The sequence below is a fragment of the Eschrichtius robustus genome, chromosome 2 (assembly GCF_028021215.1).
Source record: "Eschrichtius robustus isolate mEscRob2 chromosome 2, mEscRob2.pri, whole genome shotgun sequence".
Taxonomy (NCBI): Eukaryota; Metazoa; Chordata; class Mammalia; order Artiodactyla; family Eschrichtiidae; genus Eschrichtius; species Eschrichtius robustus.
Genome location: NC_090825.1, coordinates 150178802 through 150250890, shown reverse-complemented (window position 1 = coordinate 150250890; position 72089 = coordinate 150178802). Strand labels below are relative to the sequence as shown.

The 72089-nt window shown below is 42.4% G+C and overlaps 1 protein-coding gene and 1 pseudogene across 3 annotated transcripts; one reads left to right on the top strand and one right to left on the bottom strand.

The window, feature by feature from the left end:
- Positions 1-20971: 20971 nt before the first annotated feature.
- On the bottom strand, positions 20972-66180 carry SFXN1 (sideroflexin 1). Of its 3 annotated transcripts, XM_068536380.1 has the most exons (12): positions 66054-66180; positions 50707-50879; positions 40029-40199; positions 39206-39304; positions 37593-37668; positions 36915-37000; positions 35865-35992; positions 33034-33083; positions 26712-26784; positions 25440-25489; positions 24981-25028; positions 20972-22331 (listed from the first exon to the last, which is right to left on the bottom strand). In XM_068536380.1, exons 2-12 carry the CDS (start codon positions 50868-50870, stop codon positions 22269-22271), a joined length of 1008 nt encoding a protein of 335 aa, XP_068392481.1. In that variant the 5' UTR covers positions 50871-50879; positions 66054-66180; the 3' UTR covers positions 20972-22268. The 3 variants fall into 3 exon arrangements, with proteins under 3 accessions (XP_068392481.1, XP_068392482.1, XP_068392483.1); XM_068536381.1 differs by lacking the exon at positions 26712-26784 and having other exon boundaries at positions 66054-66179; XM_068536382.1 differs by lacking the exons at positions 20972-22331; positions 24981-25028; positions 25440-25489; positions 26712-26784; positions 33034-33083 and adding an exon at positions 33163-33544.
- Positions 59001-60067, top strand: LOC137758961 (nuclear transcription factor Y subunit beta-like; annotated as a pseudogene).
- Positions 66181-72089: the final 5909 nt, after the last annotated feature.

Below are 72089 nucleotides of genomic sequence, written 5' to 3'. Positions count from 1 at the left end.
AGATATGATCTATCCTGGAAAATGTTCCATGAGCACTTGAGAAGAAAGTGTATTCTGTTGTTTTCGGATGGAATGTCCTAAATATCAATTAAGTCCATCTTGTTTAATGTATCATTTAAAGCTTGTGTTTCCTTATTTATTTTCATTTTGGATGATCCATCCATTGGTGAAAGTAGGGTGTTAAAGTCCCCTACTATGATTGTGTTACTGTTGATCTCCCCTTTTATGACTGTTAGCATTTGCCTTATGTATTGAGGTGCTCCTATGTTGGGTACATAAATATTGACAATTGTTATATCTTCTCCTTGGATTGATCCCTTGATCATTATGTAGTGTCCTTCTTTGTCCCTTGTAATAGTCTTTGTGTTAAAGTCTATTTTGTCTGATATGAGAATTGCTACTCCAGCTTTCTTTTGATTTCCATTTGCATGGAATATCTTTTTCCATCCCCTCACTTTCAGTCTGGATGTGTCCCTAGGTCTGAAGTGGGTCTCTTATAGACAGCATATGTATGGGTCTTGTTTTTTTATCCATTCAGCCAGTCTATGTCTTTTGGTTGGAGCATTTAATCCATTTACATTTAACGTAATTATCGATATGTATGTTCCTATTACCATTTTATTGATTGTTTTGGGTTTGTTATTGTAGGTCTTTTCCTTCTTTTGTGGTTCCTGCCTAGAGAAGTTCCTTTAGCATTTGTTGTAAAGCTGGTTTGGTGGTGCTGAATTCTCTTAGCTTTTGTTTGTCTGTAAAGGTTTTAATTTCTCCATCAAATCTGAATGAGATCCTTACTGAGTAGAGTAATCTTGGTTGCAGGTTTTTCTCCTTCTTTACTTTAAATATGTCTAGACACTCCTTTCTGGCTTGCAGAGTTTCTGCTGAAAGATCAGCTGTTAACCTTATGGGGATACCCTTGTGTGTTATTTGTTGTTTTTCCCTTGCTGCTTTTAGTATTTTTTCTTTGTATTTAATTTTTGATAGTTTGATTAATATGTGTCTTGGCATGTTTCTCCTTGGATTTATCCTGTATGGGACTCTCTGTGCTTCCTGGACTTGATTAACTATTTCATTTCCCATGTTAGGGAAGTTTTCACCTATAATCTCTTCAAATATTTTCTCAGTCCCTTTCTTTTTCTCTTCTTCTTCTGGGACCCCTATAATTCGAATGTTGGTGTGTTTAATGTTGTCCCAGAGGTCTCTGAGACTGTCTTCAAGTCTTTTCATTCTTTTTTCTTTATTCTGCTCTGCAGTATTTATTTCCACTATTTTATCTTCCAGGTCACTTATCCATTCTTCTGCCTCAGTTATTCTGCTATTGATCCCTTCTAGAGTATTTTTAATTTCATTTATTGTGTTGTTCATCACTGTTTGTTTGCTCTTTAGTTCTTCTAAGTCCTTGTTAAATGTTTCTTGTATTTTCTCCATTCTATTTCCAAGATTTTGGATCATCTTTACTATCATTATTCTGAATTTTTTTTCAGGTAGACTGCCTATTTTCTCTTCATTTGTCAGGTATGGTGAATTTTTGCCTTGCTCCTTCATCTGCTGTGTGTTTCTCTGTCTTCTCATTTTGCTTAACTTACTGTGTTTGGGGTCTCCTTTTCACAGTCTGCAGGTTCGTAGTTCCCGTTGTTTTTGGTGTCTGTCCCCAGTGGCTAAGGTTGGTTTAGTGGGTTGTGTAGGCTTCCTGGTGGAGGGGACTAGTGGTAAGCAGATTCTTAACCACTGTGCCACCGGGGAAGTCCCAAATCTTTTCTTTTTAACTTCCTCATTTCTGTTTCATTGTTTTTCTTTTTCATCTCTTTTCACCCTATACTTCTCTAACAGTAATTTTCTATAGTGCCTATTAATTTTATCTTTAATTCATTCTTTGGATTTTCTAATTCTGTTTTATATGGTTCTTTTTTTTTTTTTATAGCTACTTTATTTATTTATTTATTTTTATTTTTGGCTGTGTTGGGTCTTCGGTTTGTGTGAGGGCTTTTTCTACTTGCAGCAAGCGGGGGCCACTCTTCATCGCGGTGCGGGGACCGCTCTTCATCGCGGTGCGTGGGCCTTTCACTATCGCGGCCCCTCCCGTTGCGGGGCACAGGCTCCAGATGCGCAGGCTCAGTAGTTGTGGCTCACGGGCCCAGCTGCTCCGTGGCATGTGGGATCTTCCCAGGCCAGGGCTCGAACCCGTGTCCCCTGCATTAGCAGGCAGATTCTCAACCACTGCACCACCAGGGAAGCCCCTATATGGTTCTTTTTTAACTGCTATGTTTTTTTTCAGTTTTCTAGCTCATTTTGAAATATTAGGTAATAGTTTTCTTCTCACTGGAGCTACATATTTCTAACGTGTTATTGCTTTTCATAGATATATTACTCTGATAATTATCCGGTTTTTCTTATTCTTTGACCACAATCTTCCTCTGTTTACTCATATTTAAACAGGATGGGTTTTCATACATTTTGGAGGAAGTTCTGATGTTAAAAGATGATTTTCAGAAACAGGTAAAATCATGACTCTCCTGCAGATGTAAATATGAACACACGTTAAAAATTTTATTCTATTTGTTAATCAACAAGGGAACCAGGTGGATGTTATAACACATTCAAAGGAAAACTCAGAAAAGCATGAATGTATGCAGAGTAAAGGAGTGTTGAAATGAATTGCAAATGAAGACAAACTTTTTGCACTTGTGTGGATGGGTATAAGATAGGACAGAATCCACGTGTCCATCAGTTACAAACTACTTACAGAGTTGTAAAAGGACTCCCACAGAATCAGAGTCTAATAAGGCAAAGGGTGCTCTATAGAATATGCATAATTTTCCACTGAAGTATGAGATTTTTTTTCTACCCTGTGCAGGAGATGGGGTGGGCCAGCTCTCCCAGCTGCTGTGAACCATGGATTCCCCTATAGCACAAAGGATTTGCCCACACCATGGTAAGAGACTTGGCTAAGCATTAGCCTGGCTTCCACCTGCACTAGACCATGTCTCAACAGGTGACCCTAGGCCAGGGTGCTGAGTCTTTGTTCATGTCGACTGAAAAACATTGCACAATGTGAGAGTTGTGAGTTAAGTTTTATTTGGGGCAAAATGAGGACTATAGCCCGGGAGACAGCATTTCAGATAGCTCTGAGAAACTGCTCCAAAGAGGTAGGGCGGAAGGCCAGTATATATGTGATTTTGGCAAAGGGGGAGCACATGCAATCAAGCATATATATTTTGCAGAAGGTTGCTGCTAGTCACGAGGAGCAGACGTCACCATGAAGGATTTTAGTGCTTTTCTAGATAAAAGGAGATGCAAGAATTGGCTCATAAAATCTTCTCCTAAAAATATTTAACTATCTGAAGACCTGTTCTGCCAGTTTTTTCCCAGAGCACAGAGTACCTCATTCCTGATCTCCACCCTCATCTCCTTTCAGGGGGTGTTGAAGGACAGGGGCTGCAGCAGCTCATGACTTAATCCTTATAGAGGTAGATGGCAAGTGCCAATTTGTAGTCGGCACTCAAAAAAACATAATACAGCCAAACCACAAAATGTACCGTGTCCCAACCCACATGGTCAAACTATTTTCAGTAATTCTTCACTGAACTCCTTTCTGTGATTTTCCATTTCCTCATAGCCCCTTTCTGTTCTCCCTTTAAAAACTTCAGTCACTTTTGTCCCAGTCAGAGTTGAGCTCAGTTTGTACCTGGGTTTCTGCCCTACTGTCCTGGTCTGAATAAAATCTGTCTTGCTGCCTTTAACACGTGTCTGGTGCTGTTTTTCTTTGACACTCCACATTTTTCTCTCTCTTTTCTGTTGCTTCCACAAAGTATTAACAATTATTATCTCTCAGTATAGCCAGCTTCCTTTTTATTTTCAGAGATCCGTATCCTCTGGTCACTTCCCTCACGAATAATTAAACCTTTTTTTCACTCACAAACTTTCTACCCTGGTTGTATTGCGTACTGTTCTCAGCAGTTTCCCCCCTGAGTGACTCTGTCTCTTTCCTGAGCATTTTGGAGAGCTTCGAGGTCCCAGGTTATCCCAGCACCCGGACCCCTTCTGTCCCTGTGCAGCCACCTGCAAAGCAGAGCCCTGTAGGCCCCTCCCAGTTCTGTGTACTCCAGACTGTTTCCGGTGGAAGTGAGGCTCTTGTCTCATCACAGAAAGAATTCAGAAATGAGACAGGGAGATCAAGAAATTAAAGTGAGGATTTATTTAAGCAAGAATACATTCTCAGGGCTTCCCTGGTGGCACAGTGGTTGAGAGTCTGCCTGCCAATGCAGGGGACACAGGTTCGAGCCCTGGTCTGGGAAGATCCCACATGCGGCGGAGCAACTGGGCCTGTGAGCCACAACTACTGAGCCTGCGCGTCTGGAGCCTGTGCTCCGCAACAAGAGAGGCCGCGATAGTGAGAGGCCCGTGCACCGCGATGAAGAGTGGCCCCCGCTCGCCGCAACTAGAGAAAGCCCTCGCACAGAAACGAAGACCCAACACAGCCAAAAATAAATAAATAAATAAATAAATTCATAAAAAAAAGAATACATTCTCAGAGGGACAGCAGGCAGACAAGCAAGGAGCTGCTGCCCTGAGTTTCTTTGGCAAGCCGGTTATAAGTGGCGTAAAAATGAAGGGGCAGAATAGTCATTGCGGAGGAAGAGGTGTGGGGGTCAAATTCCCTAATTTTCATCCCAGCTCCACCTTCCCGAGAGGAAGAGGGATTTTTGTCCTTATTTAGCTTTGATTGATAGCATCATGGCATCGCTGCATGATGGGTACTTTTAGCTGCAAGGCTAATTTTATTGTAATGAGAGCATGATGAGCAAAAGGTTACATTTGGACGCTGGAGATTCCCGCCGTTTCCCACCTTTCTTAGTCTGTCTCTAGGACACTTATCACCCCCATATGTGTGGTTTCCTGTCAGTCTGGCGGTTCCTGCTTTTCTTTGTCTGCCCATAGACCCCCGCTGTTCACAAGATGTGTGGTTTCCTGCCACCTGGCTGGTGCAGCCCGTTTCTCTGCTCATATCTAGCTACATACCCGCTGTAACAAGACCACCTCTCAAGGACCCACTGTTGTCAGTCTCTGCAGCTCCTGACTCTTAGGACGTCTGGAAGTCTTTGTTTTCCCTCTATCTGCTCCTACACAGCTGCGACCCAGGTGACCTTGTTGCCATCAGCGGTGTCACTGCAGCCTCCTGTATTCTGGGATCCTTGGTCACCTGGTTTTATTAAATGTGTTGTCTGTGGCTACTTTTCTTTTGCTATCCTAGTTATTCTGTGCATGTGTGTAAGAGGAGGAAACTACACTGCCACTATCTCTTCCATCCTTGATTGTGCCCTTTTAGACAGGACACGTGCAGTCCATGGCGCCAAGGTCCCCACCAGGTGGCTTCACTTCCTTACTAAGGACATATTACCCCGCTGGCCTCCAGAGGTCTGTTTCCACATAGCCTCTATTTTTCTCTGTCTATTTCTGATGCTCAGTGTGTGTTTCAGAATCGATCTGCTTATATTTTCTTTATATTTTTTTCTCTTTATAATAGCTAAGGAGTCACCCCTCCCTTCTTTCTTTGTTCATGTGTTCTTTTTTTGGGGGGGGCAGGTATCTGTTTTTGTTTTTTTTCTATATTGCTTTCTTTGTAGGAAAAACAGTGAGATTCAATCCCTTCCTCAAGCACTTTCCTGGGACTTTCTTGAACCACCTAAACCTCATTTCCTCATCTGTAAAATGAAAATAATATAAACACATCAAAGACTTTGAGAAGATTTAGAATATGGTAGGTCCTCAAGTAGTGCCTTTCTGCCTTTCCAACTGGTCATAATGTTGAAACTCAAGTACATTTCCCAGTGTTTTGTTTGCATTTATCAAGCAGTTTTACATCTTGTTTTGTTTTGTTTTAAAAAAAAAAGGATGTGAATTCAGAACGTTTTAAAATTCCACTTTGAAGAAATACCCTTCCCTCACCCCCTGCTGGGGAAGAAGAAGAAGAAGAAGAAAGGAAAAAGAAACCAGGAAATCAGTTGCTTTTCCTTCTGCTGCTGTCAGTCACTGCCGTCCCCGTCTGGGCCCCTCACAGCAAAAAAAAAAAAAAAAAAAAAAAAGAGAGAGAAAGAAAAAAGGCTTTCTGCTCACGATTCAAATTAACCCCTTTTATGACCATTTTTTTTTCCTCCTGAATTGGTATCTCCCTGTGACACAAGCTTTAGCCTTTGAAAAAACTGCCAGAAATGATTAGAATGGAGAACAAAAGGATTGCAGCCTCTGAAAGGTAAAGACTGTACACATTTGAATTCAGTCACCTCTTTTATTATGCAAATACTCCCCCTTGGATTCCGCCTTTCCTGTGTGATTAAATGGAGACTCTCTTAGGATAAACAGAGCACAGATGCTTAAAGAAAGGACCCACATTTCTCAAGTCCCCTTTCCTCAGAAGCCAAATAACTCTCCTCTCCATAGTCCCAGTTGTTTCTTTGGAAAGTTGTCCCTGTTCCATGGGGGAAGATAAGTTTTGAATGACTGTTCCTGGCCATGGGCTAAAAACAAAAACAAAACCCCAATTCTCTGGTTTCCTAGAGACTCCATCATCCAGGTTGAGATCTGGGTGGTGTTTCCTGCCTGATAGAGGAAATAATGGCTCACTTTTTTTCCCGAGCACTTCCTGTGTGCCAGGCGCAGTGCCAAGCCCTCTCTCCATCCAGTACCTCCTTTCCGCCTCCCAACAGCTGCATGAGGTGGGCACTGGTTCGGATTATCTGATTTTGCAGATGGAGGGCCCAAGACTCACCCAGGGCGGGTCACTCAGCTCGTAAGCACCCAAACCAGGATTGAAACCCACGGGCAGGATCACAGAGTTGGCACCACGTGCAATGCACAGAATCTCATGGGCTTTACGGCAGGGATGCAAGCCTGGGTTTTGTGTCCTTCTGGACCGTGAGCTTCTGGAAGCAGAGCCAAACATGAGGACTGGCATCATGTGCTCAAAAGAAAAAGAAAGAAAGAATGAAAGAATAAACGAACAAATGAATGGATACCAGTCTAAGAAAAATGCAGGATGATAGAGCAGAAAGAACATGGGCTTTGGGGTTGGGCATCTGGGCGCCAGTCTCAGATATGCCAGGGGCTTGCTGTGTGGCCTTGTGCAAATTATCTTTCCTCTCTGGGTCTCTCTTTGCTCTCTCAAGGTTGTGGGGAAGATAAAATAAAATTATCCACAGGAAGCTCTTTGTTAACTAGCATTTTGTAGAGGGGGACAATATATTGTCCAAACCAGGATGATTTGGAAAGGGGCGCTATTACCAATGACACCCAGTCAACCTAAATGCAGGACCATTCTCCTTCTCAATGTGCAAATTATCTCCTGGCTTCCCTGAGAATAGAAGGGAAATCCTGCAGGAGGAGACCCTTGGGAAGTGTTGTTAAGGTCAGTAACTCAGCCCTCTAGGCACCTGACTTTGAGTACCTTGCTCTGTCCTACTCACTCACTAGATCTCTGCGTCACTTCATAGAATGGAGCCGTTTTTGGTTTAACTCAGCAGTGGTCGGGATGATCGATGCCAGAATCTTTTTTTTTTTTTTTTTTAACATCTTTATTGGAGTATAATTGCTTTACAATGTTGTGTTTGTTTCTGCTGTATAACAAAGTGAATCAGCCATATGCATACATATATCCCCATATGCCCTCCCTGTTGCGTCTCCCTCCCACCTTGCATATCCCACCCCACTGGGCGGTCACAAAGCACCGAGCTGATCTCCCTGTGCTATGTGGCTGCTTCCCTCTAGTTATTTGTTTTACATTTGGTAGTGTATATATGTCCATGCCACTCCCTCACTTCGTCCCAGCTTACCCTTCCCCTTCCTGTGTCCTCAAATCCATTCTCTACGTCTGCAATGCCGGTCTTATTTTGAATATTTGAATCTCTTACAAGCTGTGTGATCTGGGACAAGATACATAACCTCTCTAGACCTCATTTTTGTTTCCTGCAAAATGGGGCTATGAATCCCCAAGTGCACAAGTTGTGCGAGGATTGGGTGCTTAGCATGGTCCCTGGCACACGGAAGCCCTCCATAACTGGTCGTTTCCCTTCTTTCCTTTGCATGGACCATGGAGGCTGTTCGAGTATTTATTGAAATCCAAGCAACACAGAGGACAAGGAAAATCAGATTGAGTTGGTCATAGCAGTCTGTTATATTTAAGTGGGTAGTGAAAGAAAAAATACCCTACTATGCATACTTGTTGTTACTAGTAATAATAACGGTAACTGTAACAGAAGTGATTGAAGCCCCGCTGTACATGCCCCTGGCCCTCCAGGGTTGACCCGAAAGCTGAGCACCTCCCTCCTCGAGCGTCTGCATCTCTCTTCTCTGCCAAGGGCTTCTCTCCTAGTGCAGCTGTGCCCAGATGCGCAGTGGGGCTGGTCACTGCCTCCCAGGGCAGACCCCTACGTCATGGGGGTGAGAGTCCGGCTAAACGTCCCAGCCTCCTTCCCATCCTCCGGGGGGATGATACTGACATGATTCCACACTCTTTCTCAGAGGTTCCCACGAGGGCCTGGGCCCCAGGTGCCCACAGCAGGAACCCGCTCAAAACAACACCCAGTACTGGCTTTCCTCCTGTTACTCCTCCCTGTTCCCCCCGTGCTTCCTGCCATCACCTCATAGAAAAAACACGAGCCCAAATTCTACTCTTTGAGGAACCCCAGATGAGATGGTAACTGCTGTAGTCTGAATGTTTGTGTCCCCAACCCCCCAAATTCATATTTGAAATTAACCCCCAAAGTGATGGTATTAGGAGGTGGGACCTTTGGGAGGAGATTAGGCCTTGAGGGCGGAACCCTCCTGATGGGGATAAGTTCTCTTATCAAAGAGACACTGGACAGCCAGCTCATCCCTTCCACCCCGAGAGGTTATAGTGAGGAGATGGCCCTCAATGAGGAAGCCAGTCCCCAGCTGATTTCCACTCCCCAGCCCCCAGAACCGTGAGGACTAAATTTCCACTGTTTATAAGCCACCCAGTCTATAGTATTTTTATTACAGCAGCCCTAGCGGATCAAGATAGTACCTAATACTTAAGTGCTGGCTGTGTGCGGGTGCTGTGCTTAGCCCTCCCTAAGCATCACTGCACGTGATCCTCCTAAAAGCCCCATGAGGCAGGTCCTTTCATTAGCCCTATTTTACAAACGAGAAAACCAAAGCTCAAGAGGGTAGTGATTTACCCAAGTTCACACCGTGACTTAGTAATTTTCCAGGACAGAGATCCTGGGCCAGAAGCCAAGGTTGCACTGGTTGATTCTGTTCTATGTCTATTTCACTGATTTAACGTGAAGAGCCTTCTTCAGCGGGGACTTTAGAGACCACCTCCAAGGGGATGGGGGGAGAATATCCAGGCTCTAGAGATCTATGGGTCATGAGATATTGATGAAAGTGGGGTTCTGAGCCATAGAAGAGCTCAGTCGAGCCTGGGAAGAGGCCATCAGTGTGTTTTGATGATATTACTAGAGGCACAAAGGAATTAAGTTCTCTCAGCCATTCTCTGTCTGCTTGACTCCTGGGAAGGAGGTGGGCTTCCTGGAACAAGAGGGGCAGCTAATGCATCATGTCTGTGGTGGGGCAGCTACCACACTGGGAACCACATTTCTTTCCTTTCTTCCCTCCTCCCTCCCTCCCTCCCTCCCTCCCTCCTTCCTTCCTTCCTTCCTTCCCTCCCTCCCTCCCCTCCCTCCCTTCCTTCCTTCCCTCCTTCCTTCCTTTTTTGTGAGTCTGCTTCTTTTCTGTTGTATTCACAAGTTTGTTGTATTTTTTAGACTCCACATATAAGTGAGATCTTACAGTATTTGTCTTTCTATGCCTGATTTATTTCACTTGCATAATACCCTCCAAGTCCATCCATGTTGCTGCAAAAGGCAAAATTTCATTCCTTTTTATGGCTGAGTAGTATTCTATTGTAGATATACACCACATCTTCCTTATCCATTCACCTGTTGATGGACACTTAGGTTGCTTCCATATCTTGGCGATCGTAAATAATGCTGCTATGAACACTGTGGTGCATGTATCTTTTTGAATTAGAGTTTTTGTTTTTTCCAGATATATGCCCAGGAGTGGAACTGCTGGGTCATACGGTAGTTCTGTTTTTAGTTTTTTGAGAACCCTCCATGCTGTTTTCCACATTGGCTGCACCAGTTTACATTCCCACCAACAGTGTAGGTTGGAGGTGCATTTCTGATGCAAGGGGTCAGCCAACCCTGCTCTTCCTCTAACCTACAGCATCTCCCGAACTTGGGTCTCTGGCCTTCGAGGGTTGCCAACCACGGGGAGACCGAGGCAGATCCTCCTCCACTCTGTGCACACCGAGCGCTCTCCTTCCCACATTCTGACTCACGTCTCCAAGGTGGGACTTCTGATGCACCTTTACCAAGGAGAAGCCTTTCATTTCAGCTCTTGCTAAGGAATCTATGACCAGATTACCAGGAAACGTCATTTCCTAATTGGACAAATTCCAAGAAGGAAAGTGTATTTTTAAAAATCTGGAGTTAATGAGAGTCTGGAAAACATCCAGGTGAGAGGACGGAGCAACGAGAATGCTGGAAAGCTGCTTGGCATTCTCCCTTTGGGAGGGATGCAGACACCGCCTCCGAGTCCAAGCCCGGCTCCTCCTCCCATTGGCTTTGGCCCCCGGGGGAGCCACATAATCTTTCCACTCCTCGGTTTCCTCATCTATAAAAGGGGGATGATATCGTTTCCTACAGCCGAGGATTCCTGTGGGGACTAAATGGCAGTGCACGGAGAACATCAGTGCCTGATGTGTGCTAAAGGCTCGGTAAAAATTAGCAGAGCAACGAGGTCAATGGGCATAATGTCCATGAAAGATAAAAGGGGGAAGAGGCAGGGAAAGTTTCAGACGGTGGTGCAGCTCTGACGTTCAGCCAAGGCAGCATCAAGTTCTAGAGCAAAGGTTGTTTTTAGAAGAATCTGCATTGGACAGAAATAGCCAGACCTGAGTACCCCTGACCCTCTCCTCCATCCCTCTGCTCTTTTTTTTTTTTAAAAAATAAATTTATTTATTTTATTATTTTTTACTTTATTTTTTTTTGGCTGAGTTGGGTCTTCATTGCTGCGCGCAGGCTTTCCCTAGTTGCGGGACTGGGGGCTACCCTTTGTTGCAGTGTGTGGGCTTCTCATTGTGGTGGCTTCTCTTGTTGTGGATCACGGGCTCTAGGTGCGTGGACTTCAGTAGCTGTGGCATGTGGGCTCAGTAGTTGTGGCTCACGGGCACTAGAGTGCAGGCTCAGTAGTGGCACACGGGCTTAGTTGCTCCACGGCATGTGGGATCTTCCCAGACCAGGGCTCGAACCCGTGTCCCCTGCATTGGCAGGTGGATTCTTAACCCCTGTGCCACCAGGGAAGTCCCAATCCCTCTGCTCTTAAACTGTGCCTCCCAGCTTTGGAGAATGTGACAACGGTCCAACACTGAGCCAAATATGTAACATCTGCTCTCTTAGCTGCCGAAGACCCAGAGGAACCCAGAAGCAATCACATGTAGGGACTTCCTTGAGGGCATGTCTGTCCTTGTGTCTGGGGGAGAGGAGCCCAGGAAGGAATCTTCTTTTGAATGCATGAGAAGCTTATGCTTTAGAAGTCAGCCAAGGTGTGTGCGTGGGCTTGACTTTTTTGTCAGTTAGTTAATTAATTAATGTATTTAGCAGCCACTTATTGAGTGTCACCTATGTGCCAGGCACCTGGAAATTCTCTCAGAGGAAAAAGACACCTACTTGGACCCGAATATGAGCAAAGAGGCAAGGCCAACTTTCCTCTCAGAGAGTAATTTAGAATTATCTAGGTCAGGCCCCTAAAGCACTACTTTAGAAAGCACAGACTAAGACATTTCAACTGAAAAATGCTCAAAGATTAAAGTTATTTTATTTCTTTCTAATTATGAAATAGTTACTCATGTTGAAACATTTAGAAAGCACAAAAAAGTACAAAACAGAAATAAATATCAGTCTCACTTCAATATTAATATTTTGGTGTTCTTCTTGGTTTTACCCTGGTCTCAAGAGGGGCCATTTTAACTGGGCTTTGAAGGATGAGTAGGAGTTCACCAGGCATATCAAAGATAGGAAAGCTTTCCAGGAAGAGGAAATGGCATGTGCACAGGCCTGGAGATGTGAAAGTACATGGACTTGGTTTGCAAAAGCCAACAGGAAAAGGACAGGAGGGCCAGAGAGAGGATATTCACTTGGATAGTCTGGCAGGGAGGAAGTCATGGAGGGTCTCACATGTCAGACCGAGGAACCAGGACTTTGTCAAATGGCTTCAGGGGAGGGTGTGCCTGCTCAGACAAATGTGGAGGATGGGCTAAAAGAGGGAAGCCTGGCAGCAGGAGCCAGTGGAGGCTCTGGTCCAAGTAGGGGAGACAATGGTCCAAAAGAGAATGGTAACAGTGGAGGTTCAAAAGGTTTACTCCAAGGGATGAGAAGTAAATTTTTAAAAAGTGACCTTTAGATGTTTAGTTTTTACAAAGACAACTATATCCTATCTTGGGGAGGGTGTGGGCCCTGTTGCTAGAGTGAAATACCTTTTTGGAAGACAGTCCATTTACTCCTTGGGTGATTCGGGGCAAGGGTTTCAACCTCTCTAGGCCTCAATTTATTGTGTGAAAAGTGAGGCTAATAAGAGAGTTTATCTTATAGAGTTGATGAGAGGCTCAAATGGGATAGTGAATAAATTGCGCTTATCAGGCCTGGCACATCAAAATAAAGGCTAAATACAGTTAGCTTTCATCATCATCAACAAAATTTTCAATGCTCACATCCTAGGACCTAACTAATGTCCCTTCTAGGAACCCCTATTAAAGAAACAACAGCATAAGAATATAAAGCTTTGCACAAGGATATTCACAACAGAATTTTTTTTGTAGTAGCAAAATTGTGGAAATAACAGAAATGCCCGTCAATAGAGGAATGATTAATACATTATAGGAATTAACGTTTCAGAATTCTATGCAGCTCTTAACAAGAATGAGGAAGATCTATAAGTATTACCTAAAAAATAAAAAATTTTATGGGGAAAAATGAGGTTGTAGTAGAATATGTATATTTCATTTGTGTAAAGTCAAACCAAATACACTTACAGGTGAGCGCATAACATATTCAGCGGCCAGATGAATGGAGATCAAAGTCCACAGCCATTACCCCTGGAGAAGGTAGCCTTGGGGTTGAGATTAGGAAAGGAGAAGAAGGAAGCGATCTCTATACACTTCTGCGTCATCTTAGTTTATTCTTACGAGCGTGTATTATTTTGGTGGTGAAAATAAAGTGCTTCTCAGGTCAGAGAGGCTGAGGCAGACACTACCAAACATAAAATAGATAGCTAGTGGAAAGCAGCCGCATAGCACAGGGAGATCAGCTCTGTGCTTTGTGACCACCTAGAGGGGTGGGATAGGGTGGGTGGGAGGGAGGGAGATGCAAGAGGGAAGAGATATGGGAACATATGTATATGTATAACTGATTCACTTTGTTATAAAGCAGAAACTAACACACCATTGTAAAGCAATTATACTCCAATAAAGATGTTAAAAAAAAAAAAGGTGTCAGATATGGGGATATATGCATATGTATAACTGATTCACTTTGTTATAAAGCAGAAACTAACACACCATTGTAAAGCAATTATACTCCAATACAGATGTTAAAAAGAAAAGAAAAGAAAAGAAGGCTGAAGAAGGAGGAGGAGGAGGACCCTGGATGGGAAAGGATGCAGGAAGCAGCCACGCGCCCAGAAGAGAGCACGCTGCAGGGCTCCAGAAGCTTCATCTTTCACATCGCAAACTCCACTCCCACTGGAATCCTTCCAGAGCCACATTGTCCAGAACTAACAAGCCACTGCGGTCCTGGGCACATCTGTTTGCCTCTGGCGATGTTCCAGATTCCTTCTCCCAGGCCTGTGGGAATGGAGCCTTGGTTGTGCTTACCCTGGGGTCAGAGGCTGGCTCGACCCCCCCACCCCCACCCCCCCGCGATGGATGGCACGCTGCGGGGAGGGTCTGGGCAGCACACGTAGGCAGAGGGCGTTCTGCCTACCTCTGCCACGCGTGAGCTGGCTATCTCTGGCAAGTTCCTGAAATGCTGCAGTTTCATCCGCGAAGTGGGAACAACTAGAGTCGCAGTTATTTGACAGGGTGTTGTGACAGTAAATGAGGCGGCGACAGGGTAAAATAATTGCTCAGTGCCTGTTCGCCATCACTGTCTGTAATGCAGGCTCGACGGCGGTCGAGTGTAAATAAATGATAGCACAGGTCCGCGCTCCTAGCGTCCACACTCCTAGTTCACTGCGGGACGTTCCGTTCCCACCGCGGCAGTGCACTAACCACTCCCCCCGCTCCCCAGCACCTCCAGAGCCGTGGAATCACCTTAATGTACTCCTGGATCTCGAGAACAACAATCCTCAACCCTGGCTGCTCTTAGAACCTGAGCCCTGGGGAGCCTAAAATGCCGGTTCCCAGGCCACCTCCGAATATTGGGATGTGATTGGTTTGGATGGGACCTGAGCAATGAGACTTGTGAAAGGCTCTTCAGGTGATTCTGGAGTGAAGCCAAGGGGGCGAAACCCTGCCCTACACCCAAACGGGGGTGCCCTCTTAATGCCCAGCATCAAGGATGGGGGCTCCCCATTGCTGCCTCTTTGTGTCCCCTCCCCCCAAACCCTGTCTTCCCCGCTCTCAACTCCCAGACTTGAGAGCTGTTGTCTACACCTGGTCCAAGCGGCTTTTCTGTCCAGCCTTCTCCTCTTCCCCTCTCCATTTTTTATTGTCAGCCTCTACTTGGGAGTCCTTTGCTTTGTTTTCTTTTGTTTCCCCATTGTCCAGATTTTGCCTTGCAAAGGAGCCCTGGGAAGCTGGAGGTGCGCTGCACAAGTGGAATCCAGTCCCAGTTTCTCTGTCGGTGACAGCATCCTCTTCCTCCTCATCGGGTCATCCTCACTAGATTTGCCGATGTGACTCACCCCGCCCAGCGAGAAGGCCGTGGGAAGAAAACTTTCTGCTTCTTTCCTATTTCAGCCGTCCAGCGGGTAAGCCACCCGGCTGCACCTGAGGCCGCTCCCCTGGGGAACAGGGTTCCCGGCAACCCCCCTCCTAGTTATGGACCAAAATTATTATTCAGGGTTTGTATCAGGAGGTGGCATCCTTTGGAATTTCAATAGCATCGTCATCTTCGTCTCTATTTTTAGCTTTTCGTTATTAAAAATTGTTCTCTCCTGCTACCATCTTTCTTGGAGATTGCACATTATTAAAATACATTTTCATCATAAATGAGAATAAGAGGAAAGAACTTGTTCTTGATTGCAATCACACATGATGAATCGAGTTCCTGGCCCCTGGAAACTTCACACTTGCCAAACCGACGCTGTGACATCCTGGAAATGGCCTGCTTGTCTGTCTTTTCCATTTGGTTTATTGCAGAGAAATAAAAGGACAAGGGAAGGAAAGTCATGACTTCAGGTTCTCCATTTACCCATTTTAAGCTTCACAGCAAGACTGTAATGTAGGTTTTATTGTCTCCATTTTGCAGATAAGTACACTGAGGATCGGAGAGGGGAACTGGCTGGTCCCATGTGACAAAAACAGTAAGTGACAGAGTTAGGATTTGACTGCTTTTCCTCCCCGGGACAAAAGCCTCCAGAAGGAGTCCCTGCTTTCAGGATGAAGCCCGCACTCCTTCCCTGGGCACTGAAGGGCCCTCACGACCCTGAGATCCTGGTGGCATCTTCCCCAAAGTTCCCTCCTTTGCACACACCATTCAGCCACACTCTCCCTGGTTTCCAGATCTTTCCATGGAAAGGGAAGCCCTTTCCGGTACGGTGAAGCCCTAGTTTTCTTCCTGCCCCTTTTCTCCTCCCAGTGAGAAATTTCTACTCTTCCCGGTATCAGTTGAGATGCCACTCTTTAAAGCCCTCACTGATTCCCAGCTCCCTTTCCCTGAGCCGGCTTCAGGTGTGATTGGCCTGTGTCGCAGCACTGATGGCCCTGAGGGCAGGGACTGGGTCTGGTCTACAATTGTTCTGTGTTCCGCACTGCCCGCCTTCTACCGGGAATCAGGTGCCCTGTACAATAAGCCCCATTCCTGCTTGTCGGCATCTTTACAGCTTCCTGAAGCTAGAGAGATCATGTCCCTTCTCCTGGCTTCTTGCACCATCTTCCGGACCTGGCCTTGGAAATCCAGAGATGCACGTTCGAGGGCCGCAGTCTGTTGCCTTGCGCCACCTGCCGGCAGCTCTGGGGATCGGTGGGCTCCAGCCGCGCGATCTTGGAGGCAATGCTGCCCCCTGGCGGCGTCTCTCGGAGCTGCGGATCTCTCCGGCCTGGAGCTCCACAAACCACAGGTTCAGGCCTGTCTATAAGGTAGATACAGTTTCCATCATTTCCAGGAGAGAGATGGAATCAAGGGGAGGGTCAGTGATTGGCTCGGTAATCCCAGGGCTTGGGAGCTGAGAGGCACCCGCTTCCAAGCCTGAGCTGGGGGTCACTCAATGGCCTGAACTTGACGTGTTTCTGATTTTAGAACCAATACAGGTGCATTCCAGAAAATCTGAGAAACAGAAAACCGTAAAGAAAATAAAGATTACCTGTAAATCCAGAGATACCAACTGTTAACCATTGTGGCATATATTCCTCTAATATGTCTTTTTATACATATCAGTGCATTTATTATTATAAAATTGGGACTATAACCTACAGGGTTTTGTTTTTTTTTTTAAAGTAGCATTTAATATGTCCTGAGTTCAGAAACAGAAGAAAATCTGTAAAACTAGAAAAGCATAAAGGAGAAAATTTTAAAATCACTTAAAAATCCCACCATCCAGAAATAGCCTTTCTTCCCAAATTAGCTCATATTTGTGACAATCACCTGTTATTTATCCTTCTATCTTGCAAAAATCCAATTCAGAAATTAAAAAATTCTTTTCCCCAAGGGAAAATTTATTCTTATACTTGGGATTACCCACAATAGCGTACACTTTTTTTTTTTCCTACCTGGCAGTTTCTCACCATCTTCTGGAAATATTCTCCAACCTCCCCCTTCCTTCACCTCCCCTGACCATTCCATTCATATGGTTCCCTCCCAGGAGTAGCCAGGTCTCCTGTGAACCAGAGTGTATCCATCTGTGGGATTAATTCTTAGACGTGAAATTGCTTTAAGGAGGGTACGTGCTTTAATAAGTTTCGATAGATACACCCAAACTGTCTTGCAGGAAAACTGCAGCAATGTGGATGTCATGTCTACCAGCAGTCACGAGAGTGCCTGTTTCCCTGTAGGATCACCAACAGTGTTGTCAAACTTCCGGCCCCGGGGATCACATAAATTTAGCTACAATGCGTTGAGTGTGCCCTGTGCCAGGCTAAGTGCTCTCCATTTATTAATTCTCATTGAAATAACCCAGTGACGGAAGTGGTATTAACTTCATTTTACAGATGAGGAAACTGAGGTTTAGAGCGATTAGCCTGCCTCAGTTCACAGAACGGAGCTGAACGCGACTCTAGCATTCATCCTAACGTCCACCCCAGTGGTTCTCAAGTTTGAATGGACTGTGTCAGAATCACTCAGAGGGCTTGTTAGAAGTTGGCCGGGTCCCACCTTAGAGTTTTTGATTCAGTATGAGAGGGCCTGAGAACATGCATTTCTAGTTCCCAGTGAAGCTGATGCTGCTGGACCAGGTACCACACTTTGAAAACCATTGTTCCTATTACTCTAATAGGGGATCCTATCTGGAAGTGACCTTGCTGATCTGCCTTTGACCTTGGTTGGGTCCTTATTGGAATTCTGTATGTTCCATAAACCTTTTGTTTGTGGGGGGGGGGTGTGGGAACGTGAATACTTCTTTTATAATCCTGCGAATCCACCAGGTTAGGTTGGTGGTAAGTGATTTCACTTCTTCAAGACTGTTTCCCCACTTTTTTAATGGAGGTGATGTTCAGGGGAACTGCTGGGGGTATTACAAGGAGTAATGTATGCAGAAATAAAAACATGTTGAAGATTGTCAAATGCTGTACCGAAGCTAGTTCTAATTATTCCTATTGATGGAGAAGCTGTGAAGTACAGTGGAAGACACTGGAGTTTGACAGGCCTGGGACTGAGATAGCGGTTGGGCCACCACATGACATTAGACAAATCAGCCCACATCTCTGAGCCTCAAATTCCTTCTCTTTAAAACTGGGCATATCGTGGTCTCCTTGAGGGTTAAACAAGCCCCTGTGTGTCTTGTCCCAAGTGCTCCTTCCGCTCCAAAAGCTACAGGGGCAGTGGTGTCCTCCGTGACAGTTGGGCTGGCTCCAGAACAATGCTTACAACTTGGACGCCCCCAGTCATTTTGCCTCTCGGTTCCCAAGGATAACATTCATTGCCAGCTCTGGTCCCAGAAACCCTCAGATTCCCTGTTCTTTCCACATCTTGGTGGTGCCTCTCCGTGACACCAAGTGGATTCCTTTCCACAACTGGAAATTGGAAATGTGAAGACCCTTCTTCAGATTCCCAGAAAGAGCCCAGGATGAACCCGATGACCAGGGGGACCCTTGGCTGGTGCCAGTTGTTCTAGGTGATGGAGCTACGGCCGTGGACAAAACAGAGATCCCTGCCCTCGTGAGCTTGTTGATCCTATGTCCCTAAGAACGTCAACACTGAAGCTGGAAGCTTCCTTGGAATCTGGTGAGGGGTAAATACGCAAATTCACCGAGTATTAGAAGTTGATCTGAAATTGACCCAGTGAAGCTCGGGTCCCTGGGAACATTGGAGATGTGGCACAGCCAGAACTTCTCCAGCTGTGATGCGTACAGGGATCTCAGGGCTCCTGTCATCTGGCAGGTGTTGGCTCAGCAGGTCTGGGCTGGGGCCCAAGAACTTGCATTTCTAACCAACTTGGATGTTGCTGGGCTATGGACCATACTTTGAACATCTAGAATTTAAGTGATACTTTATAACATCACTAACAAATGTAACCTTATTTTTCTTTGGCTTTCAGTGAAATTCTGAATACTCAAGAATATACCAGTTTGAAAACTAATTTTACTGGAGTGTCCCAGTGGTTTACACTTTTGGACAGGGCTGTAGATTCAGGTGTCAGACCTTGGCTGCCACTATAGTTTTCAAGCGACCAGGAGCAACCTTGAACCTGTACTACTGAAGCCCCAGCTTTCTCATCTGTGAGCAGAGACTTTCCTACCTCTGTCTCATTTAGGCAAAACCTTAATTGCTGGACGTTTTAAAAGGATGGATTCAAGTGTCTCCCCGTGGCCACTTTAATCTGCTACTTTTAGTGAGGTTGTGGGTTATCTCTGGGGAAGCCGCCAAGATTCTGAAATCTTACCAGTATATTGATATACTGGCATTTTGAATGCATGTCCAGCATCTGTAGACAAATATACAATCAGCAATCATCCACTGAATGTTTACTCTGTGCCAGGCACTACGTAAACCGCTGTGCTGGAATTATCTTGTTTACAACAACTCTATGAGGTAGATTCAATTATTCTCTCCAAACAATCCAAACTAATAAAACTGAAGGTCGCAGAGAATGTCAGCAGCCCAGATATGTTTATTTTAAAAGTGGGTACAACCAAGATTGTACCGGCTCTGTCTGACTCCTAGACCCAAGCTCTTGAATATATTTCAATAATTTAAGTGATGAACAGAGGTCCTGTAGCAAAACAGGGCAGAGACGTGACCAAGGTGGGTAAAATGCTCAGTTCTTTTTTACGTCCGTTAATAAGGCACTCCCCAATCCTGGGTTAAATTTAGATTTTCTCTGTGAACTATGGTAAACGTTAGTTCCACATTAGAACCTGACAAACAATACAAAAACAAATTGACCTCACCACCACGTGTAAGGGTGTCAGTCATCAGGGTCTAAGGCAGAATCTCATTCCCCCTGTGTCATAATGAACGTTACCTGGAATTACGCTGTGTGGGGCTGCCGGGGGTGGGTGGGAGCCTCTATGGTGTTCAAGAAGGTGGAAAACTGGTAGCCAAAACTAGAAATATATTTCCTGCTAAAGGCATAATACAAAAATATCTCCTCATCAGGAGTTACTGATGGTACCCAGATATTAAGTTAGAATGAAAGGTACCATTGACTATAACATAAAAACTGCATCATCCTTTACATACAAATAAAAGAGAGAATTTTTTTTCATTCTGAGTTTATTTAACATTTCATCCAGTTGAACTGAAATAATACATTGACTCCAACACTGGCCAGACACTGTGCTAATACTGAAAAAAAGCTGCCAGTCAGTTAATACTTACAGTCATAATTCTTTATATCATTTTACTAGAAATATTAATAACTATTTACCTTTACAAGCATATTGCACTTCATGTGAATTTTCTCCAGAAGAGGTATTCCTAAGAGATCAGCGAAGATTGCCAATCTTGGTTCATTTTGTTCCTTTTTATAAACCATGATTCAACTATACAGTTCATAGTTCTCTATAAAAGCATCAAGAGTCAGAAGCTTCAACAGATAATGTTTAAAAAGACACATCTCCAGGCTCATTATCCCTTTTATAATGATCCTTTGGTCATCTCATCCTGGTGTGTATTAAAATTTCGGTTAGTTTGTCAATCTTCCCACCAGGCATTCATTAATTTTTCAACGAAGGTTAAGATTTTGACATGGAGCTGCCACTTGACTGGAGGTAAGAATTCTGAGATTAGCTGGGGCGAGTGCGGTAGGCCTCAAGTGCTTTAGTTTCTTGTTAAAAGTGCCCTTTAAGCACCTCGTGGAGCTCTGCCTTGAATTTCCCGCTCTTACCCATTTTTAAAGAGAAGCATCTATGGCAACAAAAGACATCCAAGGCCAGAATGTCATGGGGAAGCTCTTTTGCTTCAAATGGTTTAAGACAGAAAATCTAAATGAGAATATTTTGGCAGTATAAAGGAAGGCTCAGAGTGGCCCAAAAGCTTCAGGTCCATTCATCGTTTTAGAGAAAAGAGAAACACAGACACGAGGCACACCATTTTTTCTTTATGAGGAAATTCCGTCTGGTCACATTGTCAGGAAAAATTTGCCCAAACTAGTTTCTACATTTTTTTCCCACTTATAAGTCTCTGAATTACAAATTGAATCAAGTGGTCTATACTCAGTGAAATGACCACCTCACATATGCCTTTGAACCTCTACAGAATTGAAACATAATCTGTTACATTAAATATATTATATGTGAAGCTACTACAGATAATGTAAACAGTGGTCCACGGGTTCATTATTTTCAAACAGGGTGGAATGTAATATACAACATTCAAGTAAAACTCATTGAGTCATTGATTCACATACACATTATTTCCGTATCTTCCTGAAAGCCAAAGAGATCTACGAGGATGACAAGAAAAGACATGCAGGCAGATGGAACTGTTCTCTCGCTTATAAAAAAAAAAAAAATCAAACACGCCAGATTCAACCCAGTCATACAGCGTTGGTTTCGAATATACTTCCAAAATTTGACATTTGTGCATTTCCGTTATTTGATTAGTTGATTTAAATGATTGAATATAAAGTCAACAAATGCAAGGTAAGATTAATATCTTCATAAGAATGTAAAATAGAATAAATTTCAAACTCAACCGAAGAAATCCACCAGCAATATGAAAGCATACAGCTGTTGACAGCAGGGACCTTTCACCATTGTCTATCACTCTGACTTTTCCGGGAGGTGTATGAAGGAGCTTTTATCTTACAAATGCAAAGAACTCATCTTCTACTTCGGGTTGCCTCCAGCCCAAACTGGGCAGGAAAGTAAACTGCCCTTAATATTTATGAGTCATTTTCTTTTACAGTTTAGCTTCAGGGCTTTTGTGTTTTCTCAACTCACTACTGAGAGCTCTCCTTGATTTGAAACAAGAGTAGGATAAAAATTCAGTATTTTAAACAGATTTCCTTTTCATTGACTGACAGTCAATATACTGAACATCTACTCTATGCTTAACGGTGCTTTTGAAAACTCTGGGTGAGGGTTGGGATATGGCCTTTGAAAAAACAGTGGCTATAAAAGCTACAGGAAGGGTGTTTCTGTAAATTATACCATGATTCAAATGTAAGGGGAGGCCACCCCAGGTGCTGTGCTATAAGTAGCAGCTTGACTCTAAAAGGCTAATGTGGATCGTTAAAAGGTTCCTATCACCAGTTGACCAGGACCAGGATATTCCTTACCAACTTGGCTACACCACACTTGCGGTTGGTAGGATCCTCTGAAGATGTTTCTTTCCCTACTTTATAATCCCTTGTTAAAGTACACCCGCCGTAATTCAGGATGGGTCTCTCGGATCCTGGCTTGCAGCTCGGCCTCCAAGCTTGTCACAGACATGGAACTGGGAGAAGGGAGAGACGACAGACAGGGTCATTCCATGGGCGGAGGTGGGAATTAGAACCTGGAGAGAGGAGACAGAGTGGCCCCACCCACCCCCGTGACTAGGGCAACAGAGTCCTGTTTGAAAAAGGCTTCACGTGCCCAGAAAACAAGTATCCTGTTCCTCTCAGAAAACTGTCACTAAATATCAAAGAAAGGCGCCATCAGAACCCAACCCTTTTTACCTCTCATCTTATTACAAGCCTTAAAAACCACTTTTGCCAGCAAGGAGGTATGGTGATGACACTCATAGACCCTGATGGTACTGAAAAACAACCTGTGGTCATGCCACTTCCCAAGGAAAACAACATAAATGTTCACCGTTAATGAAAAAAAGATATATGCACTCAGTGGAGTTTTTTAGCACTAAAAATTCACTTGCATTAATGTGCTTTTGTCCATGGTATGGTAAAACCTACTTATTCTAAAACTTTCAGAAAATACTAAAATGTACGAGAAAAAACATCTCTTGTTGTCACACTACTGAGAGGACCACTGTTCGTGTTTGCTTTATGCAGTTAAAAATGTACTTGAATGTTTTATATGTGCATATGTATTAAGGATGAAGAAAAACTGTCCAGAAAAACTGTGGACGTTTTGTTACTGAAAGCAACTCGTTTGCCCCTTTCCTGTTTGCCCATTTCTGTTCCCCTCTAATCTTAAAAGAACCTAATTACAGGGATGAGATCACTAGGCAATTAACCTAACTCCTGACTTGTGCTGTCCTGAATGCACACCATGCCGTGTCTAACCTGTTGATTCTTTTCCTAGATAAAAAGAAGAATGAAGAAGTAAGCAGTTAAAAAAATGACTAGCTCTCTACCCCCAACGAATCCCCCTAAGCAATCCCGCAGGCAGATCATGTGGGCAAGATAACGTCTGAAGAGAGTCAGCCAGTCTGCACGCAACGGAGAATGATGCAGAATCCAACCTCCTGCCTCGATGATTCACTGAGATTCTTTCCCCTCCATTTTTCCCTTTAAAAACTGTCATGGCTGAGCAGAATCATCAGAGTTGGTCTCTGGACACAAGTCCACCATCTCCCCAGATTGCCAGCTTTTATGATTAAAGCACCTTTCCTTTCTACTGACACCTGCCTCTTGAATTATTGGCTTCTGAGCGGTGAGCAGCCGAACCTGGGTTTGGTAAGACTATATAATTAGTCTTTTAAAAAGATTTGTTCTTCAATATAGTTGAGATGTGGTAAACCACGAGGTAAAAAAGGTAGGATATAGATTTATAAACATATGCAAAAAAGAGAAAAATTATGAATATAGGAAAAAACTAGAAAAAAAACCACAATGGCTATTTTTTTTCCATAGAGTGGGAACTTGAGTAATTTTAAAATGATGTTGCTGATGATAATGATAATGGGTATGAGTTAGCACTCAGTTTTTGGGTCAGACATTATGCATTTTAACCCTTATAAAAACCTGGCAAGTCAGGTATTATCCTAATTTTACAGATAAGGAAACTGGAGGTGTAACTGAGATTTGAAGTCAGATCTTTCTCAACCCAAATGCCATGTTCCTAAGTCACCGAGTGCAAGGTCAAGGGCTGAACACATATTCCAATGCAATATACTAAGGAAATAAACATTTCTTACCTTAAGCCCTGAGATTCTGGGGTTTGTACAATTAAATAGGTATGAGTGCTCCTCTTTAGGAAATTCATCTGTACTGGGCTTCAGCAGAGGTTCTGAAGGTCCCGCCCTCTTCAAGGAGGGCTTAGCTATAGGCATCAAGGTGATAAACGTTTCCTCTCCTTGAAATTTAAATCCCCAACTAAGAACAGCGGGGGTCAAAGGCAGAAGTGAAAGACCAGATAAAAGATGGATTTTTCTATCAGGTAGAGGGACCTGATGAAGTTAGTTCTAGAACAGAATACCTCATCCCACACCTACTGTGAAAGCCTAGGGCGTTAAAGGCCATATGTTTGTGGCCTGCTGGCCCACGAAAGATATTACAAGGGCAGGAGTCTGGTAACACAAACCACAGCAAAACAACAAAATGCTGCTCCTCTGTGCCTTGATGTTAGAATAGAAAAAAGCTGAAGCCTTAGATTTATGTGATGCTGATTTAATGCCTGTCAACACAGTTCTTACATCAAAGGCAGGATTCAAGGGCAGCTTGTGATGAAAGACACGTGCACAATCAAGATTTTAAGGCAAAAAAAGAAAAAAAAAACCCTAAGTAGGAAGAAGGGAAGCAAATATACCAACCACCAAAGCTAAGTGCATATAACTGCTGTCCCTGGGGGTGGAACTTAAATTCGAATATATCTGCATTATAGATGCATTTGCCAATGGATTGGACATCGAGCCATATTTAAATTTTTGTAAGAGCAAATTGGCACCAGAGTTAACCTGAGTCTTACACAAGAATAAAGAATTTTCAAATGTAACAGTAGCAGGTAGAAAAGAGCTGGGCAAAGAGAATTTTGATATTAAACAGACATGCATTTGATTTCTGCCTCTTATCTCTTCCTTTTAGAGACTTGGCTTCATTATCTTTTCGAGACTCAACTTTCCTACTAGTGAAATGGACCTGTCTCTTCAACTGGTTTTTAGGATTAAAACGCATGATCACTCTGAAGAATAACAAATACATACCTTTTCTGAGGAAACAGAGCACAGCACAGAGGTGTAGCAAATACCAAACTTAAAAAAAAAAAAAGAAAAAAATCAGAGCATTTTTGAAATGGTCGACTTTTCAGATTCTTTTTCTATTATTTTACTTTGATAACACTCCCCTTTCTTTCTTTCGAGTATTATGCTGCCTCACAAAAATATGTCCTGTTTGTATAATTTTACTACCAAGGGCTGCCAAAATAATTTTTTTTTAAATCAAAGAGATAAAAGGAGTTTAAAAAAGAATCACACAAATAGCCCCAAATGTTGTAGGTTTCTCTAAAGACAGTTTATGTCTAGCTAATGACTGGGACCATAGTTCCAGATGTTCTGGGCTGGTCTCATTTTCAAAACGTGTGTCCCATATTATCCCTCACATTTCACATGCTGTATATTTATCTTAAAAAAAGAAATTAATGACATCAAAGTAATTCTACTCACCAGAAGCCAACTAATCCAACTTGAATAGGTGCGCTCATCCATGGGAACCTCTGTGTTGAGAAATTATTTTGAGTACTTTTTATACAGGCTATTAGAAACAATTTCTTCTGCTGGTTAACTGGGACAGGAACCTCGCCACATTACAAGATCCAGCTGGAATGCGATTAGTGAAATGCAGGGCTAACACTGTAACAGCATTACAGTTAGTCCTGACTTCCCTCTTCGATCTGTCCATGAATGCACATGCAAAGATTAAGCGGCTTCTCATTTTTCTCCCTTGCACATATAATCTGAGAGATGCCGGGCTACATGGGAGCTGGAGAAATCGTTATCACTAAGCTATAATTTCTCTCCTGGCTGGGGATCTGTATAGGTGGTTCCAAGGCTGGAAGACAAACAAAGCTGCAATCAAATCTCTGCCCTAGGGCTTCCCTGGTGGCGCAGTGGTTGAGAATCTGCCTGCTAATGCAGGGGACACGGGTTCGAGCCCTGGTCTGGGAGGATCCCACATGCCGCGGAGCAACTAGGCCCGTGAGCCACAGCTACTGAGCCTGCGCGTCTGGAGCCTGTGCTCCGCAACAAGAGAGGCCGCGATAGTGAGAGGCCCGCGCACCGCGATGAAGAGTGGCCCCCGCTTGCCGCAACTAGAGAAAGCCCTCGCACAGAAACGAAGACCCAACACAGCCAAAAATAAATAAATAAATAAATTTAAAAAAAGAAAAGAAAAAAAAAAAAAAATCTCTGCCCTACCAGTTCATCCCCACTGTGGGAAAAGGGCATGGCCTCCAACCTTTGGTTCCTTCTCTGTAGAAGGAGGATCACAGCAGCTTCCTAAAAGCGTGTGGGTGAAGATATGCCAGATAAATAAAGCACCTAGTAACGTGCCCGGAACGTAGCAGAGACCCAACAAGTATCCCCCCTCCTCCTCTGCACCTTTCCTTTCTTGGTTTTAGTTGCTGTCGGTATGGCTAAAACTATTGCCGGCATGACAAATTTTTGCCTGTCAATTTTTTGTTAATGGAAATGAATGAGTTGGTTGGTCTTTTAGAGAATAAGTGCTATTAGATTTTTAGTTTTCAAAAGGGGGTTTTAAAAAAGCATAATATGCAATATAAAGAGCAACGAAATATATAGATTATATAAATAAGGCCACTGAAAGAGCTGCAACCAAGCTGTGAACTGGTTGTAATGAAATCAGCCAACTTAGTTAAGTGTCAACACAAGCTGTTAAAAGATCACACGACTCCAAGGAGGCTTGCGTGATAGGCATACCCTGGTCCCCGAGAAGACTCCTCTGGCCAAAAGGTACATCACATGGGTGAACGTGAAGGGAGAGAGACGTGGACTGGAGAGGAAGGGAGAGATGTCATCAAGCAGAGACAGACCATGCAGCTCGCACAGAGGGGCCCCACCCCTCAAAGGAAAGCAGGAAAAGGAAATATTGTATCTGGGGCAACTGGCTCTGTCTGATGATGAAGGATTTTCATAAGGAGATGGTAAATCCTCTTCCTAGCACTTCCCAGATGTGTGTCATCTGCGCGGGTACACAGACTTGGTGATGGGAAGGCAAGCTAAGCCCTGAATGAGATCTTGCGGGAAGATGAACCCATGAGAGCCCACCCTCACGTCAAGTGGACTCTTGAACAGTTGCGTGTAATCTCAACGATGGATGTGTACAAACCAAAGGCTGATGGTGGCTTGTGCAGAGGGTTTTGTTGGAAAGGGCTCTCGGTAACGACAAGGCTCCTGGAGAATTCTGATCTCTCCCGTGAAACCCAACCTGGATGTCATCCCTCCTCCCGACTCCTTCCCAGCATCCCATCCTGCCTCGTTCATCCCTACTTCTTAAACAGAACTTAGTCTGAGATTAAATAAGCGAGCTGAGGATGACTGGTTTTCCCCTAGATAATCACAGAACTCCGTGAGGGAGGGACATACCTTATTTAGCACAGAATTGTGCAAACAGAGGATATTTTAAATGAAAAGTTTAGATGAATTAAAGACAGTAATCACAAGTTTAAAAGATATATATTCAATGAAGTAAAAGCTCAGAAAGTTAATATGAGTAAATTCTTTCTCCTCCCAATGATCTTTTCTCCAATAGCTTTATGAAATACAATAAATTGCACATACTTACTGTGTATGATAAAAGTTTTGACATAAGTATTCAGCTGTGAAGCCATCACCACAATCAAAATAATTAACATAGCCATCATCCTTAATGTTTTCCTTGTTCCTTGTGCCCTTGGCTATTCCACCATCTTCCCTAAACCCTGTACCCATTCCCTGGCAACCTCTGATCTACTTTCTGTCATTATATACTAGGTTATAATTTCTAGGATTTTATATACAGTATCTACTTTTTTGTGTAATTGTTTTGAGATTCATTCATGCTGTTGTATGTATCCATAGTTCAGGACTTTTTATTGCTGGGTTAGGTATTCCATTGCATGGAATGTATTGCTTTGATAATCCATTCATTCTCCTGTTGATGAACATTTGGATTGTTTCCAGTTTTGGGCTATTGCAAATAAAGCTGCTTTGAACATTTGTCTTTTATGGACATATGTTTTCATTTCTTCTAGGTAAATACCTAGGAGTGAAATGGCTGGGTCACATGGTAAGCATATGTTTAACTTTTTAAGAAACTGCCAAACTATTCTCCAAAGTGGTTGTATCATTTTACATTCCCACCAGCAGGGAATGAGAGTTTCAGGTCCTCCACATCCTTGCCAACACTTGTTATGGTCAGTCTTTTTGATTTTAGCCATTCCAACAGGTGTTTAATGGTAGCTAATGTGGTTTTTAACTTGAATTTCCCCCAATGACTAAAGATACTGAGCATCTTTACACGTGATATATTATTTTATATCTATATATACTTGGTGAAATGTCTGTTCAAACCTTTTGCCCTTTTTTTAAAAAAAAAAACTGGGTTGTTTTCTTTAACAAGTATTGAGGATTCTTTATATATTCTGGATACAAGTCCTTTATCAGACACATACTTTGCATAAATTTTCTCCCAGTCTGTTTCTTGTCTTTTCAATCTCTTTACAGTTTTCAAAAAACAGAACTTTAACACTTAGTTGAAGCCCAATTTGTCAATTTTTTCTTTTATGGACTGTGCTTTTGGTGTTATGTCTAAGAAATCTTTGCCCAACTCTAGATCTCAAAGATGTTCTGCTATATTTTCTTCTAGAAGTTTGACAATTGTAGATTTTTACATTTAGATTCCATGAACTATTGGGAGTTGATTTTTATATATGGTACAGTCAATTCCCTATACATGGCCCACAGCCCAGGCAACCTGACCATCTACAAGTCTCCCAACAAGCCATGCTCTGTGTCTTCTCTGAGCTTCTGCAAAGCAGGTGCCCCTGGCCAATTGTCTTCAAGTCTCTGCCCACCTATGGCAGTTGGGGGCGAAACCTCTGCTATGCTCCCTCTGTGCCCCACGCTGTACTCGCCATGTATTGGAACCATTTGCCCTGTGCCTCTCCCCACCACCATGCTATATGGTCCCTGAGAGCAGGGCCCAAGCCCTATTTCTCTGATGCTAGGACCTAGCACATTGCTTGGCATGCAACAGGCATTCAACAAAGGGCTGCTGAATAAAATAAATGAATGAAAAAATAAATGCTACATTCACACTCCATTAGCAGACAATCCTGAAAATCTACTGAGTAGACAGAGCCGTCCACTTTTATTAAAGAAAATATAAACGAACTAGAACTTAAGGAATGAGGAGCTCTTATCTGACCCAAACCAGATCAACTTTATTCCCAATGAAAGTGCCAGCAAAGTAAAGAGACCACAGGAGCTATTCTTCAAGAACACTGCTGGGAAAAACACCAGATTTTAAGCAGTGAACTTTTTGGTTTACTGCAAAGATCTCTGTGAGTCACCTGCCCACAGCTGATGCTTTTTGCCAGCACTCCATTTGGGAAAAGATAAAGCGTAGGGGGAAGGATGAGTCATGCTGAATGCTCCCCAAGCTCACCGTTTAAAAAAGCCAAGAACATTCAATTCATTTCATGTTTGCAGAGGAGTCTGGTCACAGTCAAGGTAAAAGCCCAGATAAGTACATCCTTGCAGAGAGGCACATCTGGACGCTGGAGCTGCGGGAACAATCAGAGCGCTAACCGACCCAGGCAGATGCCACCCACATGGGCATGATGAACGGCTGAGGAAATGACCTCTAAGCCTTTGAAAGAGGGCTCAGAAAAGCCTGCCCTTCCAAATAGCATGTGCAAGTCCTTTGCAGATGGAAACATATGGATAGGAAGATAAGCTGCCTCTGCCTATGCTTTTGTAATGGCCATAGGTATCAGTGAAGTCCTACAGTCCTCGCTACATGGGCAAAATGCGATATTTCAGTGTAACAGCAACCCTGAATGTGGGAATGGGGTGTATGTCTGAGGAGCTCAACATTTAGCCATTGCTTTTTCAAAGCACCATCCTCCACAGAGGTCTGAACGAGTTCAGCTGCAGCCAGACCCTTTGTAGCTAGCGAGGCGCTCGGACTGACCCATGAGCTACTCTGACCGCCTCCCCCAACCCTGCCCCATGGCTTCTGATGCCAGCGGCCCCTTCCGGGTCTACATGAGGCCCTTCAGTGGTGGAGTGGGGAGGGCAGAGGGGAATCGAGGTGGCACACCTCTATATGATTATTGAAGGGTATGGTACCAAGCAAAGCTGAAAACCACAAACAAAAACAAGGGAGGAAAACACAATATTTATTCATGTATTGTTGTGAAAAGCCTAGGGCAGTGTGGCAACAGTGGCTAACTGCTTGTATCATTTGCTGGCTGCTTCATGGAAGAAAATGCCAGGCTGTATCTACAGCAATTTCTGTCTGTCCCAGCAAGAAGATGATGCAATATGCCCAGCTATGTCTCCTGCCCAGTGTTTGTCACCAAGATATTAGAGTAACCGTGGCAACTTTTCCAACAACACTGAGACCCCAGGAGTTCAAAGGCATGACAGTTGGGAGAGTAAAGGACCAAGTTCATTTCACATGTCTTCCCCGGTGACCTAACTCTTTAGCATGAATGTAGGTTCGAATGCAGACTTTCCTACAGAATTTCTGGAATCCTATGCCATGATCAGCTCACATGTAAGCAGCCATGTGTGCTCAATATCCACAGCCTGGAGTGAGACTCTGGGGAATAAGGCCCCGCTCCACTCCAGAGCCGGGCTGCTGACATACCTCTGCTAACCGGGTGCTGGGTGATGCTTGAGAGGCAGAGAGAAGGGGATGGGAAAGCTTCAATGGTGGGGACACTGCCACTGAAGGTGGCCTCCCACCTGCTCTCACAGTCACCTGCAAATTCACGACAATCATATATTATTGATGGAATGACCCACACTTGCAAAAGTATTCCTCTCTTGCAAAAGTTCACTTTTATGCCAGACAAACTAACATGATGAGATGAGAGTTTCCAAGCCTTGTATCTACCCAGAAGTCTGGTCTTGCTTTAAAAACCTGATTTTGCTTAAATTCCATGGGAGGGGGAAGTTGGGTTTATTAAACATGGTTTTTGATTCTCCATTGCTCCCAAAGTTGGCATGCCAATACCTTAAGAAATTAACAACCAGGCAAATCCAAAGGTTGCCTGGGTCAACATATGCCCTTGCAGAAAGACTATAATCCTAATGACTTATCAGATCAAGAGCCAGCGGAGAAGAACCCAGGGCATCAATTCCATGTCTGCAAAGTTATGGATCCACGGATGGGTCACCTCCTATTAGCATCCTGGAGAATAATGTTGATGGCCCCCTTTCTAAGTTCATTTGATAGGTTTTCTCCCTCAAAGCCTAAATTACTTCCCATAAGGAAAGCAGGGATGGATAGAGGAAGGAGCATTAATTTTTTTTTTTTTTTTTTTTTTTAGATTATTTGAAAATCGCTGAGATGTCAAAGTTGGTGAGTTTTAGATGTTTGCATAATTTAGTAGTTTTAAGATCTAGTCACTGTTCCAGTACATAAACTAATTCCTTGGCAGCTTTAAAGAGTTCATCTGTTTACATAATTTGGTAATTTCAAGATCTAGTCCCTGTTCTAGTACATAAACTAATCCCTGAGCAGCTTTAAAGAATTCATCTTTTCTAAATTTTGCAGCAGAAACAGACTTCAGCAAAGCCTTTTCATGAATCCTCAAAATAAGGGCTTATCGAAGTAGGTAAATTATGCCAAATGAGGTCACATTTACATTTTGGTCATCACTAATAGCTTTACTGATTAAATCAGTGTAACTGTTTTATATTTTTGTTTAATCTTACACTTAAGGCTGTAGAAACCCTCACAGGAGATGGACGGGGACTCAGAGTGCATTTGAGGATGCAGCCTCCTGGGGTGGCCCAGGGGGTCTGTGGATCCCCCCTGGGAACGTTCCCAGGAGCAATGGGACAGTTCAATCACTACAGAGCCACTGTGACACCCTATCTTGCAATTCACATCGACATGTAAGATTGCCAGAGGAAGAAGCTCAGGGAATATAATCTGCTCACGTACCCAAAGCTCCCAAGAAAGACTGTGAGGGGGCTGCTGAAGAGAGGGTCCCCTTTCCCTCACATGGGGTTGGGGCATCGACATGCTGGTCAAATGAGGCACTCAACACTACTATTTTTTCAAAGCGTACTTTCTTGGCTTATTTTTCTAAGAACGTGATTGTATCGAAAGTATTTAGTGTTGGCCTTAATTTTCCTCCTGGAGCCCATAGGGTGACTACAGGTCAATGAACATTTACCTGTTGGACACTTAGAATTCTCCTAATCACAGAAATCATTCAGGAAGTGTTTGGTCTGTGAACCATGTCCTTTTTTCAAAGTCTGATACTGTCCTCTCAGTGTGACGGTTCTGTCGCTAAGACCCAAAACAAGAGAGCTGCAGTGTTTACAACACACCTGCTCCTCCAGCGAGGAACTGGACCCATTCCTCCCGGCAGGTGTAATGGTGTCAGTTTCCAAACACAGCAGGAGCCAAACGAGTCACCCTATCCCACTCTTTCTTACTTGTTACAAGAACTGGAAAGCTAACATGAAGCATAAATATGATTGCATTAAATCATGGAAGTTACAAAAAGAATGCAGACAATGCACAGAGATCTCTCAGTGACAGTTTCATCCTATAATATTTTCAGACCCTGAGGGGAGGCGGCTGATAGATTAATAGATTATTAGATATGATCACCAAAGAAAAACACATCAGGGCACTAAATTCAGTGTTCTGTGAAGCTACTACTCCAGATTATGTTTTCCTTTCTGTTAGTATGTATAGGAACTTACAAACACATCATTCCAAATTCGCACCATCTCCTCATTATTACCTAGCTAGGGATCCGACTGATGACGACAATGAACGTGTACTCGGGTTATAACCTCTCAGGAGGAGTGGGCAGCATTCAATAAATGAAGATTTATGAGAGCTTTTTCAAATATCTGATATTAGAAATAAAATATCCCCTGAAGTGCCCAATTGCCACTGGCCTTCAAATTCTTTACTCACTATTCATGTGGGAAATATTCTGTTCAGTTTGAAGTCTGAAAACAAATTGAAAGGATTGAGACAAGGTTAAATAGAACTGGGGCTTACCTTGAGAAAGGCTTTCTTTTCCAAAGTGTTCATGATAAATGGAGGGATGGCTGGAAGTAAAGATAGATCCACTTAAATCTTCATGTCTATTTTCAGCTCACTTTTTTTTTTTTTCCCCCCAACAATTTCACAAAAGGCTTATATTACTTTTAGGCTATTTTCACACTGGCAGAGTAAAAGTAATTGCAATAATTCTTTCAAATACCTTAGTATTTTTTAAAAAATCCATTGTTTCCATTCTCTAGATTTTTGAAAAATAACACAATGCTCTTTGCCAGCCAGAAAATTTTATGATCTTGAAGAGAACTTTATATCTAACATTAAATATGCAACAGTACAAACATCAGGAACTTTCCCCTCCTATACCAATGAAACAAATGCAGCCTTCCCGGGGTGTCCATCCCACGTAGAGTCCAGTATAAAGATTCCTGCTTTGAGTCACGCAGACCACTTGCTAGCTGGGTGATCCTGGAAAACACTTCTCTGAGCCTCAGTTTTCTGTTTTCCTCATCTATATAATAGGGACAATTGTATCAAACTAGCCAGGATGATTAGATGCAATGATGCACGTAAAACATTGGATAGCGGTTAGTTCATTGATTCATGATTTTTATCAGACTAAACTGTCACATCGATTTCAATATATCAATTACCTTTAGAGATTTCGCTGGGATAGAAAGATTGTGTTCCTTCTCCGGGGACTAAATAATGTTTAAGGTAACCAAGCCACTGGAAACAAATTTGTCGGGCTGGCTGAACTCCAAAGAGGAGCGACGTATTTCAAAATGGGAAAGAACAAAACCAAAAGCCCACCCATGGTAGAAACCGGAATGGCCACCTTGATTTCGGCAAACTGGAAATCTGGGCTCAGCAGGTGTTCTGGGGTGGCCTCCCCAGCCTCCTCATAGGTTAGTGACAACATGTTGGTCCCGGACTCAGGGGACTCTTGGCCTACAGTTCAAGATTGTGGTTTCCACCATTCACTCACCCCTACGGTGCACACCGCTGTCTCATGAGGGCACTGAGGTGCTTCTTTGTTAAATCACTTAATGTGGTTAAATCAGATAACCAATTAGCTGGAGTGCAATTAGCTGGAATGCGCCTCAAAGTTTTCTTTCATGCCCTTTTCTTCAACTTTCCTTTGCCCACTCCTACTTGTCTGCTGATGAGCTTTCCCAGTGACAAAAGGAATTTAAAGACAACAAAAAATATTAGTGAGAAAACCTGACAGCACTTGATTAAGTATGCTTCTTTTGAGAGCTTAGTTAATAGCCAAGTGCTGTTTGCATTTGATTTAGACAAGGAAAGTAAACATGCTCATTTCTCTCTGTATAATATATATTTATATGTTTCTGCAAAGAGTTATGTATTCCTGGGCCCTCTGGTTTCTGAGTAAGTCTGAGAACCTTCTCGAGAGCCCTGGTCTGAGGGTAGCTGAAGAAGCCTTAGGAGTGGACCAGAGATTCTCAGAGCAACTAAATCACAATGGAGATTTTCTGCTTTTGGTCATGTTGAGTCCAAGTCCTATGGACAAAACTGAGTCATATATTAATAGCTGCTATAACTAACCCAACTTGGTTCGTGCTCTAAGGGTTTCCAATTGATACAAATAAATCTTCAGTAGAAGTTATTCCTATTCAAGAACTTTTGGAAGTTTCTTTTCAAGGTTTACAAAGGTCAAACTCTTTTCCTTCAAATTGTCACCACCTTCACTGTCACTGCCCTGGTCCAACTACCATAATCTCTTGCCTGCAGTAGTCAAGAGCTTCCTGAACAGTCTCCAACCACCATTCTTGGTCCCTCTTCAGCCTACTCTCAACGCAGGACCCTGAGTCACTCAGTTAAAACCTAAGCTGGATTATTATTACCACTCCTGTGCTCGACCCTCCATTGCCTCCTACCCCTCAGACTAAAAGCCAGGGCTCCAAACGCTTGCAGGGCCATCTGCGTTCTGCCCACTGTGGCCTCGTCTACTCCTTTCTACTGTTCCCACCCCCTTCTCTCTCCTCCCGCTGCACCTGCCTCCTGTGATGCTTCCATCACACCGGGCATAGCTCCCTGCTCTCCTGCTGTTGCGTCTGCCCAGAATATTCGACCCTGGAACCACTTGGCTCCCTCCCTCCCATCTGTCCAGTCTACTTCTGTAACCGAGCAGGATCCCATGGGGTCTTCCTGGGACAGACCCCTTCCCCATATCCTCTGCTGCATCTCCTCTCTGAAGTACCCAGCTAACAGTACCTCATGGATATTTCCCGAGTTTTTCAGATGCTAAAAACCACCACCAAATGGAAGAAATTAACTACTTGATGATCATGAGCATGTAGCCCTCAGACCTTTTGGTGCCTAAGGATTGATAATGTTAACTGTCCTGTTGCCTCGCCATCAACCAATCAGAGAATTGTGCATGAGTTGATCACACACCCTGTGCCCCCGCTCCCTCACCTGGCCTTTCAACATGCTTTGCTGAAACCCTTCGGGGGTTTCTGGGGGCATGAGCCACCCGTTGTCCTTGCATGGCCCTGCCATAAACCTTTCTCTGCTCCAAACTCCGACATTTTGGTATCGTTTGGCCTCACTACATGTCGGGCACACGGACTTACGTTCGATAGCACTTCCACCCCAAGATCCCCAACCCTCTTTTCTCCCCCTTAGCTCTACAACTATCTCACATATTCATATTTTACTTATTTTTGTTAGTTTTCTGCCTCCCCTGCCAGAAAGTAAGTTCCACCAAGGGAAGGGATCCTTTGTGGTTATTGCTAACTGGTGCACCAATGCTTGTTTGATTGAAACGTACCGAATAAATGAATGGATGGCAAAGTTCTACTCACCCATGCCGGGGGCTGCCATGAGGATCCTGGAGACAACTACTTGCGTGATGGCTTGTTTGGCAGCGTTTGCCGACTCTCCCAGGCGGTTCCCGTTTTCATCTGTGACAGGAATGCCAACTTTGAGTTCCCTAGAGAGCAAGACACGGGCAAAGAAGTTCACAGGTGCCTTCGCGGAATGGCTGGAAACAGTACTGAAGCTGTGAAAGCCCGAGTCCCGACTTAATCCAAAAATCCACTCCAGTGTCATTTTTGGCACTAATAAGTCTATTTTTAGAACCACAAACATGCTTAATCCTCGTGTGATAGACACACAAGTAAAATAATGCTAGTAAACTTTGTAAAAAAAAGGGTATAGCATTTTGAATAACAATAGGACTCAACAGGTGAATACGCTAACTTAGAGATAAGGCTGATTTCTAAGCTCGTGTGCAAATTTGAGCAACTTTCCAAATGAGAGATAGATATAATTATTAAAAAATAAACTAACTATACTGACATAGGAGTCACAAGTACACGGAACTATTGGATATTTAACTACGGTCACTACTGCTACAATTATAGCTCCTACTGTTACCCTGTTTTTCGTTATCCATTCCAAAATGCTTTTTTCTCATTTTTTCTTCTCCTTTAATTTTTGCCAGCACTAAAAAATACTTCCAAAGATATAGATTAATATTATTTGAAACCCCAAGAGAAAATTTGGGGGAAGGGGGGAAGAACCTATTTTATAGAAGAAGCTTTCTAGGCATAGATGTAAGTTTGAGATCTATTTTTTAAACTTTGTATTATACAGAGGTAGAAAGACTATTCTAAACCCCATAAGGCCATCAGCCTGCTTTAATAATCAGCAACTCAGAGCTGAGCTTGTTTCATCAATGGACCCATCCTCACCCCCAAAACCAGATTATTTGGAAGCAGATCCCAGATCTCATAAAACTTCATCTGTAAATATTAAAATAAAACAAATTTATTTAAGTTTCAACAAAGCAGATTATTATAAGACCCTACTGTCAAGCACAAGTCCTCTCTAAGAGGGCATATTAACCTTACCTTTGTCTCATTAACGGGATATTAATGCAATTAGCAGCAGCTACCGCAGCGAAGGGAACAAAGCGTCCTATGAGCGGAGAGACATGCTGCAGAAAAGATAATTCCAAAAGCAAGATCTTATTTTTCCTGTAGTACTGAATGCAAGTACTTATTTCTTCTTGAAAACCTCTACAAATGCAGAGTCCTATTTGTATAGAAACTTGGGCCAAGAGTATGTTCAAAACTTGGTTTCCTAGAGGTATTTTTCTATTTCCAGCCTGGGCATAGTGGGACAAGGCAGACTTCCAAGATATTTTGATGGCTTTATGTGGCTGATGGAGCAGGGGATTTGGAGTCCCACAGTCTTGGGTTCAGGTGCTGACTCCTCTACCTCTTCAGGGGTGTGCCTGGAGATACCCAGCCCGGCACCCAGCCTCTGGTGGGCTGTATGGGTGGGTGAGCATTTAGCATTGAATACACAGTGCCAGGTACAGACCAGGATCTTGGCAGATGTTATTAGTGACACTCCTTCCCAAACGAATTGAAAGATATACTTTAAGAAAGCAGTCGAAGATAATGACTGTAATAAGAGAGTCATAGGACTTGAACTATTTTGAGAAATTAACAGAGAGATTTCGAGCCAGGCAGGTGAGAACAAATTAAGAAGCTTTACTGCTATGGAAATAAAAATCTGAGTACCTTGGTTAACGCATTGAGTCCTAGAGCTGTTGCTACAGCACCTGTTGTTGCAGAAACATAAGCTGTTCCCAATTCACTGAAAAGAAGGAAAATAGTACATAAACAACAAGTGTATGTCAGAAAACTCAAGCCCAACATTTTTGGAAGAAATGAAGAAGATTAAGAATAGAGATTCCATGAAACATGACACAAATGAACTCATCGAAGAAACAGAAACAGACTCACAGACATAGAGAACAGACTTGCGGTTGCCAAGGGGGAGCAGGGTGGGGGAGGGATGGATTGGGAGTTTGGGGTTAGCTGATGCACACTATTATATATAGAATGGATAAACAACAAGGTCCTACTGTATAGCACAGGGAACTATATTCAACATCCTGTGATAAGCCATAATGGAAAAGAATATGAAAAAGAACGTATATATGTGCAACTGAATCACTTTGCTGTACAGCAGAAATTAACACAACATTGTAAATCAACTATATTTCAATAAAATAAATTAAAAAAAGGAGATTCCACAAAACAACATTCATCACCACTCTACAAGTAGAGATATTCATAGAAAAAGCAAGCAGACCCATACAAAAATGGCATTCTTCACATAGAACCTAACTACCACGCCAAATGAGTAGACATAGAGAATATGTATATATGTATGCGTGGGGTGGGGGGGAAGGAAGCAGGGACTGTGCAGGAAGCTACAAATGTGGGAAAATGCATATTAGCTTAAATGTTTGTAGCATATTTGCTTAGATAAAAAAATACTTCTCAAAATATCACTATACATAAAGTAAAAATGCAGTGCTGCCACTCTAAAAATGACATCTTATGGTATAAAAATACTGAAAGTCTCTTCCTCAAAATACAATTAAGCCCAAGCAGTTCTCTCTTATTTTAAAATAAATTTTAATTCAAGGACTGGATGAAATGAAGGTGTGGTCAGCACTGCTGGGTTGCAGATTTCAATATTCTTTGTTCCCTAGGATGATAATAGAAGACTACAGATGGTCAACAGCAATTTAAGAGTTAAAACAAAAAAGAAAATGCTTTGAAGTGTCATTAAGTTAGGCTCAAAGTTTTGGTTAACTAATCACTTTAGCCTATCTGAACATCTTTTCACAGGAGGCAAAATTTTAAATCCATTCACTTTCTTTTGGGTTCCGGAGGCGTCCTATCTTAAAGACAAATCAGATATAAAATTCCCCTGGATTTCTTCAGAGATCACACTGTTGATTCTGCTACTTTTGATGTTGGTATCTTTCTACACCCACAGGGTGGATGGGGGTACAGTGTGTCACTTCACACAGGCCAGCCCTGAGCTGCCTGCTGTGTGTTCTGCGGGGGCGAGGGGGGGATGCGCCCTAGGGTGTGGGAGCCGTGTCCTCCTACCAGAGCCACTAACAGCACGGATAACGTCTGAAAAGGCAGGCTGCAAAAAATCGTTACCTACATAGAAAGGGAGGAAAAGAAACACCACTGAAAAATATGCTCCCTAGGATTCCAAACCATATAAGCAATTTGTACGAGTATACTTTTTTAACCAGGAGAGCATTACCAGCGAATCAAATGAACCCCAGAGACGTGCAGAGGACAGTTACATCTTCCAGTCTTACTTTACAGTGAGGGGAGCGTCTCCACTTCTGTTGGTGTAATTGACCACGGCATTGAAGGACTGGTTGATCCACTGCCAGAACAGCACGGCCGGTGTGGTCCTGAAACAGAGCGACCCATCACATGCCCACCAGCGCCTGTGAACTCGCCGCCATGCAGAATGGACAATGTGAGCATCAGTAACCAGAGGGGAGATGGACTGGAGAAGGGAGAACGCTGGGTCCAGGACTGTGTGTTCTGGGTCAAAGGCCGAGGACCGGTGTGGCTGGGCAGATTTTTATCTTGTCTGATTCTCAGTTTCCTCATTCGTTAGATATGGATAGCAACAAACTCAGAGGGTTAGGGTGAGAATGGAGCTAACTTATTTAAATTTTATCTTAAATTTGCAAGGGAGCCCAGCAAAGAGTAGGCACTCAATTAATGTGATTAATGTCAGGTCCCTTCTCTTAGGGAAAAAAGCCGTTTGTAGGCTATTTCTGGTCCCTCCTCACTACATGTATAAGCCTCTGTGTCTATACCTACACCTATACTTATACCTGTATCATATGAATGGATTAAAAACAGAATCTGCTTAGAGGACCTTTTTATTTTCTTTCTCATTTTCTTTTGGGTCTAAGATTTCGGGAGAAATTCAACTTCCTTTTGGGCAACAAGGAGAGTTCTATTCAACAGAGGGAAAAGGTAAAACAACCCCCTAGAGTTACAACAAAATGAAACTCCACATGAAATGACATTTATTTCGATAAAACCACTCACATAAAAAAATGTACTTTAAGCTTCTGGAATATAAAGCAAACAAATTGTCGTTACATTGCCAGAACTCACCTATAGAATGTCATCATACAACCTGTGATGGTCATGTTCATTGGAACCTGAGCTGACATTCTTCCTATCAAAATCATCTTTTCACCAGTGTCGGGATGAAAAGCTGAATCACAGATGTACTTTGCTCTCCATAACTCATTTTCTGTGAGACCCGGAGGAACAATTCCTTGCCTAGGAAAACAGCAACAAATAACATGGCAATTGTTCATTCCAAATATCTCACCAGTGCTCTAGAGACATGTAGCTAGAATGTTCTGGAGTTTATATTTACCTAGAACATCTGTGTCTGGATGGAGTGACAAATCTAACTATTACAGAGTCAGGGAAATTCTAATAACACAAAAGACAATAAACACTTAAAATGAGCATGTCAAACCCATAAACCTCAAATTGTCCATAATTTGGAAAAAGAAAAGCATCTTGTAGAATAGGGAAGTATTCAACTTTGAAATATTCTTTGTTTTAAATGACATTTAAAAATGTACTTTGAACCCTGTAAATGCTAAGATATTTTTAACTCATTAGACAAAAGCTGTAGCAATCAAGAATATGAATTCATTTTTAAACCTATAGTTTGAAAACCTAGATAAGAAAGGTTCACTATTTTTCCTCTTTATCAAAGAAACACACATCCATTGCAAGAAATTTAGAAAATACAGAAATTCATTAACACAATTAAAATCATTCAAGCCTTTCCCAACTTAGCACCACTGGCAATGCTTTGGTAAATGCCCTTTCAGGCTTTTTTTGGATCTATTATACATCATGTTTTTATTTAAAGGCATTGTATCAAATCATCTTTTTTATTCAATAATATTTTGCAAACATTTCTCTATATCTTTAGATATTCTTCTATATCATCTGTACTGGGTTGAATAGTGTCCCCCCTAAAATTCTTGCCCACCTGGAACCTCAAAATGTGACCTTATTTATAAACAGGGTCTTTGCAGATGTAATTACATAGTTAAGGTGAGGTCATGCTGGATTGGCGGGGGTGGGGGGGAGCAAATCAAATGATTGATGCCTTTATACGACCAAGTGCAGCTACACAAAGAAGGAGGACATGTGATGACAGAGGCAGAGATTTGAGTGACGTAGTTACAAGCCTAGGGCCACCAGAAGCTGGAAGAGGAAAGGAGGGATTCTGCCCTAGAGCCGTCAGAGGGAGCAGGGCCCTGCCAACACCTTGATTTCAGACTTCTAGAGTCTGGAACTGTGAGAGAGTAAATTTCTGTTGTATTAAGCCACTCAGTTTGTGGTAATGTGTAATGGCAGCCTTAGAAATTATACCAATCCCCTACTGTTGGACATTTTAATTGCTTTTAACCTTTTCCATTGGTAAGGGATAAGGAAGTAAATATCCTTATAAATAAAACTTTTCCCACATCCGAGATTATTTAGAAAGAAATGAGCACATTTGCTGAGACAAAAGCCATGTAAAATATTAAAACTGTAAATATATCTTTTATCCTTTTTCTCTACTTGAGTATGTCTTTTTCTTTTTTATCCTCAGCAGCAGTAGCATTATTATTATTTAGGTAACCTGTTGTATTCTTTATACAATGTGGATAATTTTGGTTAGTTATGTTATCTGCCACCCTGAAAATTTTTACTATTATGCAGTCAGGTAGGAACAAGTGAAGTTTCTGCCTAGAAAGGCGTGACCCACTTCAAGATTATAGGTATGTTCATCTATATACTTTGCATTTTCCTAATAGGTTTGTTTTTTTTTTTTTGGTCACAGTTTTAGTCTATTTGAAATTTATCTTAAGATATAAATATGTGAAATTGCTTAATTTTAGATTCCAGTTGGCTGGTCTGCCCTTCCAATACCAAGATTTCAATGCTATATTTGTCATCATGAACTTTTGTGAATGTTAGGCTTGATTTCTGGACTTTCTACAGTGTGCCCATCATCTACACCTCATGCTGCCAAACCCACCATTGTAACTGAGGGTCCATTTTAATATCTGGTAGAGCAATGGTCCTTCCCTCCACTACTCTTCTTCTGCTTTCTCAAAAGTGCCTTAGTTACACCCAGTAATTTGTTCTTCCAGATAACTCTTAGAATTATTTTGTTAATTTTATAGGGGATCGCAATTGTATTTTGACCAAAACTATATTAATCTGGAGAGAACTGCTATCTCTACAGCAATAAGATTTTCTATCCAGGCCTACCACGTATTTCTCCAGTTACTCAAAGGCATCTTTTAATGTCGCCCAGTGGTCTGTACTTGCCTCATACTTCTGGGTAAGTTAATTCCCAGGTATTTTATTTATTTATATATATTAAAATATATATATATATATATATATATATATATATATAGTTCTTAGGAATGAAATTGAAAAATACTGTCTAATAGAAAACAAACTTATGGTTACCAAAGGGGAAAGCATCTCTTTTTGTTTTCTATGTTCTCATAACATTAAAAGAAATTAAATATCTTTATTAAGGTATCATTTAAATATTATAAAAGTCATTCATTTAAGTATACAATTCGATGAGTTTTGAAAAATGTACACGGTGGTGTAACCACCTTCAGAATCATGGTATAGAATATTTTCATCTCCCCAAAAGTTCCCTCAGGCCCCTTAGGAGTCATTCCTCCACTTCCTGGCAACCACAGATCTGCTTTCTACCACTACAGTATTGCCTCTTGGAGAATTTCACATGAATGGAATCATACGAGTGAGTAGTACTATGTGTCTGGCTTCTTCAACTTTGCATAGTGCTTTCAGATGCATCTTTGTTGTATCAGTGACCGGTTAATTGCTGAGTGGTACTTCATTCAATGAATGAACCACGGGTATTTATCAATTCTCTTTTTAGCCATTCTAAAGTGGTATTCTATAAAGTGGCATCTCATTGTGGCTTTTGTTTTGTTTTTTATTTTTAGACTTTCCAATGTATACTCTTTGATTTTCTTCCAGTTTTGTTGAGATATAGTTGACATACACATATCCCCACACTGTACTGTGTCTCATGTATACCTGTGACTCATTTATTTTGCAATTGGGAGTTTGTACCTCTTAATCTCCCTCACCAACTTCTCTCCTTCCCCCAACCCCCTTTCCTATGGCAACCACCTGTTTGTTCTCCGTATCTATGAGTTTGTTTTTGTTTTGTTACGTTCATTTGTTTTATTTTTTAGAATCTACATATAAGTAAAATCATACAGTATTTGTCTTTCGCTGTCTGACTTATTTTCACTTAGCATAATACACTTAAGTCCATCCGTGTTGGTGGAAATGACAAGACTTCATTCTTTTTTATGGCTGAGTAATAGATGTTTTACATATCTATATATACCACATCTTCTTATCCATTCATCTATTGATTGGCACTTACGTTGCTTCTATATCTTGGCTATTGTAAATAATGCTGTAATAAACACAGGGGTACATATATCTTTTTCTAATTAGTGTTTTTGTTTTCTTTGAATAAATACCCAGGAATGGAATTGCTGGATCGTATGGTAGCTCTATTTTTAATTTTTAAAGAAACCTCCATACTATTTTCCATAGGTGGCTGCACCAATTTACATTCCTACTAAGAGGGCAGAAGGGTTCCCTTTTCTCCACATCCTCACCAACAGTTGTTATTTGTTGTCTCTTTGATTCTGACAGGTGTGAGGTGATATTTCATTGTGGTTTTAATTTGCATTTCCCTAGCAACTAATGATGCTCAGCATCTTTCCATATGCTTACTTGATATTTCTATATTTTCTCTGGTTTAGTGTCATCAGCCTATTCAAATCTTTTATCAAATTGGGTTGGAATGAAAAGAATTCTTTATCTCTTCTGGACGTACGTCCTTTATGAGCTATACGTTTTGCAAATATTTTCTTCCAGTCTGTGAATTGCATTTTTGTTTTCTAAACAGTGTCTTAACGAAGTGGAGAGACACATCTTTTCCCTTATTGTTCATGCTTATGTCTTATCTAAGAAATCTTTGCCTATCCCAAAGTCATACAGATTTTATCTTGTTTTCTTCTAGAAGTTTTACAGTGTTAGCTTGTATATTTAGGTCTATCATCCATTTCAAGTTATGTTTATGATTTTGTTTAAAGATTAATACTCTTTTTTTTAATGTGGAAATCCATTTTCCCAGAACCACTCATTAAACAGAATATTCTTTCTCTATTGAATTATCCTGACATCTTTATTTAAAAATCAATTGACTATATATGTTTGAATCTATTTCAGGATTCTCTATACTGTTCCACTGATCTATATATCCATACTGTTTTGATTACTTGAGCTTTACAGTAAGTCTTGAAATCAGGCATTTAATATTTTTGTTGCTACTGAAAATATGATTTTTAAAATTTCAGTTTCCAGTTGTTAGTTGTTACTATACAGAAACCCAATTGATTTTTGTATATTAATCTTATATCTTGTGGCTGTGCTAAACACACTCTATTTGCATTTTTGGTAGATTCTTTCTATGTAGATGATCATGTTTTCTGTGAATGAAGAGAGTTTTAGTTCCTTTCCTATCCGTACATCTTTTATTTTTGTTGCTCTTTTTTTCTTATTGGATTAGCTATGCTAGTCCAATGCTGAATAAAAGTAGTGAAAGCTGACCTCCCTGCCTTGTTCCTGATCTCAGGGGGAAAGTTTTCATTCTTTCATCATTAAGTTTGGTGTTAGTTACAGGCTTTTCTTAGATGTACTTTATTCCTTCTATTCCTAGTTTGCTGAGAATTTTCTCATGAAGGGATGTTGGATTTTGTCTGCTTTTTCTGCACCTTTCGAGAAGACTTTTTCTGTCATAGTCTACTGATACAGTGATTTCCAAATGTTAAAATGAACTTGCAGTCTTGTGATGAACAATATTTGGGTTCTGCTTATTTTGGGTATTATCCCTTTTAAAGAAGGCTAGATTTAAGTTGTAAATTTTGTTGAGGATTCTTTTGTGTCTCTGTTTATGAGGGATATTGGTCTGTAATTTTTGTCTTGTAATCCCTCTGGTTTTGCTATCAGTGGTCTCATAAAATGGATGAAGAAGTCTTTCCCCCTCTTCTATTTTCTGAGAGAGTTTGTGATGGAATTGATAGTTTCTTTCCGTGAAGAAATAATTCCTTTCACCTGGGATGCTGATTGGCCCTGATTTTTGTGGGAAAGTTTTATTTTTATTTATTTATTTTGCCATCTTGCTCTTTGTTTTCTGTTTGCCTCATCTCTCCTGGTTCCTTTTTTTTCTCTTTCCCTGCCTTATTTTGGACTGAGTCAATTTTGGTAATTTATATATTCATAGAAGGCTAGACATTTCACTAATATTTCTAAAATTTTTAGCAAAGAGCTGCATAGGAGGCTTCAATCTTTAAAAAAATTATTTATTCAACTTATTTATTTTTGGCTGCATTGGGTCTTCGTTGCTGTGCACGGGCTTTCTCTAGTTGTGGTGAGCGGGGGCTACTCTTTGTTGCGGTGCGCAGGCTCTAGGCACACAGGTTTCAGAAGTTGTGGCTTGCGGGCTCAAGAGCGCAGGCTCAGAGCTGTGGAACACAGGCTTAGCTGCTCCACGGCATGTGGGATCTTCCTGGACCAGGGCTCGAACCCGTGTCCCCTGCACTGGCAGGAGGATTCTTAACCACTGCGCCACCAGGGAAGCCCCTTCATTTTTATATTTCTATTTCTCACAGGCAACTTTCTTATCCTCTTGTTACATATTTTGAGTTTTATTTATTTATTTTATATTGATTAGACATGCCAGAGGCTTATCTTTCTCTGGGCTTATCAGAGAACCAGTTTTTCATGTATTTTTCAATTCTGTTAATTTCTGACCTTAAAAAAATGACCTTCTCTCTGTTTTCTGGAGTCAGACTGTCTGAGTTTCTGTGCTGGCTCTGCCACTTAACAGTGGCAGGACTTTGACTTTTCTGCCTTAGTTCTTTCATCTGAAAAATGGGCATAACGATAGCGCCTACCTTCAAGGGCTGTTGGGGCTTAAATGAATGCACATGAAGTGATTCAGGCAGTATCATTACACAGCATGTGCTATTGCTATTTTCTTTTTATTATTTTGTGCTGTTCTTTAATTTCTTAAGCTGAAGTCTCAGTTCATTTGTTGTAAGCCTTTAACGTTTAATCAGAGAGACATGTAAAACTATAAACTTCCACTCAGAGTACAATTTTGGCGCAATCCCTTAAGTTTTCATATTAATTTTCTCATTATTTTTACTTTGTAATTTTACTTTTGGTTTTTCTTTTTGTACAGTTAAAGGAAAGTACTGAACAATTCTGACGTGATTAATCAAGTTCTGTCTGTATTTCTAACAGTCTTTTCTTTGTATATTTTGATGTAACATTAACTAGTTCATGAATACCGAACGTGGTCATTTTATAAATATCAAATTTTTCTGATCTATTCGCCCTGAATTGAATTTTGTCTGATTTTCATACAGCTTCCTTTTTATTTGCAGTTACTTTCGTCCTGCTTTGTGATGTTAGTCATTTTTATTACCTCCCTTTGGATTCATACTAAAATAGCACGTTGGTATCCCACGAGGACTATAGATCATTGGTATTCATATTCCTTGAAGGTACACTGTACATGATACTTCCTTGATCCCAACTAACCCTTTGAGCTATTCTCCTCTGAGAGTTCACAGCTAATTTGTCTCTTAGTGGGTAGGGGGAGAACTCTGGAATATTTCTTATCCATTAATTCACCAATTGGTTTTACTGATGAATATATAAAGATATAGATATAGATACAGATATATAGATATAGATATATAATGTATATAAAAGCAGACATGATAAAAGCAGCATTACCCCTAATCCCCAGTGCAGCAATTTATGGCACAGACTTTAAGGGTTTTATATTCTTTAAAAGGTGAAGAGAAAAGAAGGTGAGGTGCTCAGCGATTCTTGGAGGGAGGCATTGTGTTTTTCCATGCACAACGACCTCATACAGAGATTAGTCATGTAGCTAGCAACCCTCATGCATTCTAATTGGGATGCCATGTCACTGTTGAGCTTTTAAAGTGTTTTTACACTATTTTAAAGTCTCTGATTTTAATAGAGGGTTTTAATCCCTTTTACACATACTGTTATTACTAAGCTGCCTGGCCTGCTCCATCTTGTTTTACGTTATTTTAAAAGCTTCTATGACAGTTTTTTGGTTTTACCTTTAGTTACACTTACTACACTGTCTTTGTTTTTATGCCTTTGGGGTTTTAGAAGTTACATACTAAGATTTAATTTGACTAGTGGCTACCATTGAGATTCTCAAAACCATTCTACAATACATTTCTCTAACATGGTAAAGAGCCAAACCATATATACTTTTGAGCCCACCTCCTATTTAAGATAAATATTTGGTATACTTTTAATTCCTCCTCTTCCTGTTTTATTTTTTGTTAAAAAAATTTTTTTTTGATACTACAATCTAGGGCTTTAGATTCAGATAGCTATTACTATTTTTTACAAAACACTTAAAATTTCTTTTTGCCTATACAATGCTTTATAACTAGAAATGCAACAACTATTTCTATTTTAACAGTTTCGACATTCGTCACTAGTCTATTTATATTACAGCTTTCTTACTTTTTTTTTTTTAACTGTAATACAATATGTAACATAAAGTTTACCATCTCAACCATTTTTACCTGTACAGTTTTGTGGTACTAAGCATATTCATGTTATTGTCCAACTACTGCCACCATCCATCTATCTCCAGAATGTTTTCATCATCCCCAACTGAGACTGTATTCGTTAAACAATAACTCCTGATTCCCCGGCCCCCTAGGCCCTGGCAACCACCATTCTATTTTCCGTCTCTATGAATTTGGCTACTCCAGGCACATTATATAAGTAGTATTGTACAATAATTTGTCCTCTTGTGACTGGCTTATTTCACTTAGCATAATGTCTTCAAGGTTAATCCATGTTGTAGCACGTGCTAGGATTTCCTTCATTTTTAAGGCTGAATTGTACTCTATTGTGTGAATATACCACGTTTTATTTTTCCATTCATCCATCCACGGACACTTGGGTTGCTTCCACCTTTGGCTATTATGAGTAATGCCACTATGAACACGAGTGTGCAAATATCTGTTCAAGACCCTGCTTCCAATTCTTTTGGGTATATACTCAGAAGTAGAATGGCTGGATCATATGGTAATTCCATTTTGAATTCTTTGAGGAATCACAACATACTATGGATTTCTTATTTTTGAACTCAATTTTGCTTCATCTCCTGACCTCTCAAGAAGGATTTATGAGGAGTTTATTTTTGATGTTGTTATGTATTTTTCTGTTGCCTCTGTAAACAGAGTCACTCTGGTATAAAATTCCTGGGTTACATGCTTTCTCCTAGAAACTCGGCACACATTCCTTTACTGTCCTCTGGCGCTCAGTGCACAGATAAGAAGATTGAGACTTCTCTGTCATTTGTTCTTTTTTAATGACTTTTTTCCCTGTTTGAATGCTTATGAAATTTTAAAAAGTTGCTTTGTAGAAAAAAGAAAAAAAATCTCCATATGTGGGTCTCCTTGCCTGAAACAGGGTGAGCCTAATTTGTGGATATTTGTCCTCACTACAGGAGAATTCTTTTATCTACTTACTATGACCTCTTTCGCATTTTTCTAGTTTCTCCTTGAGAAGCATCAATAAATTATATCTTCACTCTCCATCCTCTAGTCCCCTGCGATATAATCCTTTTCACACTCTCACCTTTTCATCTATATCAGGAGTTGACAAACTACAGCCCACGCCTATTTCTGAATGGCTGGTGCGCTAAGAATGGTTTTTCCATTTTTAAAGGGTGGTGAACAAGCAAAACAACACAGAATGAGACTGTAAGGTCTGCACAGCTGAAAATATTTACCATCTGGCCCTTTGCAGAAAAAGTGTGCCGACCTCAGATCTTCATCCTTGGAGAGTGACTCAGGTTTATCCCCAGTATCTCTGTTTCCACTTTTTCTCGGTACCATTGATGTCATTACTTCTCCACCACTGTCTCCAGTGAAGATTTTAATTTTGCTCTTACAAGTTTAGGGGCTTTGCAATCTCTTTTATGGCTTCTTTTCAAGTCCTCTAGCTGTCTTTACATCTCCACCTTTCCTCTTTTTATGGCTTTTGTTCCAGAATCATGGAACATTTACTTGATGGAATTCTGAAATGCGCTTCTGCTGTCTTCCTCTGCCTCGTTCCTCAGGACTTGCTCATAGGGCTCCATGACGTTCTGCTGCTCAGGGAGCCCTCTTTCTGCACGGCTGTGCATGCTAAGACCTGGCCAGACTCAGTGTTTGGTAACAAAGTTTACAGACCGCCCTTGGTGGCCTCACTGACTACCCATGTGACAGTCAAATACGTACCTTGCATGGATTATTCTTGGCATATTTAGGCTCATAGCTCCCACTAATCCAATTCTCAGCTTCTGGCTGACTTTCCCTAAGAGCAGGAGTCAGCAAACTACTGTCTGTGGCCTGTATGGCTGGCTAGCTAAGAGCGATTTTTACATCTTTTAAAGGATTGTAAAACAACCAACCAAACAAAAAGCCCTAGAAAACAAACAAACAAGCAAACAAACCCCCAAGACACTAAGAAGAATAGGCAGAACATGCAGAATAAGACAGAAATCCTCTGTGGTCCACGAAGGCTGAAATATTTCTTATACGGTCTTTTATCAAGAAAGCTGCACGTCCATCAACAGATGAATGGCTAAAGAAGATGTGGCATACACACACACACACACACACACACACACACACACACACACACTGGAATACTACTCAGCCACAAAAAAGAATGAAATTCTGCCATTTGCAGCAACATGGATGGACTTGGACGGCATTATGCTAAGTGAAATAAGAAAGACAAATACTGTATGATGTCACTTATATGTGGAACATGTACATACATATACAACAAACTAGTGAATATAACAAAAAAGATGCAGGCTCACAGATATAGAGAACAAACTAGCGGTTACTAGTGTGGCGGGGCAACATAGGGGTGGGGGAGTGGGAGCTACAAACTACTGGATGTAAGATAGGCTCAAGGATGTATTGTACAACATGGGGAACATAGCCAATATTTTGTAGTAACTGTAAACAGAGTGTAACCTTTAAAAATTGTATTAAAAGATTAAATAAATTAAAAAAAAAAGAAAGTTGTGACCATCGCCTTAGAGCATGTCTCTTCTCTCACCTCATGCCTGGCTCTTTGAACTGACGGAGTCCATCCCAAACCTACAAACTGTGCCACCAGCATCCTTCCCATCTGAGCTACTATATGTGGGGTTTATTCACTGGGGCTTAATCTGAGAAGAAGCGAACAACCTACCCTAATTCTTGATGACTTGCTTTTTGTAAGATGCAGTCTCCATCTGGAGACAAAAGTTGTGGATGCAGGTGTGGTTGTATTGGCGAGCAGAAGACAGGGCTCTAGAAAGGGGACCTCACGGATTGGCACCTATGAGTTGGAGGGATGGCTGGCTTATTTTCAGGTTACTACGAACCCTGGATATCTGTGTTAAGGGTCAACAATGGGGAATGAAACACGTCTTCCTATTTTTCACTTTTTTTTTTTTTTTTTTTATAAAAAGGATTCAATTGCAAAAAAAAATGTTGAAAAATCACTAAGGGAAGGTTTAAAGACAATAGGCTAACATGATGATCTATTAATATATTAAGCCCCAAAGCATACTTGTTAATGTTACCTGTAATCGTGCACTACTTTCCTTGCATCCTCTAGTTGTTCGTGGGTTAACAGAATATTCCTGGGATCAGTTACAGTGAAGAAATGATTGGCTCGTCCAGTGAAAGTGCTTTGATCCCATCGAGGTTCCTTGATGTTAATGTTTGGTGGAAGTTCTCCAGACATTGTCTTGGACTGTAGAGGGTCAAAAGGACAGGCCTAGTTAAGACTTACAAAGTCACTACACATTTAGAAACTTTGTAGTCACACTAATTTTCAAATAAGGAGTTATGTACATTCTTATTTATGAAAATAATTTTGCTATAAATGGCAGAAAGGCTATTTAAATCCAAAGCTAAATTTGTCTGTAAATCTCAATTTATCTTAACCAAATTTCAATAATTTCCCACATAGTTCTTTTTATAAGGACATAGTATTTCATCATCCCTTACTTTGGAAATCTATTCTTCAGAAAAAAATAAAAATATAAAAAGTTAAAAATAACATCAACAATAATAGGGTCTGAAGTCTGAAACACTTTTTCTGGATGAAAGAACCAACGTCAAACTACTGCGGCATTCTGGTTTACTAAATTTGCTTTTCCTACAACTAGAAGTGACTAATTATGCAAAAAGGCTTACATGCTAAAAATTCTACAATTAAAAAAAGATTCAGATTCATTCAGCCTTATTCAGCGTATAAACCACCAATCAAAAATGAAAAATTATTCTCCTCAATGTAACAGAGTCATAGTGGGAAAAACACATTTTGACAACCCCAAAAATAGTAATAACATAAGAGCACATAATTTTCCTCATAAAATACTTATTTTCTGGCTAAGAACCATTACTTTTTTCTAAAGTAACTAGTTTCTTTCCCTGAGTAATATATGCTTATTTTTAGAGCTGCTTTGTATTGCTGTAATACATGCTTATTGTAGTATTTTGAATAATATAAGCTTATTGTAGAAAATAAAGAATAAAGAAACAAAATCTGCTATAATTTAGTCATGCTGAAATAACCATTGCTGATGTTTTGATATATTTCCTTGCAGACATTTTCTACACATATCACCCTCTAACTAAAAAAATAAAGTTGATATCATACTCTATATTTTAATATCCTGATTGTTTCCTGCTGTACTTATTTCATGAGCACTCCCTATGGCACTAAATATTCATTTCAGGTATTTAGCAACACCTTCAACCTTTATGTTATTTTCAGTTTTTCACCATGAAAAATAATGCTGTATCCTTGTCTATTAATTTTTTTCCTCACAACTGGTGACTTCCTTAAACTAGATCTCTCTATGTGATATTAGCAGGTCAAAGGATCTTATCACTATTAAGGCTTCAAACCATTGCTTTCTCATACCTCTTTCCTCTTTCTATATTTCTAATATTGGTTCTTATAGTGGCTTTCTTTTCCAGGTATTTTTCGTTAAGTTATTTTTCAGTGCTTCACTAGATCATAGGCGTGTTAAGATGTCAGGTGCAGATGCCTGTCATTTGAACTTTATCAGAATCTCAAATTAACACATTTCACGGCCCACTGGATCAAAATCAAGCATGTTAGGCCCAGAGATGTGAGGAATCTAGTGTATGTAAAACAGCTGGTCAGTGAGAGTAAGAAAGTAAAAATCAGCCCCATTATTCATAAAGCAGGCTGGGATGACAAACACAGAGTCAGCTGCAAAGCTGACAGGAAACCATATTTCTCCCAAGGTCACACTGAAGCTAAAAGGTGTCATAACAACCCCCTTCTTTGGGTGACCACTGCTTTCTTATCTCATTGAGAAACCTTGTTCTCCACAATCACAGACTGTCAGAAACTTTGCTGTTTGAAATCATACTAGGAAGAGTGAATCATCCCACTTTTGACACAGAAAAGGAGCCTGGATTTCCAGCCCAGGTGCAGAGTTTCAGATTAGGGAGTTTCTGGACACAACATTCCATGTCTTTTTTCTTTTTTAAAAGAATTAATTTATTATTATTATTATTTTTGGCTGTGTTGGGTTTTCGTTGCTGCACGCAGGCTTTCTCTAGTTGTGGCGAGCGGGGGCTACTCTTCCTTGTGGTGCGTGGGCTTCTCATTGCGGTGGCTTCTCTTTGTTGCGGAGCACGGGTTCTCCGTGCATGGGCTTCAGCAGTTGTGGCAGGCAGGCTCAGCAGTTGTGCCTTGCGGGCTCTAGAGCACAGTCTCAGTAGTTGTGGCGCACGGGCTTAGTTGCTCCACAGCATGTGGGATCTTCCCGGACCAGGGCTTGAACTTGTGTCCCCTGCACTGGCAGGAGGATTCTTAACCACTGCGCCACCAGGTAAGTCCCTTCCATGTCTTTCTTAACTCTGAAGTTTCCAAGGAAACCCTGTAGTTTCCAGGTCATGGGCTACTTCACATTTCAGATCTTTACACCCAGCCCTGCTTTGAGCCAATCAAAATATTGCTTCATTAAACTTCCCTAAGTTCCACCATTCTCCAAGATGCTCTGAAAGACCTATCTTTTCCTTTGTTGGTGAGACACTCCCAGTTCCTCCAGTGTGTGGTCCCCCTCATTGAAATACACATGACTTTGTTTAAGGAAGGTTTGTCCCTGCTGGTTTTCAGTCAGCTGGGCTATGATAAGAGAAGTGTCTGAATTTCAAATTAGGACACCTCTAAGTCATGAATGTCAAGTCCAGGGATGTAAGGATATAATGCACTTCAAAGAGCTGTGTCATTGTATGAAGAAATGTCTCAATTTTGAATAAGAATGTATCAAATGTATTATTTATAAAACATACAAAAAGTAAAACAAAAACTCTAATTCCCATCCAGGAGAACAGTTTTCAGACTTGTGTGCAGGGACCTAGGGCTCTGCTGAGGCATGTTAGTGACCTGCAGGGAGTGGAGGGGATTCAAGCAGGTGGGTTCTGAGCCCCTGAGTTTATAGTCAACTAGAGCAGGCCTGCTTTCATCTGCTCTCTACATCTGGGAATTATGGCAATGATCATTTAAAGGGAGGGTTCTAATGCTTGCGGGGGGGAAGAAAAAGCAAAAAAGAAAAAAGTTGAAAATCACTATAGGAGAGGACAATCTGAAGATCTATGAGACGATTCATAAAGGTCCAGAAGGTTTCAGGCTTTTTTTTTACTCCAGCTTCCTAAGTCAGCCCTGGCATCCATTTGATTAGTGCCTCTTCAACTATGTGCAGTGAAGGACCTGCTCTGGTTGTTCTAATTTCCAGTCCCATCATGAACCAATACTTTTGTAAACTATATTAAAAATAAATTTTGAAAAAATGAAATAAAAAAGTGGGACACATATAAAAGCCCCCATTTTTTATTATTAGGTTCAGCGGATATACTAGAACTCTATCATATTGTTATGAAAGTTCCTAAATGCTTACCCCCAATTTCTGTATTTTCCCCAATATGAGGACACTGGCCTCGTCCAAGGGTCATAATTTGAATTTACACTTAGGCGTATAGATCACAATTTGTTTCTATACTTAAACGTCACCAAATAAATGCTACATATAATCACGTAACTAGAAAAGACAGATAATCTGGTCTAATTCACTTCTGTTTTTTTTTTTGTTTTTTTGTTTTTTTATAAGTTTATTTATTTATTTATTTATTTTTGGCTGCGTTGGGTCTTCGTTTCTGTGCGAGGGCTTTCTCTAGTTGCGGCGAGCGGGGGCCACTCTTCATCGCGGGGCGCGGGCCTCTCACTGTCACGGCCTCTCTTGTCGCGGAGCACAGGCTCCAGACGCGCAGGCTCGGTAGTTGCGGCGCACGGGCTTAGCTGCTCCGCGGCACGTGGGATCTTCCCAGACCAGGGCTCGAACCCGTGTCCCCTGCACTGGCAGGCGGATTCTCAACCACTTCGCCACCAGGGAAGCCCATGATTCACTTCCGTTTTTGAATGGACCACTAGAAGGTGTAATTCCTACCCTCTAGTAGATCACAGATTAAATACAGAACAGGTGAAATTCTGACCAGGACAAAACTTTTAGCTTTGTGTTTTCTTTAAGGTCTAGAAAGTGCTCCTACCTTTAGTGTTCACTGACTGGGTACCCACCACGTGACAGATTCTTGGGCTAAATCAGTGAACAAAAGACAAAAATTCCTGCCTTGGTGGAGCTGATGTTGGGTGTTGGCAATGGAAGGGTAGACAGACAATAAACAAGGTAAGCCAAGTACCCACTGTGTTAGAAGGTAACAAATGGTCTGGGGAAAAACCACAATGGGAAGCATCCTGAGGACAGACTGTATTTTTAAACAGGGCAGTCGGGGCAGGCCTCATTGAGAGAATAACAATGGAACAAGATCAAAAAGAAGTGAGGAGCTGAATCACGTGCGTATCCAGGGGAACAGCATTCCAGGGAGAAGGAACAGACATTGCAAAGGCCCCGAAGCAGGTGTCTTCAAAGAACAGCAAGAAGGAATGCAACTGGGCTGGAGAGAGGAAGAGGGAGGGAGACAGGAGATGAGGGGTCAGAGAGGTATGGGGAGGGGTTTAGTTGGAATCACACTGTTTGGCGCCTCCGGGCGACCGTGAGGCCTTTGCATTTTACCCTGAGGGAAATGGGAGTCATTGGTGGGTTCCAATCAGAGGACTAAAATGATCTGACTTACAACTGAAAAGGATCTCTCTGGCTGCTGTGTGGAGAATGTCGTGGGGCCATAAGCGTGGAGGCAGGAAGAGCAATTGCAAAGCTCCTGCAGGCATCCAGGAGAGGGCTGATGGTGGTGCCGGTGGTAACAAGGAGGGGCAAGAAGAGCTGACGTTCTGGATATTTTGTTGATGGAGCCAACAGGATTTCCTGTAATCTTGGATGTGGGGTGTGAGAGAAAGAAAAGGCATGACTCCTAAGATGTTTGACTGGAGGAGGAGCCGGTGTCAGGGATCAAACAGCAAGTTCAGGTTTGGATGGATGGAGTTTGCGATGCCTAGGGGACTTCCAAGTGGAGATGTCCAGGAGGCAGTTGCATACAAGAGTCCAGAGTTCAGAGGAGAGATTTAGTCTGCAGATCTTCATCTGTGAGCACAGATGACTGAAACTCATGCAATGGGAGAGCAACAGGCAAGTGAACGTAAACAGAGAAGAGATCCAAGACCTCCAATGTTAAGAGGTCAGGAAAGACTAAGTTATAGCAAAGGAGGCTGAGAAAGAGTGACCAGTGGGTAGGAACTCAGCAGAGTGTGGTGTCCTGGAGGACAGGTGAAGTGAGTCTATTGGTAGTCCCATCGGCCAAAAGGAAGAACACCTTGGTAGTTGGTTACTCCCATCTTGGGCTAGTGAAGAGGGGGATACAACTCCTGAAGGGCCATCTAGGGAATGGGAACACTGCAAAGATGGTTATCTTGGCAAATTCTAAAAATTCTTAGCAATGGTGATGGCAAGTAGGGAGTGAATGCACAGCACATTAAATGCCCCCTCTTTGGGGCACTGTTTATTCCTGCAAAGTCACCGGCACAGACTGGTGATTCCTAACCAACAGACCGCATTGAAATCACCTGGAGAGCTTCTGAAAAAGACAAATACTATCCCCCTTCTAGAGATTCAGACCTAGAAGGTCTAACATAAGGCTGGGCATGTGATTCTGCAGGCGCTCTGGGTCTGGAGCTCCAGCTCTCTGGGCACCAGGCTGTGACTCTACATGAAGCTGGGAGCTGTTTCCTTCCCTGCATCATTCCCTGTGCTGCCTATGCCTTCCCCCAGGCCTGAGCAATCTGCAATGCTTCCCAGTGGATATCTGATACTGATTTTTTCTCATAAAATTGAGTACCAAGCAATCTATCTTCCTTTTAAAGTATAATTCTCACTATTTCCCCTTCACACTTAACATATATAACAATAGCACGAACAAAAAATTAAAATGTAGCTTTCACAGAATTCTAGTTCTTAATAACAAACCATCTCCAATTTGTTAAATATAGGGCAAACTTTAGGTCAAGCTGTTGAAAACATGATCTGGTTTTACAACATGGTGCTTCATAAAATAAAAATGTTCTACTGCATAAGAGCTGGAGAGGATCTTAAAAATAATCCACCCAATGTTCTCATCATATAGGAAACAGAGGCACAGAGGGGGGAAATAACTTGTCCAGGGCGTGCTCCTGGTGCTGGTGGCAGAAGGCAGTGGGCGAGGACGCAAAGCCAGACTGGACTCCTGAGCACTAGTCAGAAAGTTCACTCTTTTTACTCTATTACTCTCTGTTAGCTAGCCCCCTCCCTCCCCACCCCCCCGCCCCCCGCCCCCCGCCAAAGTACAGCAATTAATGTCTGCACAGAATTGGTATCTTTGAAGCCCTCCTTTTTTCCTTTAAATAAAAACAGCTCTACTCACACCACAAAGCTCTGTGCTACGCTAACCCTTTGAGGCCTCCATAGTATACGTGAGAAGAATGCTGTGGAGGACTCACAAAGTCTCTTTTTTGTTTTTAATTGAAGTACGGTTGATTTACAATGTTGCGTTAGTTTCTGGTGTAAAGCAAAGTGATTCAGATATATATATACATACCTAAGTATGTATGTATGTGTGTATGTGTGTGTGTGTGTGTGTATGTGTGTCTATATTCTTTTTCAGATTCTTTTCCATTATAGGTTATTATAAGATATTGAATACACTTCCCTGTGCTATACAGTAGGACCTTGTTATTTATCTATTTTATATAGAGCAGTGTGTACAAAGTCGCTTCTTAAAAAGGCAAAGAAAAAGGAGACAGATGGGGAAAGGAAACTCCACATTTTCGGAGTTTCTATTACATACAAGGAACTGGGCTGGATGCTTGCCTAAGAGTGCAAGCCCCTACTATGTGCCAGTGGCAGAATAGTCTATGTCAGTTTTCACAACGCTGTGCTTTACGCATATTGTGCACATTTCACAGAAGAGGAAAGTAAGATTCTGAGATGTCACTCACAGCTACCCCCTTATCTCCCCGGCAAGGGAGGAAGCAGGCTTATCATCAGACTACAGGCCAAGCCCACCAACACCCCAACACTGAACGCTCATACTGATCCACTTCGTATAGACTTGGGGTAGGCAGAATCGTGCCCGCCCAAAGATGTCCACCTCCCAACCGCCACAGACTCTGAATAGATCACCTTACGCGGCAAAGGGGGTTGCTGGTATGATTAAGTTAAGGCTCTTGAGACTAGGAAACCACCTTGGATTATCTAGGGGGGCCTGATAATCACAAGGGTCCTTATAAGAGAAAGAGGCGGCAGCAGAGGCAGAGTCAGAGAAGTAGATGTGACAAGGGACAAGCAGATCTTGGAGTGATGCAGGGCCACGAGCCAAGGCAGGTGCACAGCCTCTGGAAGCTGGAAACAGCAGGGAAACAGATTCTCCCTCGGAGCCTCCAGAAGCAATACAGAACCATTGTAGGCTTCAGACTTCAGAACAGTAAGCTAACACATAGTTGTTTTGTTTTAAGGTACATTTGTGGTAATATGCTAAATAGCAATAGGCTACTAACTCAGCACTCTTTTTCCCTACTTAAAAGGATTGTATTTTGTAAATAAGTTCATTTAGAAAACAAACTTACGGTTACCAAAGGGGAAAGGGGGGGGGGCGGGGGAAGGATAAGTTAGGAATTTGGGAGTAACATATATACACTACTATATATAAAATAAACAACAAGGACCTACACCTATAGTTCCCTGTGTGTACAGCACAGGGAACTATACTTGGAATTTTATAATAACCTATATGGGAAAAGAATCTGAAAAAGAACATATATATATATATATATATATATATATATATATCTATCTCTGAATCACTTTGCTGTACACCTGAAACTAACACAACATTGTAAATCAACTATACTTCAATAAAAATAAATAAATAAAAATTTTTAAAAAGGATTTTAGTAGAACTCTATACTGGCATAAGAAATACCAACTAGACTTGAGAGCCTGTCCTGCCCCCACCAATTTCAAAACCATAAGGCTAATCAGGAATGCCACATGAACATTCTTACAAAGACAGCTGATCTTAAACCAGATAAAATTTTAATTATTGACTAGGACTCCCATGTTCCAATTAGACAAGCATTTTCACACACCAACCTTCAAGCCCAGGAACAGTTTTCACTTTCTTCCCCACTCTAAATAAATAACCAGTTTCTATAACTAGGGGTCCCGTTTTCAAAACAATTATTTCTTATTTTGCACTAAAAAACCAGTGCATCCAGGCGCTGCTGCCCTGGACACTGGTCTCCCTCCAGTTGTGGACCCGGGAGCAGCTCTGCACATCCGGCCAAGAGGCAGGGGGCCACGGCTGGGGCTCCTGATCCAGTAGCGGCCTCCGGGGCCAAGGCACCCCCATGGCCTTGGCCGCTACGCGGGGGTCCCTGGGGCACATCGCCTTCCTACCTGCCTCATCGCCAGGGCTTGGTGGGCTGGTCACTTGGTCGGCGACCTGCAGCATCCAGGGCGCCCACCGGCTGCCGGGGTCTGCACTTTGGGGTCATCCACCCCACACGCTCGGTACCGACCAGTGGGCCAGGCCGTGGGGCTGGGGCCACCGCGGGCACCTTCGTGGGAAGGAAGCGAAGTCCCAGGGGTGGTAGGGGAAGAAACGGATCTGGTTTCCCCACTGTCTGGTTTATGCATGAAGAGCACAGCCATCCCTGAACTTGTGGTTCCTGGACTTTCCTCTCTGTCTCCTCACCAAGGTTGGCATTGGTCAAAGATCAGATACCTTTCCAGAGAGTTCTTAAGCACCACTGACCACGCAGTTCTGACAGTATTTCATGACAATGTATGGTGACGGTTTAGAACAAGTGCTTCTCAGCTAAGAACTTCTGCAAAGTAGACTGGGTAAGTCATTCTGCTGCACAGCCCTCGTGATGATACTGGGGACCATGCGGATGATTGCGAAGCCACAACGGCTCAAAAGAAAGCTTCAGAGAACAAGGTATATATATGTATATATACATACATATATGTATATATCGTCCAATTTCAGGGGTGGCAGGGATAAGGGAAAATGCCACACCTCCAAGGGACAGACTGCACGGGACACCAAACAATGTGCTCAAGGATGTGCGAGTTTATCAGCTTTACAAGTCATGCAAGTGAAAGATGCCATGGACGGACTTAGAAGACATCAGTGGGAGGATCTTCCCTCTGCCACGTCTATCTGAGGCTTTGACAGTTATGCAGAAGGGCGGAAATATCTTCAGAAATTTAGAGAGGCTACAGAAGGAGAGACAGGAAAGGTGGAAATATCACGGCTACAGATAGATTAAGTGAAGAGCTTCCCAAGGAGAAATTTACTAACCAGTGACCAGCTGACTGAATAGCTGCAGACGGTCAACTGTGGAATGTTATGGTTTACACATAATCATATCAGTAGATATCTGATGGTCAACAAACTCAGTTTCCATGACCTGAAGAAATGATGGAATAGGGGGTGTAGAGAAGCAAAGGAGGCTGGAAGATTCTGGAACAGAGGCGTTAACAGGAACCGACCTGTGAAAGGAGGTCTCTGTATATTTAAATAGTTATAATGTTGCTTCTTGACACTTGACCAACTGAGGTGTTAATTCTGACTTAAGAATCTTCTTTTTAAATGAACGATTTCAAAGAAAAATTTGGATTTTAAAGGTATGAAAATATTTTTTTGTATGAGAAAAAAAGTGGGATTCAAAAAAAATTTCTGTAGTGACTGACATCACTTATGCTAAGAAATAAAGTCAAGGCCTTGTTACCTGCAGACAAAATCAATAAACTAAAGAATGACAGCTATCTGGGGCCATTAATAATTATAGCATTAGATTGCATTTAAATGAGTCATTCCTAAAGATATTATTTTACATATTATATATGTTAATACATTAATTAACCCCTCAAAGGGGATAGAAATGATCTCTTAGAGGGGAAAAAAATCCTGTTAAAATTCAATCTCTTGGCTAAGGTTTTGGGTAAATATAGTATCATGAAGCCTCATCAAAACTCATCAAAATGAATTTCTCCAAGTTTTCTTTATTCATTCATTCATAAACAAAATTAATATATGCATTCAATACACACTGAAGGCCTCTCCTATATCCAGCGCTGGCTTGGCCCTGGATTTGGAAAGACCCAACATGCAGTAAATAAACTGCAAAGCAAACACATTCTAATGAATAGAGCCTAAATTTCCCCAAACGTGCTTATAGACACCCTTCTCATATAGAGCTTATTATGGATGGACCTCACCCATCTCTGTCCATGCCGTCTTCAACTGAGTTATCAGATTACTAACCTGGGTAAACCTTACTGAAGACTGTGATATTCTCATATCCAAATCTGTACACACTTTTCAAAAATATCCATTATTTCAATGAAGTAAACCTGCTTTAACATCCACGATAACTCAGTCACAGAATTTATAAGCTTCTAAAGCCAAAATGAGTGCCATGACCAAGATTCTCTAGTCATAATACTGTATTACACATTATAGGCCTACTGGAAATGGTACGTAACTCCATCTTTTTTCAAGTCATTATTTAAGTTATATCACAACCTTCATCACCAATTCTGGGAGGGCAATACTGTCTCCCTTTTAGGTTAGATGTTACACAGTCAGTGCACAGCTATGCAAGGGCGAGGACCACCCCCTGACTCAGAGGCCCAGGACCACTTCCCACCACATATAAAAAAGCCTTCATGGCTGGTAAACAGTCTGTTCCAATTAGACAACGGTGATCAGTTTCATTTCCAAATAAGTTTACTGAACCAGTTGGTTAGCGGAACTTGAATTCATGGCTCCAAGCCGCACCTCCCTAACTTCCCTGTAACCTGGAATCCTCCGATGGAGGTGATGAGGGAAGGGGTGTGTAGTGGTTAGGGGCTTATGCTTGTGGAGGCAACAGACCTGAGTTCAAATGCCAGCTCCACCGACGACTCCGTGACCTTGTACACATTATCCCACTGCCCCAAGTTTCTGCATCTTTATCAGCAAAATTAGGATGCTGCTTAATAATAACTAATGTTTAATAGCCGCTCATCATAAGAGCCTTCCTTATATTACCCCATGTAACCCTCGTAACGGTTTGGTTACGAGGGTGGTTAACGAGCTTGCTCAAGGAAGCGGTGCTGCCGGAGTGTGACGTTTTATTACCTGGCTCCAGAATCCCTGCTCCCTGGGGAGGTGGTTCTGACCTGGAAAGCAGCTTCCTGGAAATCCTGATTCAGTAAAGCGGGGGTGGAGCCTAGGAAGGCGATCTTTAAGAAATACACCAGGGGGGGGACTTCCCTGGTGGCGCAGTGGCTAAGACCCTGCGCTCCCAATGCAGGGGTCCGGAGTTCGACCCCTGGCCAGGGAACTAGATCCCACATGCATGCTGCAACTAAGAGTTCACGTGCCCCAACTAAGAAGCCCACATGCAGCAACTAAGACCCGGCACAACTAAATAAAAAAAAAAAAAAATACACCAGGAGTATCCTGTGATTAGCTAAGTTTGGGAAACACTATGTGGGAAAGAATATAAAACTTATAAATAAATAACCAAATGCCCTACCAGCTAAGGGAAGATTCTTACCCTCTTTCAGGGGCAATATAAATATTTAGATGACCCCATGGCCACTCAGGCCGGTTGCTGGCTGGGTCCTGTCGAGGAAGGCTCCCTGCCCTGTAGCCTGGTCCGCTGAGTACCTACATTGACAACCCACGGAATGAGAACTGGACTTGAACCACTGCAATGTGGATTAGAGTCCTGACTCTGCCTCTTCCTTTCTAAGCATGTCACTGGGTGAGTCACCTCACCGCTCTCAGCCTCAGTTTTCTCATCTGTAAGATGGAGATGAGAGTTGGCTGACACAGTGGGAAGAATCAGGAAACTGAGGTATGCAAGAGGGCTTTATTGACCTTTATTAAGTGTAAAGGGCTAAACAAAGGTAGGGTCATTACTAACATGTCATTCTCCACGCAAGGAATCTCCTGCCCTCATTGGCTCAAGTCCTGCCCAGAAACATAGTGGCTGGTAGTACTGGTGGGGTTGGTGGTGGGGGGAGGGTGCGGAATGGAATGGCACTTGGCTTCCTGAGCTTCCTGAAGATGATGCCTAAGAAAAATGACTTTTCTCTGAGATAAGCTTTATTTCAAACTTTTAGCTACATGCCAAGAAAATGCTTAGCTACTGGAAAAAAAGAAGAATTTTCCAAAACTTCACAGAAGACAAACTAGCAGGGAATGCGCTTTCTCAGGGACTTGGTAAGAAAGACCTTTAACCCTGGCTAAAGATTAACAACGATAATTAAATTATTAAACTGGAAACTTATTGTTAGTTATGTTTTAACTAACATAATGCAGTTGTTTACTGCATTTGAAAGAGCTGAAAAAGAGTCTGGTTGCTCTTGGTTTATTTAGTTAGGGCCAGAGAGGTGTGATATACCCTATCAAAGTCACCGTAGGGGGACATGGCTGAGCGTCCACTGTGTGCCAGACACAGGGTGTTCCATGCGTCACTAGACTGCTAAATTCTCACTTCAGCTCTCTAGGAAATCTCCCCCTATTTTGCAGAGTTACTCAGAGAAATCAAGTGCCATGCTCAAGAAGGCAGTTCGGCCTGACTTTATACCCCACTTCTGACCCTTGCGGAGCCAGAAGTGATATGTCTGGCAAGGGCAATCACGTTCACTGAAGGAGCACATTTCCTAATTTGGCTTTGTGCTGGTCATCCACACACAGCATTCCTTTCTTATGGGCATGGCCACACAAGAGATCAAATTATAGATCAGAAAGTTGAATCCTGTGCTAAGGAGTAGATTCTTTCAAAGGGCATTTCCACTCAGCAATGGCTTTCTGTTGCATACCCTCCTCTATTCCAGGGACAGGTCTGCATGGAGACATGGGGCCTGTGTAGAATCAGGAAGCCATGGGGAATGACTGCCTTCTGTCTGTCTCCCTGCCACCATACTCCCTGCCTCCACCTCCCCATCCACAAGGCAGATCCCATTCTTCTATGAACTTTAAAACACCCAGGTAACAATACAATCATTGTTCATATTCTGGTGAACCTCAAGATCAACTTTGGGTTTCTTAATCTATTTCTTATGATGAGTGAAGCTCTTATCCATTCAAAAAAAAAAAATTCTATTAGTTTTTACTTGAGATGGTGGTATCAGCCTGTAAAAATAATAAAGTACTCCCGAACTGTAGTATTTTGGACATATTCAGTTGAATATTTTCCCACCTACTTTAAAGAATCAAGTAACAGATTATATATACTGTGTATGAAAATAGTTCACAAAGTAATAGTAGTTAACTAAAAACTTAATAACTTTGAACTTTGTATAATTAAGTATAGGTTTTATATATATTCTGACAATAATTTTTCACTGTCTAGGCAAGAGTCAGCCTTTTACAAAAATGACTTAGTGCTGATTTCTTACCTTTAACCTCAAACAAAAGGTTGGTTCCATTCACAATTATACTCCAACCGAATGCATCTAACCACGGCTTGCTTAGTAGGATGTAGATGCCATATTTCATTCTAAAGCATCAGAGAGCAAAGAAGTTGTATGATGGATCTGCTCTAAGGGTCACTGCTGCTCTGGTTGTCTTCTCAGCTTCCTTTGCAGGAAGTGAGGAGGGGGAAGGGGTCCCCTCCCTCTGACAAAATCTTTCTATACTCATCCACATGGGACTTCATAAAACTTTTACAGAATATTAAAAGCATTCTAAATATTTTGCTGATCCTGAGTTACATCTACCCCTTGCTATACAGCTTCTTCTGTGACAACTGCAACCACGGATATCCCTTTCCTGAAAGCCCATGGGACTTAAATTAAATGCTTGCCTGCTCAAGCAAACCCTTGAATACATACTTAAAGCAATCATATGTTAGAGCTGGATAGAAACCGATATATCCTCCTCTCCAAACACCATCATTTTTTGCAAACTAGACACCTGCAGTCCTGAGGGGAGAAAGGAGCTGCTTGAGGTCCCAGAACCTCCTGGTGGAGCCTCCACTCATCCTCACAGATTTCCCTCTCAGCTTACAGCTCTTATATGGCAGGTTCAGCACCACAAGAGCTGCAAAGTCTCCTTATTTACCTGTATACCCACCTTGCACCTATTACAGTGCCTGGAACATGGAAGCAGCTCAGCAAACTGGGGATGGGCATAGGAAGAGAAAAGCTAGAGACACGCAAGTAAAAATCTAGAAGATGAGGCAGAAGAGAGATTATGACTTTGAGAAAAGTAAAACCAAAATGCCATGGGGGTTCAGAAGGCAGTTGCCCATGGAGTGGTTAAGTGCCCGAGCTCTGAAGTCACTCATGCTGAGCTTTTTCATTCAGGCACTCAACAAATATTCAGTGAGGGTCTCCCTGGTGCAGGGAACAGACAGATGAGCAAGACAAACAGAGGCCCTGATCACAAGCAGAGAATCAAACAAGCAAATAAACAGTTAATTTCAACTGGTGACAAATTCTCTTTAGGAAAAATCACAGGGGTAATCTAACAAAGGATGTGTGCATGAAGGGTCAATTTCAAACAACACAGCCAAGGGAGAGCATCTCTGAGGAAGTAACATGTAAGCTGAGACTACAGATGACCAACTGTGTGACTTTAGGCAGGTTACACAACCTCTCTGAGCCCCAGTTTCCTTCCCCATCTGGATTAGGAAGGCAAGGCCAAGTACCTCATGGGGCTGGAGGAATGTAAAAGTAGATGGACCTGAATCACCTGCAAACTCTTAGTAGGCACTGTGGCTATTGTCATTCTGAGAAGGTCAGAGACTCGAGACAAGTGGGAAAGCTCAGGCGGTCAGCACGGAAATGCAAGGTCCGGGCAGGATCACTCCTGTTCCCGTTACCTGCTTTCCTCTTCCCTACTAGATTGCGAGTTCTAGGGCAGGGGCCAGGTGGTCTCTGACCTCCGAGCCCCGCCTCTGCGCCAGGAGGAGAAGCCAGGAGCTAGGAGCTGGAGGGGCGTGGGGGTCGGTGCCACCGGGCCACCTAGCAATCGCTCGCGCCAGTCCCCGCCGTGGCCTGTCCCCGCGGCAGCCATCTTGGGTGTCCTCCCCGCGGCGAGTTTCGTCACGCGGCCGCGGGGACAGCGTGGCAGGGCGCGTGCGGGCGTGGATGGGTGAGCCCCCTCCCATGCCGGGAGACCCACTCCACTGCGGGGGCTCAGGGGGAGCTCAGAGGAGGTCAGGCTGCTGGAGGTGGGGAGCTCAGGCAGCGGGATGGCAGGGGTCTCCAAGGTGCAGGGACCCCTGGCCCGGGAAGTCCCGGGCATGGCGAGGGGGCTTCCGACCTCCCAGCCCCGGTGTCTCCCGGCAGCCGGCCCGCGGGAGCGCGCCCCCGCTCCAGCCCGCGCCCCTCCGCCAGGCTCCCTGCGCGTTTCCAACCCACAGCACCCGGGCCCGCGGCCCACGACTCACCGCTCCCCCCCGGCCACCGCCCGCGCCGCTCTCGGGACCCGCTCAACACCGCCTCCGCCGCCACCGGAAGCGCTTCTCCCGCCACGGCGGCCCTGCGCGCCGCCGCCGTCCGGAGCGCGCCCTCAGAGCGCGTCCCCGCGCGGAGCCCAGAGGCCCGGCTGGGCTGGGCTGGGCTGGGCGGCGGCCGCGCGCGGGAGGCCCCGGACGCGCCCTCGCAGTCGCTGCGCTCTGGAAACAGCCTCCGCCTGGTCCAGGCGCGATCCTCTGTGCCCGCGCTTTTGCTTCTGGCTCCATCATGAACTCCCAAGTTCACCCTCACCGTGGTGCGCGGCTCCGTGCCATGTTTCCCATTTTGGTTTCCCCGAGACCGACCCCTTACTTGATCATTTCTCAGTTCCCAGGGTCTTACATACAGTCAGCATCCTCTCATTCATTCATTCAAACCATTGTTTCCCAAAGTGTGGAATTTGGCACCACTGGGGCTACAAGGCGATTTTAGGTGGTACAAGGGCCACGACCTGATTTATGTCTAAACAAGAATCATCATCCTGGCTGCTGTGTGAATAGGCTGTAGAGGAGATGACGTGGAGGCAGAGAAGCCAGCAGGGAGGCTACCGGGGCTAACCAGGGGAGAGATGACGGTGGCTTGGACCAGGTTGGTAGCAGGAGAGGCGATGAGAATTACTGGATTCTGGGTATATCTTGGAGACAAGTGAAATTTAATAGGTAGTGAAATTACATCATGTTCATGGATAGGAAGATTCCATTTTTAAAGTCGTAAATTCTCCCCAAATTAACCTAAAAATATAATGCAATACCAAACAAAATTCTGTCAACTCTAGTGGGTATAAGAGTTTGGTGTATAACTTGACAGGGTGACTGTAAAATGTATATGAAAAAATAAAGAGCCAGAAATAGCCAAAACAATTTTGAAGAAAAAGAGCAGGGTGGAGTGACTCATCCTATGAACACAGAGAGGTTGTGCGTTTGTGCAGGGATCAAAAAATAGTGCAGCCAAATAAGAGGTACCAGACACACACCCTGCACATACGGAAACCTACTATTAGCTGCATCCCAAGTGAACGGGAAGGTTAGATATTCATTAAATGATGCTGGGGCAATTGAACCCCAACCTTAAACCATATATAAACCTGAACTCCAAGTAGATTCAAGACCCAAATATGAAAAACAAAACTCCCAACTTTTTAGCAGACAACATAGGAGGGTATCTTTATGACTGACGTTAAGGATGCATTCTTAAATAAACACAAAATGGATGGAATATAAAGGAAAGATTGAAAAGTTAAACCTCATTAAAACTAAAAAAGTCATGCTCACCAATGATAGCATAATAAAAGGGAAAGAGTTCACAGACTGGCAGGAAATATTTTCAGTACATGGATCTGGCAAAGAATACATATGGAGAAAATATTAAAAAGTTTTCAAATTAATAAGAAAAGAGAGTAACAATCCAATAGATAAACAAATAAGAAACAAGAAACATGCAATTCACAGAGAAGGAAAAACAAATGACCCTGATACCTAAAAAAAAAAATCCAACCTGGCTAGGGATTTGGGCACTCAGCGTAGGTTTCACAGATAGTTTTTTGGTGGGACTCCTCATCCTTAGAATTCCTAGGAACATTCAACCAGTTCCTGTTCTTTACTACACTCTGTGCCAAGTGTTGGGCTCAAAAAGACTTAAAAAAAACTCCTCCCTCAAAGAGCTTAGTGTCAAGGAGATATATATGTAAACAAGTAGTTACAATAGATGATTACAACTCAGTATAAATATTGCAACAGCATACTTTGGGTTATGTAAGTGCGCGCTATGAGAGCACAGGAGGGATGCCCCGCTCTGCCCGCAGAATGGTGATGTGAGAGAGGTCTGGTAGATACAAAGTGTATCCATTATCTGTTGCCACGGTGATGCCACAGCAGAACCACAAAAACCTCAGGAGTATACAAAAAAAAAAAAAAAAGGTTATTTTTGTTTCTGCATCTATGGGTTGGCTGGCAGTTCTGCTGATCAGAGCTGGGCTCTGCAAGGCTTCCTCAGTTGGTGGCTTTGTGGGTCTTGGCAGGGTTTGCTCACTGTCTGAGGCTCCAGCTAGGACATGTGGACTGACTTGGCTCTGTTCCAGGTCTCATTTTTCCAGCAAAGTTATGGAGAGAGAATATTCAAGGCTGCCTTCACTTCTGCTTTAGCCTAGTGGTCAAACCAAGTCACAAGACCAGCCCAGATTCTTTATCTCTTGATGGGATGAGCTGCAAAGTGACATTATAAATAGATGTGATATATAGACAAGTGGAGAATTTGGGGGCTTTCTTTTTCAAAAATTCTTTCTTGTGTGTATTTTGCCTTCCCAGCATCCCAGTTTCTTTTGGGGATCTCCTCACTCTCACTTCATTTGATCCTGATCAGATTGTCAGTCATGGGACTTTTATCTTCTCATGCCTGCCACTGCCATGGGTATGTGACCCAAGCTTGGCTAAACAGAATCCTGCCCTGAAGTTATATGTAGACACTGGGAAAAAGAGAAGTCATCACCCTCCTCTGACCCTACAGGGGTTGCTAAGCTGGGAGAATGTGGATCAGGGGCTGCCAGGGCTGCTCTTTTTGCCTGTTTGAAGAATTGAAACTAAGCTGAAAGGTGGCAAGAGAGAGAGTTCAGAAGACATCACTGCAGGCCCTGGGCTCAGCCAATCCTGAAGCTAGGTCTACCTCCTAGGCTTCCAGTTATAAGAGCCAATAAATCCACCCACATACAGTTTTTTTTTTTTTTTTTTTTTTTTAATCATAAGCTCTTTTGAGTTGAAGTTCTGTCTCTAACTGACTGGGGGCTTCACAGAAGTGGTGACATTTGAGCTGAATGAAATCAAATTTGAAAAATCAAGGAAAAGAAGGCAGATGAAGGAAGAAGAAATGAGCTAAGGTTTAAAGAATAAAAAGCAGGTGTCCACGTGTGTTCCTACCATTGTTTTAAATAAACATCTTTCAGAAAGAGCTTTCAAGGAAGCTAAAGTAGTATTTTTCACCTCTGTTGATAAGGAAACTGAGGGCTTGGGAATTCTTGCTAGCCTAGCATTGACAAAGGTCGCAGAACACTGGCATTTTAATATGGACTTTGAACTGTTCAGGGCATGGCAAAAACGAAACAACGCTTATGTCAGCAAAGATAGGGGGACATTTCTGAGCATAGCAAAAGTTCCGTGAGCTGATCAAAGATCTTGCAGAATATATCACAAGATGAAAGTTTCCTCACGGTAGAACAGGGAATTCAGTGAGACTTAATATGTTTCTTTTAAATTAATATTTAAATGAAAACCTTAAGTTCCAGGTTCAATTAGCAAATTTATTTGTGATGATAAAAGAAATGCATAATCATATGAATTTGAGGGGTATGGAAAACTTCATGTACACACTCTATGCTGTTCCTCAGCTCTCTCCCTGAGAGATTTTTAGTATGTTTCCTTCTAGGATTTTATTTTCTGTTCTGACCTAATCAAACTTCTGTTCTTCCTGAGCCTTACAGGAGAAGGAACATAGGGGAATAACAGTCATCGAGTGCCCACTGTGAGTTGGGCACATAGTAGACACTTTCACAAACATCTTTTCTAGTCCTCAGAGAAACTCTGAGAGGTTAACTACTTGTATTAGTCAGGGTTCACTGAGAGAACAGAACCAATAGGATACATGTCTATCTCTATAGCTACCTACCTATCTATCTATCTATCTATCTATCTATCTATCTATCTATCTATCATCTATCTATCTATCTGTCTATCTGTCTGTCTATTTTTGCTAAGGAATTTTTTCACATGATTGTGGGAGCTGGCAAGCCTGAAATTTATAGGACAGACCAGCAGGCTGAAAACTCCTATTGATGCTGCAGTGTTGAAAGGCTGAACTTCTCTGGGAAAATCAATTTTTGCTCGTAAGGCCTTCAACTGCTTAGATGAGGCCCACCCACATTATGGAGGACAGTCTTCTTTATGCAAAGTCAACTGATTACAGATGTTAACCATATCTACAAAATGCCTTCACAGCAGCACCTAGATTAGTGCGTAATTGAATAACTGGGTTTCTAGACTAGCCTAGCTAACACATAAAACTAACCATCACATTACCCTTCCCCTGATTTTATATCTCCATTCACTCTTGCCTCTAACAATCCATCCCCTGATCTTTTGAATATGTGAATCAGATCAGTTCTTCCCCTGCTTTAAAATCCTCAATGGCTACCAGTTTTACTTACAATTAAATTTGAACTTTCCATCATGGGCCTATGGACCCTCATAATCTGTCCTGTACTATTTCTGTGGTTTCATGTTAATATCACTAAACTTCCTGACTTCTGAACAGGCCAACTTATTCCTACCTCAGGCCCTTTGCATATGCTGGTCCAGCTGCCTGGAATGCTTTCAGGTCAAATATCACCTCCTCAGAGAAGCCTTCCTTGACTACCTGTCTGGAGTAGCCCCTCCCACTCCCACTGGAGCTCATCACTCTTTTATTTCTTTTACTGCACTATTACTATCCAAAATCACCTTGTTGACTTATTTGTTGACTTGTTTCTTCTCTGTCTCTTCCACTAGAATGTTCCACCATAAGGGCAGGGATCCTGTCTGCCTTATCTGCCACTGTACTCTCAGCTCCTTGAACAATGCTTGCTGCAGTTACCCTCCTCGCTCAGATCACGCCACAGCACCACTCTGGTGAGGACCCTACGGCCTCCACCCCGGATGTCGGACACTGCAGCTTACACAAGACTTACTCCTGCTCCTGGAATTGCCTACTACAGCCACTGCTGGAATGAATGCTCCACCGTCTGGGCACGCGCGTCTGATTGGCTGAGCTGCGGTCATGTGCCAGCGCCACATCAAAACTTTTCTGTAGATGTCTAGCACTAATTTCTAATTAGTTTTGTCTGTTCTGGAACCTTATCTAAATGACATCATATTGTATGTGCTTTTTTGCATGTGTGTCTGGTTTCTTTCACTCAGCATGTTTCTGAGATGTATCCATGTTGTTGGATGTAGCTGTAGCTTGTTTTTTCCTAGTGTGTAGAATTCCACTTCATATGAATAGACCACAATTTTTGTGTCCATTTCCCAATTGATGGACATTTACAGTGTTTCCAGTTTTTGGTTATTATGAATAAAGCAGCTGGGATATAAACAGTCATGTACAATCTCTTTATGGATAAAAGAGCAGTTCTTTTTTTGCATTTAGTTCACATGTTTGGAGCATGTGTTTTCACCTAATTTCTGCCTCCAGAGTGATTTTACCAAGATCTGAAGCTCACGTCACTCCCCATGTGAAAGTTAGTTCTTGCCTCCTGATAAAGTCCAACCTCCCTGGTACGGTATTCACGGCTTTTTGATACTGACCTTAACCTCCAATCAGTTACATCTTTTGCCTTACACCCTGATACAGGCACATCGACCAACTCACTGTTTCTAGAATGTACCAGGTTGTTTTCTCCCTCTTTGCCTTTGTACAGCTTTTGTCTGGAATGCCTTTCCCCAGAGAGAGTCTTGATTCCTGGACAAACTGCTACACATCCCTCAAAACCCAGATGAAAGACACCCCCTCTAGGGAGCTGTCCTTCAGTTTGTCAGGCACTTTATTGTACTCTCCACTGGGTACACACTTTGGTATACGTGTTTGGTATTAATGTTGTAGGAGCACTTATTTCATCACATAAATTTCTATGATCATGGTCTGTCTCCTCTTGTGTCTGTGAGATCTGGAAGGCAAAGAAGGATGCTTAGAGCTGTGAAGTAATGTACCTAAACGTCACACAGCTTCTATGACTGCAGGTTTGCCTGATTCCAGGTTAAATGCTCTTAACACCACAGTGCATGGTGGAGTACATGCTAATCGCCATGTGCAAGGTTAAAGGAGACCAGGGGTTGGAGCTCAAAGGGCCTGAGGGTCTTGGTCTTGGTCTTGGTGATGAGAACAGAAGAGAGCATGGGGCTGGGCTGAGTGGTCGGGGCACATCTGCCAGAGAGTGCAGAGCCCTGCCA

What these genes read in the sequence shown, in the direction of transcription:
- SFXN1 (XM_068536380.1), bottom strand. Translation starts at nt 50,870, where the DNA reads ATGTCTGGAGAACTTCCACCAAACATTAACATCAAGGAACCTCGATGG. An exon ending in GACTCAATGCGTTAACCAAG is followed by an intron (nt 37,001 to 37,592) that starts GTACTCAGATTT and finishes TCTTTTCTGCAG; the next exon opens with CATGTCTCTCCGCTCATAGG. An exon ending in ATCCCGTTAATGAGACAAAG is followed by an intron (nt 35,993 to 36,914) that starts GTAAGGTTAATA and finishes CTTGCTCTCTAG; the next exon opens with GGAACTCAAAGTTGGCATTC.